The sequence below is a fragment of the Adiantum capillus-veneris genome, chromosome 6 (assembly GCF_014529385.1).
Source record: "Adiantum capillus-veneris isolate H3 chromosome 6, ASM1452938v2, whole genome shotgun sequence".
Lineage (NCBI taxonomy): Eukaryota > Viridiplantae > Streptophyta > Polypodiopsida > Polypodiales > Pteridaceae > Adiantum > Adiantum capillus-veneris.
Window position 1 is genome coordinate 98,496,764 of NC_140936.1, and position 72,089 is coordinate 98,568,852.

A 72,089-nucleotide genomic window follows, 5' to 3' on the forward strand; every position below is an offset into this window, starting at 1 on the left:
TGTGTAAAAGTTGGAGGAAGACGGGGTAGATTCAATGAGGTTTTTGCCGGGTTCGACAGCTCTGCAAATGGACCATCAGGGGCCAGTTGGCAAGCAGAACAAGTGGGGGAAGACAAAGGTTTTTTTAAATGGTGGTTTTGTTTCTTTTCAAGGCCTTGAGGCATGAGTTGTGTGGAGCTGCCGCGTGGCGGCCGGGTAAAACCCATAGGCGTAGTCACGAGCTAGGGGGTCGTGGTATAAGACTAAGGCCATGAGGCCTCTAAGGTACACAAGAGGGGAGATCTCCCTCCCAAGGGCTATGGCGTGCATGTTGCGGCCCTGCCAGGCGTTGAACGCGGCGCTGCGTGGCGGTTTGGTGGCGATTTTGGCGGTGCAGAAGTGGTGGCACGCCCGTGGGCGCCCCGCGTGGGGTGAAATTTCATAGTGATGATGTGGCAGTTAAGGGCCGGTTCCCAAGGCCGCTAAGGGTCCAAATTTTGGAGGATAGGGGTGTACCCCCCCCCCCCCCCCTCCCATAGCGACATCGCTATTGCTTGAGGAAGGGAGGGGTCTCGCTGCAGAGAGGTGATGACGGGGCAGTTAAAGGGAGAGCCAAGGACACTCAAAGGCCCAAGGGGAACTCCAGGCGGCCAAATGGAAGGGACAAAGTGCCAAGGTGTACACCATGCAAATGTTTCCAAAAAATCAAATGTGCCAAGTGTTGGCAATGCAAACAAATTCTAAAAGAGGCTCTAAGTGGAAGCCACGGGAGGAGAAACTCATCTTTTTTTCTTTTTTAGACCTCCTAGGGACACCCCTATAAAAGGTTGTAAATGCGAAAATTTGGGGTATTTTTTGACTGAGTGTGTGGGTGGAAGCTTGAAGCTTGTGTGTTGCTAAGCTTGCCATTGAAGCTGCATACTTGATTGTACTACTCCCTATGCAATAATACCACTTATTTGCACCAATCTCTTGTGTTGCTTCTCCCCATTCCCCTACTTTTCTCTCGCTCTTCGTGTATTGGCCATTGCTTGCAACTCGAAAGGTGCTACCAAGAGGGTAGATTAGGAGTGTTCTGTGAGTCGGAAAGGGTGAGTTGAGCAGTGTGGGTGCATTTGTGCTGTGGGGTGTTTTTTGCAAGGTGTGAGATAGTTATTTTGTATGCTAAAGTGGAGTTGTTAGTGCAAATTAGCCAATTTGAAGGTGTTATTTGAGAGGTTAGGGGTGTCGTGGAATCCTTGGGCTATAGAGAGGCAAATATTTTGTGTGCTGGGTGTGTTCCCTATTCTCCCTCTCCATCTTTTGGTGCCCCTATTGAGGAGCTACTTGATGCTCCAATTTGCGTTTGAAAGTGGTGCTTTTTAGCCGAAAAAGCGGTTGGCTGATGGCCGAGATGTTTGATGGTCGATTTCGAAGCTGACAGAGATGGTGGAGCCAGGTTTTGGCCCCATATTTACGGGCATTGAAGATCCCGAGGATTGGTGAGCAGATTTTGAATTATGGTTGCTGTCGATGCGTATGTCGATGGATTCAAAAAGGTTACAGACGGTGCCATTGTTGATGCGAGGACGAGCCAAGGTGTGGTTCGATGGCGTAAAGAGCAGTGATCGAGAATCATGGCAAAAGCTGCAGAGTCAGTTTCTGGAGCGATTTCGAGAGGTGATTACAGCGAAAAATGCCGGTGCAAGGCTGAAGGCGGTACACCAGGATGTAAGTAAAGATTTCTATATTTTCATTGAGCAGTTTGAAGCTTGTTGGAAGTAGTTGGAGATTGCTACTGGGGTCAAAAGAAATCAATCTTTGAAGCTGTCAAAGATGTTAGAGTGCTTGCATCCAAGGATTAGAGAAAAATCAAAGATGGTGCAGATACCTATGAAGACATGGTCTATCTGGCAAAGATAAAGAGCAGAAAGGTGAAGTGAAAGTTGGGGCTAGGCGTGTTAAAGCCAATAGATTATAAGCCTGTTGCGGCGGCAGCAAAGTGTTCTTTGGTCTGACCAAAGGTGATTCCAATTGCTCGGAATGACCAGCCTGTTGAGGTAAGACCTACTATTGGTTATGTTCCTTGGAGGTTTCCAGTTTGTGATGTGCATGTGCCGAGGGTGGAAGAGCTTGTCAACGAGGGTAAGCTCCATGTCGAGGTGAACCAAGATGCAAAAGCGGTAGTGGATGTGGAGGTTCTAGTACGGATTGAAGAGGTAAATCATGTTCTTGTTGAAAGTTTGCATGAAAAGGTAGCAGAATGCAATCGAGATGCAGATACCGAGGGTTCAGAAGCTGATGAAGAAAGTTTGCAAAGTGGTGAAGATGGTCAAGATTTTGTGGAGAAGCAAGTGGATGCAGATGCTGATATGGAGTCGATATATGATGCCGATGTCAATGAAGATACAAGCTCAATTAGCTGGGAGACAAGTGAGGAGGATAGAGCGGATGAGTCCACATCCTATGACGAAGAGACGGAATCTGATGAACCTGAACTGGTAAAGGTAAAGCTGCCCTCTTATATTTTTGATGATATGGTAGTAGCCCATGTGCAAGAAGAGCAGGGAACAGAGCAAGCCGAGATGCTTGATGAAATCCAAGTGGAGCGGTCTAGACCTACCGATGATGATATGCAGGTAAAGGTAGTGTGTGGTGCCATGCTAATGGCTGTGCTAATGAAAGTAGCGGTGGAATGTGCCATGGTGGTGCAACATGTGCAGAAGCTTTCCAAGAGAGATAAAGCGGCCGTGTCTATGGAGGAAATTGAGCTGGATGTGATAGAGAACGAGTTTCTCTCTTCCATAGAGGAGCATGATGCAGCGGTAGAAGAGGTGATTGAAGCTAAAAAGCAAGAGGTGTTGATCGACCTTGAAGGGCCGGTTGACAAGGAAGGGCTTGATGATGCTGGAATTGAGTGTGTGGCCAAAGACGAGGTTGTGATGCCAAAGACGGAGGAGATTTCGATGCAGCAGACATGTCCAATGGTGGAGGAAGGAGAATCTCAAGCAGTGGCTTTGCTTCCAGTGAAGGTATGTGAATTATGGTTGATGAAAAAGATGGTAGATACAGCTCTATGGAGGCTAGTTCAGCAGGTACAGAGGTATACGCTCAAAGCCTCCACTTTAATTGGTTGGGAGGGAGGGTCAAACATGTGTTGTAGCTTGGTCTCATGTACAATTTTTTTTTATGATAATATGATTGGTGCTGCTTGGTATGGAGTAGACAGGTTGCAAAGGAATACATGGAGTGCAGAAGGTAGGCTATGGGTAGTCTACACACATGGTGGTCTAGGTGCTGGGGTACGACACTCTGGTGAGCAGTTACAGATTGGTGAAGGATATCAAAGGCAGGTGTTTGATCCAGGTGGAAGCTATGTGATGAAGGGGGTGGGGCAACCCACTTGAAGGTTTGGCAATAGGGTGCAATAAAATAGTGTGCATATGGTTTTAGTTCTCTCATAGTGTGTGCCCGGTTTTGCAGTTAGAAAGAGAATAAAGCTTTTATGTGGTTGAGCATAAATGCCAACAGGGGGTGGGCAATGATGGTGCAGCCAAAGTGTGTCGACTCTAGAAGGTGGCATGGACAGACGTGTGTAGGCAAGCAGAGGCATGGCAAAGGACTGGAGCAGCTAGGAAAATCAGGGGATGGCAGGTAGCAACGGAATTGTATGCATGATGCGGCTTATAGGCCAAGAAAGGCTCCATAATGGGCTAATTTGGGTAGCAGGTGAGGGAGATGCAAAGTGCAACTTTTGGGTCCAGGAATGAAGATCTTGAAGTGCTGAAGGAGCGAGTCCAGATGGCTCATCAAACCGAGCTACAGAGCCCAATTTATTGAAGGTTGAAGCTTTAATGGTTCGCAGATTTTTGCCGGACAGGGCAGCAGGAGACAGGTAATCCAAGTGGAAATTGAGGTATAGATGTGTAGAGCTCAAGTCATGGGGTTTACTCATATTTTGAGATTGCGGATCGAAGCCATGGTTTGCAAGATATAATCAGTTGAATTTTTACCGGGGCCGGGTTTGAGTCCGTTTGGCTGTATTGGAGGATGTGCCATCTGGCATCTTTGGGCCTCGCCAAAGTTTTTGATGATAGTATACACAATGTGGAGTTAGTACAAAGTCACGGCACATGATTCCGAGCCTCGAGCACAAAGTTATGGTATGGCCAAGCTTGAGCAGTTAAGAGTGAAATATTTGCAGATGGTCTTTTAGGTTTTTTACGGCCTCGGTTCGATGGCTAGGAGAGTCATGAAGTGTGGAAAAGTTGGAGGAAGAGGAGGTCGGTTCAATGAGGTTTTTGCCGGGTTCGACAGCTCTGCAGATGGACCATCAGGGGCCAGTTGGCAAGCAGGACAAGTGGGGGAAGACAAAGTTTTTTTTAAAAGGGTGGTTTTGTTTCTTTTCAAGGCCTTGAGGCATGAGTTGTGTGGAGCTCCCACGTGACGGCAGGGTAAAACCCATAGGCACAGTCACGAGCTGGGGGGTCGTGGTATAAGACTAAAGACATGAGGCCTCTAAGGTACACAAGAGGGGAGAGAGAGGGGAGCTCTCCCTCCCAAGGGCTATGGCGTACATGTTGCGGCCCTGTCGGGCGTTGTGTGCGGCGTTGCGTGGCAGTTTGGTGGCGATTTTGGCGGTGCAGAAGTGGTGGCACGCTCGTGGGCGCCCCGCGTGGGGTGGAATTTCATAGTGATGATGTGGTAGTTAAGGGCCGGTGCCCACGCCCGCCAAGGGTCCAAATTTTTGAGGACAGGGGTGTACCCCCCCCCCCCCCCCCCCCCCCCCCCCCCCCATAGCGACATCGCTATTGCTCGAGGAAGGGAGGGGTCTCGCTACAGAGAGGTGATGACGGGGCAGTTAAAGGGAGAGCCAAGGACACTCAAAGGCCCAAGGGGAACTCCAGGCAGGCAAATGAAAGGGACAAAGTGCCAAGGTGTACACCATGCAAATGTTTCCATAAAATCAAATGTGCCAAGTGTTGGCAATGCAAACAAATTCTAAAAGAGGCTCTAAGTGGAAGCCACGGGAGGAGAAACTCATCTTTTTTTCTTTTTTAGACCTCCTAGGGGCACCCCTATAAAAGGTTGTAAATGCGAAAATTTGGGGGATTTTTTGCCTGAGTGTGTGGGTGGAATCTTGAAGCTTGTGTGTTGCTAAGCTTGCCATTGAAGCTGCATACTTGATTGTACTACTCCCTATGCAATAATACCACTTTTTTTCCCCAATCTCTTGCGTTGCCTCTCCCCATTCCCCTCCTTTTCTCCCGCTCTTCGTGTATTGGCCATTGCTTGCAGAGGGTTTGCCTACAACTCGAAAGGTGCTACCAAGAGGGTAGATTAGGAGTGTTCTGTGAGTCGGAAAGGGTGAGTTGAGTAGTGTGGGTGCATTTGTGCTGTGGGGTGTTTTTTGCAAGGTGTGAGATAGTTGTTTTGTATGCTAAAGTGGACAGTGTTAGTGCAAATTAGCCAATTTGAATGTGGTATTTGAGAGGTTAGGGGTGTTGTGGAATCCCTGGGCTATAGAGAGGCAAATATTTTGTGTGTTGGGTGTGTTCCCTATTCCCCCTCTCCAATGCTTCCATAAGAACTCAAAGAGTGACAAGGTGATCAATAGTGCTATGATGCAGTGAGAGAGAAAGAGGGATAGATAAAGAGAGAGATAATTAAAGAGAGGGAGATAAATGCAGAGAGAGATAGATAAAGAGAGAAAAAGGGAGAGATAGAGAGGGATAGAAATAGAGAGAATGAGGGATAGATAGAGAGAGAAAGAAAAATAGAAATAGAGAGAGAGAGAGAGAGAGAGAGAGAGAGAGAGAGAGAGAGAGAGAGAGAGAGAGAGAGAAAGAGAGAGAGAGGGAGAGGGTATAGAGAGATAGATAGATAGATAGATAGAGAGAGAGAGAGAGAGAGAGAGAGAGAGAGAGAGAGAGAGAGAGAGAGAGAGAGAGAGAGAGAGAAATAGAAAGAGAGATACAAATAGAATGAGGGATAGATAGAGAGATAGAGAGAGAGGGAAATAGAGGAATAGATAGAGAGAGAGAGAGAGAGAGAGAGAGAGAGAGAGAGAGAGAGAGAGAGAATGAGAGAGAAAAAGAGAGAGGGAAAGAGAGGAATAGATAGAGAGAGAGAGATAGAGGGGGAGAGAAATAGAAAGAGGGAGAGAGGGAGAGGGAAAAGAGGGAGAGAGAGAAAGAGAGATAGGGATAGAGAAGAGAGGAAAGAGGGAGAGGGAGAGAGAGAGAGAGGGAGAGGGAGAGAGAGGGAGAGGGAGAGAGAGAGAGAAAGAGAGATAGGGATAGAGAAGTGAGGAGAGAGGGAGAGAGAAAGAGGGGAAAGAGGGAGGGAGAGGAGAGAGAGGGAGATATAGAGAGATAGGAAAAGAGAGAGAGAGAGGGAAAGGGAGAGAGAGAGAAATAGAGATATCCATGGGGAGAGAGAAAAAGAGATATCCGTCGGCATAAAGAGAGATAGAGAGAGGAAGATAAAGAAATAGGGGGATAAAGAGCAATGGTTTTAGGCGGAGCAACCATTTTGTGGTGTACGTAGTGCGGGTATGCTCCTGCTTTTGTAGAGTGCTATGAAAAAAATCTTCTTTACATGACGTCAACAGACCCTTGTAAATTACTTTCTACTCTCTTCTCCTTAACTTCTCTTTCTTTCTCTCTATCTCTCTTCCTATCTCTTTGTCCCCACCAAATAGGTATTAGGTTGGGCAACTTTTAACAATATCGTACCTTAGAATGAAGGAAAAGTAATCCCTCCAACAAGGAGCTGCTGTGAAGAGATGCCGCACAAGAAGCACAATAAAGAAGCTCTTCTTCATAGCACTCTACAGAAGCAAGAGCACTCTTGCACTGCGCACAACACAAAACGATGGCTACATTTACAACCGTAACTCTTTATCTCTGCTCAAAACGATGGCTACATTATGTATATGTATATATATTTGTGTGTACATATATATTTGTTTATGCATGTATGTAGGCACTAAGTAGTACGAGAGCATAGCACCTGAAGGTTAGACGCTTCCTCTTTGGTATAGTCCTTTTTTGATCGTGGCGTTGCGGTCATTGATGCACTCATGCATGGATTACCGCAATGTACCTTTGGTTTTACCACGGTTGAGACTGTGATGATATCTAAAGAGGTGCACTTGACCTTTGGCACTATTAGCCTCTAGTTAGGTCTACTAGTATGTATATGTATCTACATGTTTGTGTGCTAATATACTTGTGTATATATTTATAGATGAGTGGGTAGGGTGGAAAGATTTATCTTATATTTCTCTTTGTAATGTAGATGTCAAACGAGAGACCAACTAGTGGGAAGCAGCCAACTGGCTCTTCTTTTGGTTGGTTCACATCCAGGTGGGCTCCCACCCGGGGTAGACATCGCCTCTATTGAACCCGAGTCTTGAGTCGGTGAGAACAAACAAAAAAATAAAGGATGTTTCTGGCTAGTTAACCTAAACCATAAGTGTCATAGGTTTTTGTTATTTGCAGGCATGGCCATCCTACACCTACCCTTCTCAAGTTCCTTCACCAGTCGTAGATCCAGACCTACAGTGGTCTCTCTCTTTACGAGGCCAGTACCTCTGAGAGACATAGAATTTGTTTGGTTGCTACACTCCGCAGCAGCTTGCGACCTACGGTACTTCTCCGCAGACTACACCATGGGGGAGTTAGGGAGGGCCTCCTTACCTACAGAGCCTCGCATCAACGACACCTCAATATACATCCCCTTCTTATCTTCCTACTCCCATTCCATTGCACGGTCCTACTCCCCTTGCATTGCAGGGTCCCAATCCCATGGCATCATAGGGTCCTACGCCTCTCCATTCCACTTCTGCTTTGCCAGAACATCGTCGACAAACTTCCTCTAGCAGCGTGCGTCGACGCTCGTCTCAAGGTAGCGAGCACCGTGAGAGATGAAGCGGCATCAGATCTTGTGGTTTTGCCTATTTTGGTAGTGGTGGGGGAACAGAGTCCTCACTTTCAGAGCATGTCTCCTCTGACGGAGAGGATGAGGATACTGACGCACCCGTGCCAGACACGCATGGGCACTACTATAGGGTTTAGAGACCAACTGCCCGATCATGCACGTTACATTGAGGATGCTCTATTAGCTAGATTTGTAAATGTCCCTGATCAACGTTTTTTCCAACAGTGGTTGGAGGGCTACATAAAGACATTTTTGAAAAACAAGCAGTCCAGTGTGCGGCGTGTAGCAGCCAACCAGGTCAGAGATCCATACAGGAGTTACTGCGGTGGCAACATGGTAGACGCGGAGTGGGAGTGGCAATTCAAGAAAAGAGCGATCAAGCTACGACGGGCTCATCATACAGACAACAACGCGAGGCTCGCACAAGACAAACTCCCATGCACTTATGGCTCAGGAGGCAAGGGAGCTTGAAAGGACAAATATGTAAGATTGATTAAATTATAACGTCGATCAATGATTATAAACATTGTAATTGATGATTTGGTATTGTTATTGCTAACTTAGGAAAATATCACTCTCTCTCGACCAACCAGAGAGATGGTCAAGTATCAGGAGCGACATACAGAACTTGATACTTGGCGATGGTTGTTCGAAAACAACCACATCTCTTGCGAGCAATTCAACGCGATGGTTGGATCACTACAAGCGGTAAGTTTAAACAAGTAATTCTGCATCAATTGTTTTGAGCTTTTGGTAATTGTTTAATTTGGTTTGGGTTTATGTAGAGTCAAAGTGATCAAACATACATGCCTCTGAACGACGACGAGATAGAGGACGAGTAGATAGAAAAATATTTTGTCCAAAATTTTGTAGATTCGCAATGTGGCACTACAACTATTTACTTTTTATTGTAATTTTTTAAAATAGTTGATCTTTTGCATATTAAATTGTTAAGGTAAAGTAAACTCAATTTCAATTCTTTGGTATTTTTTATACTTTTCCAAAAAACAATTGATGTTTCATTGTTTTGCAGGTCAAAAATAAAGGTGCTCATTTGGGCCACCCAAAATTGGGTGGCCCAAATGAGCACCTTTTGTTTTTGAATTGACGGGTGTAGCGGAAATAAGCCCAGTAATAGATGTGGCAACTGTCACGGTAATATCAGTGGGTACATTGCCGCAACTATTACCGCACTTATTACTGAGAAACCACTACCACGTTCATAGCCGCGTTTATTGCTGCCCCTGCAAATTTTTCTCTCTCCTTTTTCCTTTGTTTTTTCATGACAATGCTAGCGGTTATAGACAACTCCTCTTATAGTGTGTGTTGATATTTACTTGGTATATATTTTTACTGGGACTGTTGGCCTAGGGTACTTTTAGTGAATAACTTGCTAAAATTCACTACGTGATTTTTGTAGGGTGGTACCTAACCCTTAGGTACTAAATGGGTAATGGGCGGGCTAACCAACTCTATAAATGATGTCGTCTTCTTCTTAACAGTGAGGTGGCTCCCTCCTGACGGGTCTATGATAATGCGTTCTTAAGTGCTCTGTGTGTGTGTGTGTGTGTGTGTGTGTGTGTGTGTGTGTGTACATGGCGGTGCTGCTACACTATCCCCCTTTTGAAGCCACGCCCGCTATATGACTAAGAAGGAAGGTGGCCACTTGCTCCAAAACCTATAAAAAGGTGAGCTTTACATGGTTACTTAGCATTAGTGGTTTGTGTATTTGGGAGAAGTGTCTGTACATTAGGACTGTGAGAATTTTACCTGCAAAGTGGTAGTGTTAAATGTTGGATCTATGGCAAAGGGCAAGAAAAAGCAGGTTATTGTGGAGTTGGCTGCTCCAACCCATTCTCATGTGACTTTTGGCATTGAAATGGACTGTTGTCCGAACTATTTGATGGTTGAGAGTATTCCTCATGCATATGTCGGTAGAGGCACTTGAATAGCTACTTCTGCTAAACTTTATCTCATGAGAGCTTGTAAAGCACAAGGGGCTTCATTTGGTTTTTCCCCTTATAAATGATTTCATCTTTGAAGATATGATTAGCTTGACCTTTCTTATTATTTATCTTTGAAAGCAATCTAGCTGGGTGACATCTATAACATGTGGGATACCCATGCATCACCTGAATACGGTACCAATGCTAACTAAATGCTTTGTTGTTTCCATGGGTGCAGATGAGGGTTACCTTCTCAACTATGGTTTTCAAATTTCTTTGGCTTGAATATGCGGACTATTATCTCTCTGTCTCTCTCTCTCTCTCTCACTGTCTCTCTCTCTCTCTCTGTCTCTCTCTCTCTCTCTCTCACACACACACACACACACACACACACCCACACACCCACCCACACCCAAATCCTAAAAAATACCGAAATTGCCTCCACCAACTTTGTCTATTTTGAAGAAAAACTTAAAAGACCTCGTGGACACCACCAAGGATGAAATTGTGCATGAAGCCATTATGACAAACCATAAAGTCCTTGATCAAATCGATTTGCTTCAAACAGATTTGAAAAAATTGAAAGAGGGATCCATTGAAGAAAGCAAGTAATTAAGCTCACAATACAGTCTTGCAAATTCATAGATTCACGTAGAAAGAGGGTGAATCAGTGCACAAGAAAGAGGGTGAATCAGTGCACAAGGTGGAATTAATGTAAGGACCCCAGTAGCTAGAGACCCGAATCCTCCACCCAACCGCCCGTACTTATAGGCTCTTCGCCCTAGAATCCCCTTTCCACACTGCTAGCTGGCCCGTGGTCGGGGTCCGTGACCCCCCTTTAGGGTAGGGCCCTGCCCGTAGGACCTGTGTCCTGACATTACTCCCCCCTTTGGAAGAGTTTTCGTCCTTGAAAACACAAGTGGTGGTATCTTCATAAGAACACTAATGTTTTCCACCCTGGCTCCCTCATGGATCCAACGGTTTGTTGAATCGGAACCCGATTCATTGGGAGGTTCAATGAAATCAAGAATAACATCTTGATTTTTCACATTGTTGTCCCTGTACAACCGTCTTGGTTAACCGACCCATAACCAACATAATGTGAAGACTCCATTTAAAAATCACTTGAGTATGTTAAACGAGTTATCATAACTAAGAGGTGTCTAAATGCATACCAAGGTTTCAGACTTTCTAGAGGTACTTGAATGTGCAATATAACCTCGGCTCATCTTTCCATGAAAGTACTATGTTGACCAAGTCCTTGACTTGCTATGGTTTCTTGCCAGTAGCCAACCGCATCAAAATTGATGATTAAGGTTGATAACTTGAGAATAATAGGCAGAGACTAAAACTAGCCGTCCCACGGGTCCTACGGGCAGGGCCCTACCCTGAAGGGGGGTCACGGACCGTAGGACCCGTGTCCTGACAATTAAGGCTCAAGAGATTTGTCAACCAAGTTCTCTCCAAGAGTGGAACTATCTATGCAAGCACGATTTATGCTGATCTTTATCTAGAGAATGACACATGCAAGTCTTCAAAAGGATTCGCATATGATAAGGATCCTGGCACTAAATGAATTGATAAAAGAAGCTCGAGAGAAACACATGGAGTGAGGCCGGTACAACCTCCACCTTTTTTGTTTTGACTTTGAAGAAAGAAGGTATGAGATAAACAAGGAAATTGCAGTTCATTGTGAATAGCAACTTAGCTAGGTCAGAGCCTATTTACAGCCAAAAAGAAATACAAGAAGAAGCTCCTCAACTAGAGACATATCATCACAAAAGCTGTGATAACCACTTGGTCAAACAATGTCCTCAAACGGAGATCACTCAAGTAAATGCCTACTGTCATGACTATGGTGTCATTCACTAAATCCCTGAGTGTCAAAACAACCCAAACTGAGTCATGAAGATCACAACAAATGTCTCAAGAATCGTTCAGCTACCCAATAGCTTGGAAAACAAAAACGCCGTGCCAGTTCAAGTAGTTACGATAGTGCAAGTTCAAAAGGTAGCTAATGAGAAACCAAAGACAGAGAAAATGGAAACTGACGCAAGAACCAAAGACCGATGCACCTAGTCAAAAAACCAAGAGCAAATGGAATAGTTGGAAAGCTAGAAAGGCAAGGATGAAATCATGTAGGGAATGGGAGCAAAAATCCCTAGCTGAGGAGCTTACCCAAACTAAAGGGAAGATCAGACAAGATGAGGAAAGGGTTGCACCTTCTCTTACGCGGATGTCTCAACCTCCAGAAGAACCATTAATGGAAAGTGAGCCTAGAAGTTCTAGTTAGGAGTATGAGTCCTGGTAGAGAAAGTTAATGAACCCTTAGATGCCCTCTTAAAAGCCTATGATACATGGCTCAAAGAAAACCAAGCCCAAGAACAAAGGTGGATGACATATCCCTATGCAGAACTAGAAAAGCAAAGGCTTGAAATGTGCTAGAAAACGATTCAGCCAGCCCAAGCTTTAGTAGAACCACGAATGGGAATACCTAAGGATGTGTTCCTTGTCCCACCTACACCAATAATACCACCAAACTAGGAATAAATAGAGCTAGACCTTAATCACGAGCACAGAACAAAGCTCAAGGACCCAGCACTAGAACGAAGGATAGTGTTGAATACCATGGATAAATCTTCCAAGGGATTTCACCTTGCTATACCAGAGGATTGTAAAGAAATATATGGTCTTCACAAATTGTGGAAACAAGTCAGAGAGGCCAATGAAGTGAGTGAGCTAAGAAAATGAGTAAACCAAACTCGTGATGAAAGAGGAGTGTCTCTTCCACTAATAGAGGAAATTGAGACTGGATCTCAAATGAATCTAGAAGGGTGTGTGTAAGATCAGATGTATCCAGTTTTGGCAATTAGGTGGAAAGTGTGACACTCAAGGTGTTCAACACATTTGTCTACACCTCATATATTGGCATGGCCAATTAGGACTAAGATGCTATAGTATACCCTTGGAAAATGAAAAATTGCCAATTTATTAATCTTTGATAAATTTTGACCCTAAGATGTGAACTAAGAATAATCCAAAGGTTGCACATAAGTAAATGGATGAAAGATAAGTTTATGAAGCCTTACTGCACACAATATTTTTTCTATAGGCTCCTTGTACCACAAAATATACTATATATCAAATCCATGTGAAAATAATAATTATTTTATTTATTATAATTTTAGAAGAGCTGAATTTCATTTATTGTTATTCTATGTAAATTTTGCAAGAAGATCTATCAAAATTCAATAGTTAAAGTATGGTTTTTTTCATCTCACCACATTCCACATAACTATATCTATCAAATGAATGTAGGATATTGAGAAATTAGCCTTGCATCTATAAATATCTTGTGTAGAAATAATGATATTAAAATTGATGAATTTTTTCACAAAGATAATTACTAATAATTTAAAGAAATGAGAAAAAAATCCAATAAGTCCAAAAATTCTCTTTAAGCATATGCAAGATTCATGTGCAAGTTTATTTCAGAATTAAGTAAGTGATAAGAGACTTATATAAGAATCTATGCTAAGATCACAATGCTTTGACAGGGCGTGATAGGTCAAACCAAGAGATTCCTTACACACAAAAAGTACTATTTTCTTTAATTTGTTTAGAAATCGATCCTTTTTGGTACGTTAGTACTTATGCCTTTTATGTGGCCACCAATTCTTGGCTTGTAGAAATGAGTATAGCTAGGGTATCATGAAATAACATTTTCCTAAAAAGCTTACTTTTTTTGCACTCTAAATTGCATAGACTACCAAAACTGCGTACACCTGATCTTGCATACACCTAGAAATGCAATCATATTGGGGAGACAAAGGCTCTGTATAGTGTATGGGCGGTCAACCCCATTCTCGTAGAACACTACCATCCTATATGGGAGAGCACGAAGCTAAGTCAGCTGTTATTGCAATCCCATCACAGATCAGACTCTCTTCCAAGAATGTCATTGACTTTAAAGGGCTGATAGAAAATTTATCAGACACCTATGACCTATATGATAACGGTAGCATAGTTGCTCAGAATAAGACCAAACATGTGGACTACTGTGGGAAAACGCTTACAAACATTTGGTGTAAAAAACACAATGACTCAATTCAAGGAAGGGATTAAAAAGCTTGAAATGCCTTAGCTAAATACTAGGCCACTGCCATTGAACAAGGTAGGGAAGTATTGTGAAGGAGAAAATGGGAACACTACTCTTCCTGTGGAACTCCAAGGTATAAAAACCACGGCAATCCTTGAAAGTGGAGCTGGTGTTGCCATTGCAACAAAAGAGATCTGGAAACAATAGGGAAAACCAATAGTTAGGGCTACTAGGATGAAACTTCAACTTGCAGACGAACACATGGAAAATCCCATAGGATTGCTAGAAAAAGTAGTTGTTACTTTTTGTGGCATTGAATATGAGCATACCTTTGCTATTGTTGACTTTGGCAAAAAGAACAACTATAACATTATTCTAGGAAGATCATTCATGCGACCATTGAAAATGGTTTAAAATTGGGGTCATGACCATTTCTTCTTTAGACATATGGAAACAACAACAAGAATATATCTTAAGGACCAGAGTTACAAGGACGGGAATCGAACCCCTCTGAAGGAATTTGATTCTGTTACAATAGCAGGATCAAGACTTCCAGCATGGTTGGGTAAGCCTAAAGAATTGTGGATGTGTGGAGCTTCGCAATGCGGTAGCTTGAAATGAGAGAAGTGTATTTAAGAAAGTGCAATCAAAGATTATGATTATATCCCAGAACCATTTCTTGAAGAAGCATTAGAGATACTAGAATGGGAACACATCTTGGCTACTCTGAATGTGTGTGCTATTCAGGACAGTCCAACAACAAAGTTTTGTTATAAATATGTCTTTGATGTCCTTTCTTACTTTGCAGAGAGTGTGATCCAGGAAAACAAAGACGAAGAAGAAGACAAGCTCTATGACTCCATAGAACACTTGGAGCTTCAAGAAGATGCTGACAATGGAAATACAGACCACCCAGCAGGTGACATAAACAACATTTCAACTAATGCAAGATTTTATGGTTTTCCAGATCAAAGATATAGGAACCAATGTCACCGCTACAAGAATAAAGTGCATCAGATGTGGATTCCAAAATCTTCGATGGCGACACAACTACAACAAGCATCCTCATACGTGGCTCCTATATAGAAAGAAAGGAATTAACCAAGAAGAAGACGGCCATGGCAATGAGCGAACAATGCGCTAATCAATTGGCTAGAAAACTTCTCCCAGAAATTGCAATCTAAGAGCAAACAGATAATAACTTTCCGTAACCAGCAAAACCACCGAGGAAAAGTGCCAGATATCAACCTTGCTGAGGATAGTAGCGATAGTGATGATTCTTATGACATCCCCTACGAGGAACTCGGGTCATTTTTCATAACAACCATAGAAAGACAAACAAAAAGAACACGCCAGAGCCAAAACGTTTGACAAATCTAGATACCAAAGAGCCAATTTGGCCAAAAAAAAGTATGGATCAAGAAGATGAAGATCTTTGATGAAAAATCACAAGATCCACTGACACCAAAAGGAAATCACTCAAAAAATGTAAGAATGGCTAAGATAATCACAAAGTTGCAAGCTTTTGCAACACAGATTTGGGTTCCAAAAAAGTTGATTCAAGCACATAGAGGTCAGGAGTTTATTTGGATTTTAAAACGGTTCAAGTGTCAACTCCCAAAGTCTGAATCTTGTCCCCAACCAAGCATAAGGGCTGAAGCAAAGACCGCTGATGACTCATACAAAGACAAGATGGATCCCAAAGAAGTCTCTTCAGATACACACAAAGCAAGGACAAGTATGGGTTCCCAAACAAGCATCATCAACAAAACAACCAGTAATCACAAAGAAGTGGGTTCCAAAGGAAACCAATAAAACTACTATCAATGCACCACTGCTTGAATTCTTTCAATTCCTCCTACGATTAAATATAGCTAGAAGAGAGCAACCCACTCACTTCACGACTGCATGCTACACAAGGCTTATGGATCAAGAGATATAGTGAATGCATAGGAAAATATCAGAGGAAAAATAACCAAAGGCAACCAAAGAGGAAGTCCAAATCTCTTTACAACATTCAATCAAGCAAAAACACATGAGCTTCAAAGATGATCAATTTGCTTAGCATAGGAAGCCTGACCAGCAAATGCAATAAGTAAATTGCTTATACCCATATCTTACACATCATAAATTTTTTCCATGCATTGACTGTGTATGCATAATAGGGCTACATTACAAGGCCTGCATTGGCACAATTAATTTTTGATTGCCCAAGCACAACACATACCCTTGGCGGTACCTTGTCTTCCAGGAGGACTCCAAATAGGAGGGGGGGAGGCATTCTCAATGCGGATCTGATATTATGAATATTAGAGGGAAATGTTTTGTGAGATGCATTGAATTTTTGCATTTGATTGTGATAATGTTTGACAAAAATCAGAGTATATACCCTCATAATATCGTTGCAAGAGGAGTATGGGGCAAAATCCATATATGAGCCTCCAAGGACATGTGTACAATGTACATAGATTTTAGAATTCTATTTGAATGATTTTGATTTTTGTAGTTAATTTTTGGTTTTATTTAGTTATTTATTGAGATTTTCTTGAGAAAAACATGGCAAAAATCCATAATCCAAATGAAGAAAAGTCTGAAGAGATACTTGAGAAGTACAAAGAGAAGAAGGTACATGAAAACGAGGAAACTTTGCGAGGTATGTCTCAAAAGCCATATACACAATGCTATAATGTCAGAGGTAAGAAAAGAATGCTGATTAGTCTTCAACAACAATATGAGGCCAAAAATGTATGAGAATGATCATAAAACTCCGAGATGGCCTATAAGGACAAAGAAAGTTTGAAAAGAGACTAAACAAAAGCACCCATCAAGTGTAAAGTTGCCTATCAGACACCTTATGCGACTACACGGCCGTATATAGGAAGTATATCTTTATACTGTAAATCTTCTATCTTGTATGTGACTTTTAAGTTTTGTATGATTCTGGTATGGTTTGGTGAGTTTCCTTTGGTTTGTGTGTATGTGGGTTGGGTGGTGTAGTTGAGAGTAGTGAGATTCTTGATTTTGGTCTAGTTGCCCTTCCAAAGTGTTGTATGCGTGTAATGGTCTGAGCCCGACAAGCTATGGAGATTGCCTCCGTCCGCCTATCATGTCATCTGTGTCCTTGATTGACATTATGTTGATCTAGGTAGCATTACATGCACTTTATAGGTGGTGTGATTCCCTCCCACAACATTGATGATTACACTATGGTTGGCACATGCCAAAGGATGTGTAGGTTTAGAGGGGGTTGATGTTGTGATGCTTCCTGTCCACCATGTGGAAAGAGAATTAAATAAGGTTTGTATCAATGTTCAAGGAAAGTGTATTGTGGCTTAGTTATGAGCAAGTTTTTTTTTTTTTTTGGTGAAACAAAATATTTGTGGAATCCGGTGATTGAATGATATGGTAGACATGATAGTGGCTATTGGGAAAAATGTCTTGCGTCACAATGCCCTGGTAGAAAAGTATGCCTAATGTGGTGCTTGGTCAATAAATATGTGAAATGGGGTGCACTTAAATTGCTCGAGTGGCTTAAAGTTATCTCTTGGAGTACATTGATGCAAGATATGCTTAATAGGAGTGCTTGCAAAGCTTTGCTATTGAAGCCTAGTCAATGTGAGAACAACGGCTTAATGGGATTTTTGAAAAAGTGACATATTCAATTAATAAGGAGTTTTGTGTGAGGCTAAAGAAATCTCACAAGATAGAGACAAAGATGCAAGCAAGCAAAATAGAGCTATGTCGTTACAAGGCCAATCACATATTCCAATGTTGAAGCCTGATTAAAAGTCAACTCCACTCTTGGAAACTCAAACTTTCTTATCACATTGGAGCCAAAATGTGTCTCAAGCACCTCAAGCACCAGAAGCTCTACAATCAAATTGGTAGTTATGGATCCCCACCTTTTGACATTGTTCTAACATTGTTCTAACATACTTGAATTGTTAAGGATGGAGCCTGATTTACCCTTGTAATTTTCTGTGGTAAAAGCGCACATTTGTAAGGCCCCCATTATGAGGAGAAGCCATCGTGCGTGAAAGAAAATCACTCACCGGAAACCAAAATTTTCACGGACAAGAATCAGGGGCAACTTTAAAGGCCTCGGGGGCGGAGGCCCCCGAGACTTTTTTTTTCGTCGGAATATTCTTATTCGCCGGAATACTCCGCCCTCGAGACTTTTTTTTCACCGGAATATTCTTTTTCGCCGGAATATTATGGCCGGACGGTGGCCGAAAAGTGGTCGGAAAACAACCGCTCGGTTGGCCGGTGGCCGGTAGTCAATGGCCGGTGGCCGGTGGTCGGAAGTCAATGGCCGGTGGGCGGTGGCCGGAAGTCAATGGCCGGTGGCCGAATTCAAAAGCGGACTTGTCTTCTCAAGGGCGGCCACATATGGGCGGATTGGAGGGTCCGATTTGGACTTATTCGCACAAGGGCGGCTACACATGGCTGTCTCTCATAAGAGAGGACAGCCCTTTTGACCTATAAAAAGAGGCCATTTCTACACACATTTCATAGTGTGAAGTTGATGCAACAAGGTGAGTGTGAGGTGGTGAGAGTGAAGCAAGGCGGGAGCTCCATTAAGGGTATAATCCCTTTGTAAACTACTTCTTGTTTTGAAGTACTAAAGCCATTGAGTGGCTGCTTTCCCGTGGACGTAGCCCACATTGGGTGAACCACGTATATTGTGTGTACTCTCTCTCTCTCTCTACTCTATAATCTCGTGTATATAAATCTATCTCTCTTCATTAAGTAATCTACTCAATTATCTATTTAGCTACGTCTTATTTCCTAACAACTGGTATTAGAGCAAGGTTTGCTCGTAGCTAAATTATCTCAAGGAAAGGATTCCTTGAATTGAGTGGGAGTTATGGCGGAGGAAGGGAAGCTCAAGATTGAGAAGTTCAACGGCAAAAACTACCAACATTGGAAGATGCAGATTGAAGACTATCTCTACCAGAAGGACCTCTATTTGGCACTAGGCGGTCTTGCGAAGAAGCCCGCAACAATGGCAGATGAAGCATGGATTGTCCTTGATCGAAAGGCACTGGGAACAATCCGGTTAAGCTTGGTGTCAACGGTGGCCTTCAATGTTTCGGAGATGAAGACCACGGAGGACTTGATGAAGTCACTTGACGACTTCTACGAGAAACCATCGGCATCCAATAAGGTATTTCTTATGAAGCGCTTGTTCAATCTAAAGATGGCAGAGAATGGTTCAGTTGCAGAACACCTAAATGAATTTAACACAAACATAAGTCAACTTAGATCAGTGAAAATCAATTTCGATGAAGAAGTGCGAGCTCTCCTTATACTATCATCTCTACCGGATAGTTGGGACAACCTTGTGATGGCTGTAAGTAATTCTATCTCTGGCACAAATACTCTTAAGTTTGATGATGTTGTGGGTGTTCTCCTAAGCGAGGAAATGCGAAGGAGAAGCACAGGAGAATCATCAAGTGCTGCACTATCAGTGGAAACAAGAGGAAGGCTTAAGGAGAGGTTCAAAAACCAAAAGGGTCGTGATCGCTCAAGGCGGAGCAAGTCACGCACAAAGTCAGTTCTTGAATGTTGGAACTGCGGCAAGAAGGGCCACGTCAAGAAGGATTGCTTGTCCAAGAAGAAGAAGGAGACAGAGTCTCAAGACAACAAGCCAACATCGGAGGCCAATGTGGTAGGTAAAGTAGAGCAAGATGCTCTAATTCTCTCATTAGACAATGTGTCTAATTCCTAGATAGTAGATTCCGGGGCTTCATTCCATGCGACACCACACAAGCAACATTTCCAAGACTACACCAAAGGTAATTTTGGGTATATATACTTGGGAGATGATGAAGCTTGTGAGATTGTCGGCAAAGGTACAATTTCTGTCAAAACTGCTAACGGAAATGAATGGAAGCTTAAAGATGTTAGGCATGTTCCTTCTCTTCGCAAAAATTTGATCTCTACAGGACAATTGGACGATGAAGGTCACAACATTGCATTCGGAAACAAACGGTGGAAGATCTCAAAGGATCTTTGGTGGTTGCCAAGGGTGAAAAAGTCGGTACACTTTACTTGTGTATTGTTAGCACGCAACCTTCAGCTTGTGCAACAACTACAGAAGTTGACAGTGCGGTGTGGCACTACTGACTTGGGCATATGAGTGCCAAAGGAATGCAAATCCTTCAAACAAAGAAGCTTCTACCAGGTTTGAAAGAAGTGGACTTAGAGTTCTATGAAGATTGTGTTTATGGTAAAAAAAAGAGGGTAAAATTTCAAAAATCAGGAAATGAAAGAAAAAATAAAAAACTTGAGTTGGTTCATTCTGATGTTTGGGGTCCTGCAAGTACACCATCACTTGGTGGCTCATTGTACTATGTAACATTCATAGACGATGCGACTAGAAAAACATGGGTTTATGTCATGAAGAATAAATCCGATGTATTTTCCATATTTCAAAGGTGGAAAGCCTTTGTGGAGAATGAAACAGGTACCGAGGTTAAATTCCTCAGATCCGACAATGGAGGCGAATATTGCAGCCAAGCTTTTGAAAGCTTTTGTGCTAGCAATGGCATTCGGAGGCAAAGGACAACCCCAAGGACACCTCAACAAAATGGGATTTCGGAAAGGATGAACAGTACAATCATGGAACGAGCACGAAGCATGCGGCTACATGCAGGCCTATCGCTTGAGCTTTGGGCAGAAGCTGTAAGTACGTCTGTGTACTTAATCAATCGGTCACCCTCAACGGCATTGGATGGGGGAGTTCCAGAAGAGGCATGGACAGGTAAACCGGTGAATTATGCATTTCTCAAAGTGTTTGGGTGTGAGGCTTTCATGCACATAGATAGAAGCCTAAGATCAAAGTTAGATGCAAAGTCCAAAAAGTGTTTCTTCATTGGCTATGGAGAAGGAGACTTTGGGTATCGCCTATGGAATCCTGAAGATGGTAAAATCTTAAGGAGTAGGGATGTAATTTTTAACGAACAAAATATGTACAAAGATTACTTGGAAAGAAAACAAACAAAAGAAACAGGTGATGAGTACATGGAGCTTGAGGACGGTGAAGACTCAAGGATTGCAAACGGTGACAATGTGCAACAACGTCAACCAAATGAGGAGCCTCAACCTAGCTATTCCCCGATGATCTACAAGAGCAAGTAGACCTCCAGAAAGGTTTGTTCCTTCCTTCAACCATCTCTTGATCTCAGATTCTGGAGAGCCGGAATCATATGAAGAAGCTATGCAACATGAATCCAAAGAAGAATGGACGAAGAGCATGCAAGTGGAGATGGACTCACTACATCGCAACCAAACATGGGAGTTGGTTGAGTTGCCTAAAGGTAAGCGGGCACTTCAAAACAAATGGGTGTACAAGCTAAAGGAAGAAGAAGGTGGGAAGAAAAGGTACAAGTCTAAGCTTGTGGTAAAGGGTTTTTCTCAAAAGAAAGGTATTGACTTCAATGAAATATTTTCTCCTGTTGTAAAAATGAACTCAATTAGGCTTGTCTTAAGCCTTGTGGCTGCTCATGATCTAAATCTCGAGCAAATGGATGTAAATACGGCATTCCCTTACGGTCACTTAGAGGAGGAAATCTACATGCTTCAACCAAAGGGGTATGAAGTAAAAGGTAAGGAGGAAATGGTTTGCAGATTAAAGAAGAGCTTGTATGGTTTAAAGCAAGCATCAAGACAATGGTACTTGAAGTTTGATCGATGGATGTTGGATCATGGATTCACAAGATGCAACTCAGATCACTGCGTCTACACGAAGAATTTGGGAGATGGGAAATTCATCATCCTAATGTTGTATGTTGATGACATGTTGATTGCAAGTGCTAACATGTAGGACATCAAAGACCTAAAAGAGGAGCTGTCCAAATCTTTTTCAATGAAAGATTTAGGTGCTGCAAAGAGGATACTTGGTATGAAAATATCAAGGGACAGGACGAAGAAGACAATAAAGCTATCTCAAGAAGATTACATCAAGAAGGTACTAGAAAGGTTTGCAATGCAAAATGCAAAACCAGTTTCTACACCTTTGGCTGTTCATTTTAAACTAACGAAGGATATGTGTCCAAAGACACAAGAGGAGATAGACTATATGTCTAAAGTTCCATATGCTGCAGCGGTAGGTTCTCTAATGTATGCTATGGTCTGGACAAGGCCAGACATTGCACATGCAGTGGGAGTTGTGAGTAGGTTCATGGACAACCCAGGTAAAGAGCATTGGCAAGCTGTGAAGTGGATACTTAGGTATCTAAAAGCGACAACAACAAATGCTTTGTATTTTGGAGGAACTGATATTTTTCTAGAAGGGTATGCTGATGCAGATATGGCAGGTGACAAAGATACTCGAAGGAGCACTACTGGCTATGTGTTCACGGTTGGAGGCACAGCAGTAAGCTGGGCTTCAAAGCTGCAGAAAGTGGTTTCACTTTCTACCACGGAAGCAGAGTATGTAGCAATGACGGAGGCAAGCAAAGAAATTCTGTGGCTTCACAGATTCTTAGAAGAGCTTGGATTCAAACAAGACAATTGTGTCTTGTACAGTGATAGCCAAAGCGCTATCCATCTTGCGAAGAACTCAGCCTTTCATTCAAGGACAAAGCACATTGAGGTGAGATATCACTTCATACGCACTCTTTTGGAAGAGGGACAACTAAAGCTAGGAAAGGTGCATACAAGTGAAAATCCGGCAGACATGTTTACAAAGGTGGTCAACAAGGAGAAGTTGAGCTTTTGCTCATCTTCAATCGGCATTCAAGGATAAGAAGCCAGAATGGAAAGCAGTCAAAGGTTTGGTTTGGAGATCAGTTTCCAAGTGGGAGATTGTTAAGTATGGAGCCTGATTTACCCTTGTAATTTTCTGTGGTAAAAGCGCACATTTGTAAGGCCCCCATTATGAGGAGAAGCCATCGTGCGTGAAGGAAAATCACTCACCGGAAACCAAAATTTTCACGGACAAGAATCAGGGGCAACTTTAAAGGCCTCGGGGGCGGAGGCCCCCGAGACTTTTTTATTCGCCGGAATATTCTTTTTCGCCGGAATATTATGGCCGGAAGGCGGCCGGAAAGTGGTCGGAAAACAATCGGTCGGTTGGCCGGTAGTCAATGGCCGATGGCCGGTGGTCGGAAGTCAATGGCCGGTGGCCGGTGGTTGGAAGTCAATGGCCGGTGGTCGAATTCAAAAGCGGACTTGTCTTCTCAAGGGCGGCCACACATGGGCGGATTGGAGGGTCCGATTTGGACTTATTCGCACAAGGGCGGCTACACATGGCTGTCTCTCATAAGAGAGGACAGCCCTTTTGGCCTATAAAAGGAGGCCATTTCTACACACATTTCATAGTGTGAAGTTGATGTAACAAGGTGAGTGTGAGGTGGTGAGGGTGAAGCAAGGCGGGAGCTCCATTAAGGGTATAATCCCTTTGTAAACTACTTTTTGTTTTTAAGTACTAAAGCCATTGAGTGGCTGCTTTCCCGTGGACGTAGCCCACATTGGGTGAACCACGTATATCGTGTGTACTCTCTCTCTCTCTCTCTCTACTCTATAATCTCGTGTATATAAATCTATCTCTCTCCATTAAGTAATCTACTTAATTATCTATTTAGCTACGTCTTATTTCCTAACAATTTGCACCACTGATCTTAGTAGTACTGCTAGCCAAAGGTAGACCAAGGCCTTTCTGCTTTAAGTTAGATGATGATGTGCAACACTATTGTCACCTTGCTCACCATGAAAAGATATAGATGTAAACAAATCAAAGAGAGTGGCAGAGAAATTATAGCAAATGTTCAAGCAGATGTCATAGCAACTCCTCTTTTGAGAAAATCTATGTTGGTTGCTCTGTTATTCTATCTTGCTCACAACACAGAGGTAGAGATGCAAGCAAGCAAGAAAGAACAAAAAAGATGTCAAGGCCGGTTGCATTCCCAATATTTAAGCCAATGTCAAATTAAAATATGAAATTTTGGATAGATGGTGGCGATGGAGAGAGAGAGGGAGAGACATAGAAAGAGGGAGGGAGCTATACAATATTTTAAATGGTGCCACTATGGTGCACATAAGTTATACATGTCGTTGTGACCCTATGAGCATATCCACAATGATCCTTCTTCCTCACCAATTTGCTACTATGCAATGTTCCTCCTTCCTTACCATGGTGGTGACCCTATGACATGAGTTATACATGTCATGGTGACCGTATGATTGTTTCTCTATATAACTACTATTATTAGTTATATAGAGATACAATCAAATTTGATGCATATATCAAATATTGTCTACTGTAATGATTTGTGTTATAAAGTTGGAATATTTGAGAGGGAAGGATTGTGTTAAAAAATGGACCCAATATTTTTTTTCCCTTGCCGCAGCAATGCACGGGTCACATACTAGTTTTATTCATTTGTTCATGAGATTCCTCCGAATCTCCTACATCCAACCTTTGAACTCAACCTTGAAACGTCACCCTCTAAAAGGTAATGGAAGATTCGAACTCACATAGATTCAACAACCTGTACTCGACAATTCGCATAACGAACCCACCATCTACGGGGTGTTGCTTATGGGGCAACCCATACAATACAAAAAGAACTCCTACAAAATGCATCTCCTGCGTGCTCAACTCTCCCTCTTACACTCGCTCGACATGACAACGACAACCCTTGTAGCGCCTACTTGCCCTGTGCGCATTTTTCATCGTCTTGCTGTTCCTTCCTTGTTAGCCTCGCGTGACGCTGATTGCCTGACTGCACCTTACGACCCACAAGGACAATCTTGCTTGATTCTCGTACTTCTTTTTTTAAAAACAATCGTAGCACCTACTGGTATATTCTTATTTATGTGAAATTTCACCCAGATTTCCCTACAGCCTAAGGTCGATGCACCAGGGAGTAAAACCATATGTGCTCATCCACAAGAGTTAAGCTCAACACGCAACGGAATCGAAAGCGGTTTCATGGTTGACCACTCCACCTTAACAACTTCGTCGTCTCCGTCGCCATGCTAATGAATTGTAGATTTTCCTTCTACTCTTTGCTGGCACGTGCTGACACCCACCTCACCTCAGCTTGCTTGGCATGTAGCTGATCCTTGTCGGGCACCTACTATCTCTCCAACGACAATCAAACGTCATCGTCCTCTGTGCGCTGTCAACGCCATGCATGCCCAGGGGATCTTCCCCGATTCTCACTAATAAAACATTAAACATGATTGGGTCCCCCACTAGCAAACGCTTAAATTAATCTAACGGACTGATCTTCGCCTAGAGACTCAAGGAATTTTGGGTGGTGGCATGTTAAACTACTTGCGTTGTTGCTTAAGAAAAATCAAGTAGAACCTGGAACAATATCCTCTTTGGTAAAGCTTTGTTGGAGTGTTGTACAATTTGACCCAAGGAGGAAAGAGTGCAAGATAAAGCTCGATCCCTAATTGGAGATAAAACACTACTTGGTGTCCAATTGAGCGCTAGCTGCGGGGCAAAATGACCTTAGGCTATGAGTAATATAATGGCATTGGTGCGTGAGACCAGCAGGGCAGTACACAAGAATACATAGGCGCCTAGGCTAAGGATTGAGCAATGTGCAAGACTCTAGCCTATATTCAACAAAACCTTGTGATTGCCATGATTTGTGCTTGCCATGCTTTATGCAATCTATAATGAGACGAAGCGGTGGTGGTGGTGGAAAATCATGAAGGCGTGCTAAATAGACGTCCTGAGTTCGAAACTCGTCGGATAAATCTATGAGGTACTCTCTCTCTCTCTCTCTCTCTCTCTCTCTCTCTCACACACACACACACACACACACACACACACACCCCTCTCTCTCTCTTTCTCACACACACCGCGCGCACACAGGCACGTTACTGATCGAACGAAATAGGGGCATTTCCACTTTGCTTGTGAGATTGGTAAAGCGACAAATATCCCATCGCCCTTTTCTTAAGGCGGACAATGAAGTGTAGTCTTTGCTTGAAACAGGGACAAACCTTCCTCTCTCTATATATACACACACACTCTCTCTCATAGCTCTTGCTTTTCTCAAGCGAGCACAGAATGGCAAGCCTCACGAGCCTGCATGTCTTCCTTCCTCTTTCAATTGTCTTCTTCTTTTTCTGCTCGCATGAAGTGGCAGCGCATAGGAAACTCAACCTCAACAAGCAGCTACCCACTACTAACAACCGTGTGCTGATGAGCTCCTCTACCTTCTATAATGCTTTTGATACCAATAATCCTAATGCTTTTGATGCCACCCACACTAACTTCAATCATTATGCTAGTAGTAAAGAGGGTGCCAGTGTTAATTATGACAATAGTGCCAGTAAGTTTAATGACATTGTTGATAGCGAGTTCAATGCAAACAGCTACACTAACACTCATGGTAATAATGATATCAACACAAATGGCTACACTAACAGCTATAGAAATAATGCTAATCAACCACTTAGTACCTCTAATACCCAACAAGCAAATGGTGCACAACATGGCTTCCCCACCGCATTTGAATTCTCTTCGCCGTCATCGTCGACGTCGACGAGCACTCCATCTCTTTATGGAGATAAGTTTCCTAGTTCTTTCGAGGCTTCCTTACCGGATGCGCAGAATGGATATAGCAAACAAAGCTTCCCTTCAAATGACCAACAAGGCTTCTATGGCTCCCACGATGCAAAAAGCTTCTTTTACACCTCTCCCTCTATGGGGGTAGATGCGCCCTCTCTATCTAAAGAGCAAAGCTTGTCTCAATCATCTGCAAACAGCTATGAGGCAAGCTACAACCCTTTTCATGAGGTTGATGAGCTCAAGAGCAATAACCATGCCTCTGAATTCAGGTTTAAAAATGAGAAACCTGTGACTAATTATGATAGCTTCTTCAATAGCCCGACAATACACAAGAGTGAGGTGGGGGACCCAACCACGAGTTCTCCATTTGGGGCCCAAAAATTCCCATTAAGTGACCACGACCTCACTTATGGACATGTCCAAGTGCCATGAAGAACCAAGTAGTTCTCTCTCTCTCTCTCTCTCTCTCTCTCTCTCTTTGAATATAAACTTAAAGTACGCGTTGAGTTCAAGCCCTCAGCTCTCAACAAGTTGATCAAATAAATTTCTCTTTTTGTTTTAACCCTGGGTCCACTATATACCAAAGAAGATCACCTTCTGTAAACATATAAGTGAATGTGGAATTTTTACAATTACTGCTAAAGGTCACCCAAAAGTCTTCCAAATTCTAGCTCGGCCCCCGTCTTACTACTTTACTATGGAAGTTTTGTCAAACTCCAATCTTCTGATGCCATGTGGCATAAACGAGTTTAATTCATGCATATGCGCAGACAACCTGTTTAATTTTGGGTTTAAAAAAACCTTCAAATTTGAACATCCCCAAAAACATTGCAACATAGATGTCTATGTCCTTTATGGTAGACACATACCAACTCAGACTACTCTCTCTCTCACTCTCTCTCTCTCTCTCTCTCTCTCTCAAAGCACCTGTATTTCAATCACCTTATGCTTGCATCTTGAAGGCTTGAAGCATAACACAATGCATAAACACTCATAGAAAAAGAACAAGTAGACTGCTATTTGACTTCTGGCATAATTTGAGGCTTGTTTGAAAAGGACGTTATGCTTGGCAATGAGTTTGTAATGTCACATACCAATGTCTATGGCTTATGTGCCCCCCACACAACATTGGTATGGCTTGGGTGCCCCCCATATAGAGGGGGTAATCTGTAATTCCAAGGATTTTTGGGGTAAAGGACCCAATCAAATTTTCTTTTGAGCAAACCCTAAGCTTTTTGCTCACTTGTATGGCGATAAACTATAAAATTTGAGCAAAGTTGTCAACAAACATGCTACGAGACTCAAAAAGCACAGGATGATGGGACCCTTTGTGATAACAAATTTGTCACCAAGTGGGGCCGTCAATTTATTTTGTCAAGTTTATAATAATATTAGAAACAAAATTAACTTTTCAAATACTATCTAAGTCAAAATGATTAATAAGTTATAGTATGATTTTCATTTAGAAGAGGTAATTTTTTACATTTTAACATAGTTTTTCTAATTTACAATATATTTTCTAGATAAAAAATTACAAATTTGGCTATAAAAGTTTATACATCTTACCTAATGTGCATATTTTTGACGATAATATGTAAAATATTACTCCTAATTATAGCCAAAACCCTAGGGTTCAAATTGTGTTTTTAACCAAATTAGTTATATAAAGCCAAAAATATTTATGTTAGATCCAATAATAGTACGGGGTCCTATATATTAAAAGGATGAGTCTATCCCAATAGATTTAACTTCTAAGGACCAGTGAAGCAACACACAAGGGCGAGTTCTTTTGTGATCGACGTGTGCTGTAGCAAATTTGAACCGTGTGATCTCTAGTTTAAGCTTTGCTGGCTACAACGACACATTCCCCCCCCCCCCCCCCCCCCCCCCCTTGACAATACCACTATTCATACCCTGTTTTGGTACTCACGAAATGAAGTGTGCTGTCAATCTTTGTCACTCGACTATTGTGTGGGCCAAAACTTTTGCTGCGGATGTGCTTCCTAATGGGGTATCAATTCTACCTCTTCGTGCTTGAAATGGAGGAGGCAAACATTAAATGCATCATGTTTTCTTATGTGTTCCCTTATTGGCCCCTTACCCTACCTCCACCCTTTACACTCACACGTGAGGTTTGGGGTGATTTGTTACTTGGGTGGTGGAGTAAGTCTAGAGAAATTGCAAAGAGGTGTAGTTACAGGGAGCCTCCATGGGAGGGGTAACTTTTTGAGTTACCCACTCTCTTCAAATAACTTTATCTCAAAGAGGCGAAGTTGGCATTACTCCATTTCTCTTTGTGTGTGTCCATGATAAAATTTATATTAAATCAATCCTATCATGTCTTGTCTTACAATTACCCCTCATGTGGAGGCCCCTTTTGTTACGTATGGAACCTGATTTACCCCTTGTAATTTTTTATATTAAAAATGCACATTTGTAAGGCCCCTGTTATGAGGAGAAGCCATATTGCGTGAAGAAAAATCACTTGTCGGAAACCAAAATCACTTGCTGGAAACCAAAATTATGGCCAGTTGACGGTCAGAAAGTGGTCGAAAAACGATCGATCAGTCGGTCAGTGGCCAGTAGTCAATGATCGGTGGCCGGTTGTCGGAAGTCAATGGCCGGTGGGCCGGTGGCCAAATTCAATAGCCAGTGGCCGATTTCAAAGGAGGACTTGTCTTCTCAAGGGCAACCACACATGGGCGGATTAGAGGGTCCGATTTGGACTTGTCTACACAAGGGCGGCTACACATGGCTGCCTCTCATGAGAGAGGACGACCCTTTTGGCTTATAAAAGGAAGCCTCTTCTACACACAAAAATGGATTGTGAAGCATTGTGGTGCATTGTGAAGTTGATGTGAGGTGATGAGAGTGCAGCAAGGCGGGAGTTCCAAAAGGGTATAATCCCTTTGTGATCTACTTCTTATTTTGAAGTACTAAAGCCATTGAATGGTTGCTTTCTTGTGGACGTAACCCACATTGGGTGAACCACATATATCGTGTGTACTCTCTCTCTCTCTCTCTCTCTCTCTCTCTCTCTCTACTCTATAATCTCTTGTGTGTGAAAATTATCTCTCTCCATTAAATAATCTACTCAATTATCTACTTAGCTACGCCATATTTCCTAACATCCTCTTAAACTCAAGATCTTTAGTATCAAGTATTTATATGCTTTGGGATCTTCAAATATATTTCTTCCCATCTTCAAAGAATAAACAAAAGATTTTTTAAACTTATTATGGAGATCATGCTAGGCTTCTCTTGTGTGAAAAAGCATTTTCTATTAGTGAAATTCTATTGTGCATATCTTTTGAGCACCATTTCTCTTTCACACTCTCTCACCTTAAAATGCTTAACAATTCTTCCTTTCAACGTGTGTTTTTGAGAGAAAAATCTCTTTGAGAGGGGTTAAAAATAAATAAATAACCCCCTCTCATCTGGAGGTACCCTTAGCTAGGCTTATAGCTTAGGATCCCCAAGTGTAAGATCTTTCATGGCCTCATGCGGTGTTGACCGTTAGCATGAGAAAATCCCTTAATCTTAAAACACTTAGTTGCTCTAGCGATTTCTTTGAATAAGAGAGGGTTCCCATGTCAATAGGCCATAAGCTCCTAGTCATGACCCCTAGCTTCTCTAGGATATATCACATTCTTTTCTCCTTAAAATGAATTATCTTCCTCAAAAATTTCATCGGGAGGAGAAATAATCTTAAAGTTGAGAAATCTTTCTTGAAGAGTGCTTACCTGCTACTATGCAGAGATCTTGTTAGAAGAAGAACCATTCCACTTGACGAGACAATATGAGGAAGAGACTATCAACGAGCTCTATAATTCGATCAAATTATTGGAAGTCTTTTCTTAAGCCTACTAGCACCAAAAAAATTGAGTGGGTTCTACTTGTCTATGGTAATTGGAGTTTGCAAGATCTCTCCTCTATCTTCTTTAAGTATTGTGTAAGGACCACAAGATACCTAGACATAATTCACTAACCTTTCCACTTGGTAGACAACCTTTCCACTTGGTTTTTTATTCATTGCATGTCTTGTTCTCTTTTCTTGGGTGCCTAGTCCTTTCTAAGGTTCATGAGGAAGAGAGTATCGATGAGCTCTATAATTTGATCAAATTATTGGAAGTCTTTTCTTAATCCTACTAACATAAAAACGGAGTGGATTCTACTCGTCTATGGTAATTGGAGTTTCTAAGTTGTCTCCTCTATCTTCTAGTGTAAGGACCACAATACCTAAGAGATACCTATACATAATTCACTAACCTTTCCACTTGACATACCAATTTCTATACATTGCATGTTTGGTTCTATTTTCTTGGGTGCCTTGGGAAGAAGGCTTCTACATTGATGGAGAAAGTTCTAATAGGAGGAAAACAAGAGATGGAAAAAATCACACTGAGTTTTAGTGGACAAAGAACATCTAACAATATCTTCTACTAGTCCATAGGCAAGTAATATGCCTTTAAAGATATTTAAAGGGGTTTCTTAACAAACGAGGAATGATATTTCTATTAGAGGCAACAAAAATCCCATTTAAGATGTCAATGATACAATAAGTATTGGACACTTTCAATGTTGACACTTCTATAGTCACCATTAATAAGAGGAAAATTTAATTAACTGCTACACATATATCACATATTTTTGGATTACTATGATGAACAAGACAAACCTTGTACTATTAATGAGATTATAGAATTTTGAAAGGAGACACTTGAAGCCATGAAAAGTAGGAAATCAAGAACCTACTTATCTGAAAAGTTATTTAGTATGTTGCTAGCTAGAGCCCATAACAACAAGTGTCATGTCAATCTGTTGTTCACACTACACAATAGTGCTGTGGCTCAAATAGGCAAGTTAAACACATATCAATTATTTAAGGGCCTTGTATATATGGCAGTACTTCCATTGGAAAGCCTGTGAGCCAAATCACCCTAACCTTTTGGCATTGAAACCTAGTGAGCCAACATAATAGACACTGGCATCACAAATATCAAAAAAGAAACTAGCATGAAAAAAACAAGCATGAACTAGTAATTGATCATTAGAAGGTTCATAAGAAACTAAGATTAATAAAAGTCTATAGGGACCAACAGCCAAAGCCAAAAATAAGAAACAAAGCGAATTTTTTTGTAGAAAATTAGTGTAAACTCACCACCAAACTAGCTACCAAGACATTTTAAAAAAAACAAGGACTACCAAAAAAATTTCCATTGAACTCTAAAAGAGCTCAATCTAGACAATTGAGGAGCTAGAATGATTTGGGTAGGCCACCACTTGCACAAGAAAAGAAACTACAGTCACATATGAATGGTTCAAGGGGCACTAGATTGACTACAAGCTCTTCATAAGCAACTTCTAGTGGGGAACATGACCATTGACACCAATCAAACAGGTGTATGCTATGCTCCATATAATTCCCTATTCATGAGATATAAGACCACAAGGATCGATGTAGGTCTACACTAATATTGAGAGATGCATTGCTAAAATCAAGATAGGTTGGAACACTACTATTAATAATATTAACCAAATGATGGAGGTTCAGGCTATCATTTAAGGCTCTAATATAGCTCGCCTCCACCAAAAACATTTAGAATAGAAAACACTCAATGCCAAAAAATAAAGTGTAAGTGTTCTTAGACTTTATTTTGATTGAAGAAGAATGCAAAAGGGAATAATACACCAAGACAATAAGAGTTGCAACAAAATGAAGAATTAAAAATGATCAAATTGAACCTTGGTGATAAGAATTGGAATCTTGGCAAACAGCTGGAAAACACCAATATCTATTAGACAAAAATAGATATCTACTGACCAATATCTGCTAGACAAAAATAGTTTTCAATTGAAAATTTAAAGGAAGTACATGATGTCATGAAACAACATCATGGATAAGTATATCTACTAATCGCTGGTAGATATCATAGACACTGAAGGAAACCTAACCCTTAACTTAGAAGAAATCCACAATCTAGTCATAAACATCAAATAATAGTTGGACGATAAGGCTCCTAATATACACCTGCCCTAGCCAACTAGGCACTAATATCCCACCACACATTTAGGCTAGCACAGACCAAGATGAACAAGTAGAGGATGAGATGTAAGATACCTCTACAAAGAAAGATGATGATGCCCTCGATGTTCGAAAGGAGAGCAAGGGAACATGTCAAACTGATTAGACACTTGATCAATCTTAACAGCCAAGTAGGAGCTAAAGTGGAGGAGGCCATATTTCCTTTAATCTCGATCTCAACAAAGAAGGAAAAGGAAGAGTGGTGTGCGGTGGTAAAGGAGAGAGAAGAGGCCAATCTTGAAGGCATTTTCTCTTTATATTTTTCCATCTCTCTCTTGTGTGGTAACAAAGACAGACAAGGGTGTTACATAGTGTGACATTTGTGTTTGGAAGGTATCTGCTTCCACCATGGTATTAGATCTTAGAACATTGGGTTTGCAAGTCAAGGTGCATATGGATGATGAAATATGAGATTTGATTTTGATTTGGTTATCGGAGTCTATAATTGAAAGCTTCTTCTAATTCCAAGTATAAACCTTGAATCAGCTTTGCATTTTCTACTACTTATATCAACTTGATTTTGTGTTCAAAGCTCTGTCATTTAGTGCAATTAATCTAAAAGATGTAGCATTTATATCTCCACTTGGAAAGAGTTTGGAAATGTTCAAAAGAGGTTTTTAACAAACTTTGATTGAGGGTACAAACACTTAGATGCTCCTTCTTGAGTCAAAATATCTTCCCTTGGAGTGCATGAGCATGGACAAAAATTTCAAAAATAACTCACAAGAATCAAATATTGTGCTCAAGATAGATGCAAGACATCAAGAGGTGTGTTACGAGACTGGGCACCCTCCTGTTGTTATGGGATTGATATGTTATTATTTATTGCAACTGACAGGTGGAAAAGACTTGACCGAGCTAGGCTATTGCAAAAAGGATATTACATTTTATGTATATTTATTCAAGTGCTCTTTTATGAGCTTTGGCCATTTATGACCGGCCGGCCAGTTTGTAACCAATTTGACCATTTAAGAAATCTATAAAACAATTACGTGCAAGAGGGAAATGGTCACTTTTGCACGGGGGGAGATTGCACCCAGTGCTTGTGTCTTCTCCTCTTCTCTTCTCCCTCTTCTTTCACCGTGCCGGCATAGCACTCCACTCTAGGAGGTGCGCCTGCATGTGTTCTTTCACTCTCTCTCGCTCTATATCTCTCTCTCTGTTCGCGCTTATCGTCGATTATGTGCTCGTGGATGCGTCAGGTATGCAGATCTATCGTTTTATAGTCAGTAGCATGTTATTTTTATGTATTTTGCAGGGATGCCACGTCTTTTGTTTGTAGCAGTGGTATCAGAGCACAAGGCTACGCTCTTTGGTAACAAACAATCAGAGACACCTACAACTTGACATTCGAGCAAAATTAGATCTTTTCGATCTTGCACTAGAGATAAGTACAACTACATAATTCTTTTCTATTTCATTTAATTTTATTGTTTTATCTCTCTCTTTGTTGTGGTAGAATTTGTGAAGATCTTAATCGTACTTTATATTTTTTCTATTAATTTTATACACTAAGATAAATCTTGAACATTGCTAACACAGTGTTTAACACTCTTAATAATACTACTAATAATATCGACATAGCTAGTGTGCATAGTTGATTAAGAGAAATTCTTAATTTGATCGAGGCCCGTATTTAGTAGACGACGAAGAAGAAGAAGAAGAAGCAGCAGAATAAGAAGAAGAACAATTTGATGTTTTACAATCATAGAGTAAAGGAGATTGTGTGCAAATCTAAATAGAACGACGATGTATAAACATACGTACATATCTATTTTTCATTTCTTCTTGTGATGAAGCAAAGAACCGCAAGGACAAAAACAAAAAGTGTGATAAAATTGTTGAGGGAAAAAAATTATGGCTCAGTTTCAAAGAGATCCCCTCAGTTTCAAAGAGATTCCAAGCTTGTAGTGGGAAAGATCTCTAAAAAATATATATATAAAACAGTTTTTTTTTTAATAATAATAAATTTGCTGGAGCTACGATAGAGCTCGAAACAGCGCATTAGTTTCCTCCTCTGCCAGCAGCAAGTCCCTGTGCCATGGTGCCGCTAGCACCACCCTGGAAAATGGCAGTTTCCTTTGCCACCCCATTGGAGGTGTCAGTGACGTAGATAAACTCAGCGATGGCCATGCAATCCACTGAGCGCATGCACATCTAAGAGAGTAGAATTACACAGCTAGCCGGTATCTGGTGTGGTCAACAACCCCCAACCCTCATCACCCACCAATCGGTTGTTGAAGACCTGCAACCGGCACTTCCTCATGACATTTGAACTCTCTCCTGCCTCTAATTCCCTACTTGGCGGCTCCAGTTTTCGCACCAACCACCCAATCTCTCTCTCATTTTCTATCGGCATGCACACACATCTGCAGCTTTCCATGCAATTTGAGAGCCGCCAGTCCACACCAACTTTGCTTTTTGTGAGCTACATGCAGGTCATGGTAGCGGTTATATGACACTCATGCAGGGATTCCACACACACACCCCAATGACCCATGCCCTTGCACACTACCTGATTGCCCCACATTGGCATGCTCCTACTCCAAGTTCTCTCTCTCTCCCACCTTTTCTCAGCACCCCTCGCCGCCATGCAGATTTTCATAACAAAAAAAGGGGGCAGCCCACCTGCAGTTTATCTGTGTGCCACCCACCATGACTGCAAAAATTTAGGCGTTTTTTTCTCTCTCTTTGGCCTATTGGCAGCCACACACACAGTACTTGTTAATTTCTCTCTCTGCGGCCACTGGACCAACCACCCATGCAGTGGTTTTTTGGCACTATCACTCTCAGCTATCCTCTTCGTCAAGCCTCCAACTAATTACTTACACGTATTTTTCTCTCAACCATCCAACGCTCACTGATCTCTTCCTCTCCCTGCCTCTCGGTTTGCAATTATCTCCCTACCACCAAAACGTGCCCACCCCTGCAGATGATTAACTGCAGTCGCCTAGTGCCTCTCTCTCTCTCTCTCTCTCTCTCTCTCTCTCTCTCTCTCTCTCTCTCTCTCTTACCCCGCTCTTTCCATCTCTCTCGTGTTGTGGCAAACCGACAGTTGAAGAAGGGCTTGAGGCAAAAGCCATGCAAGGCACCTTCCTCAATAATTACCCTCTGACGTTACCTGAAACTTTTCCACCCTTGCTGATATCCTTCTTGAACTCCTAGCCACCATCAAGAAGGGCCATGGACAACCTCAGTATCTCGACAAGCTCCAGATGGAACAGGAAAGAGGCATCACTGTGAAGGCTGCACAAACTGAAACAATGAGGGAAAATACTGATGAAGCAAGTTGCACTTCTCCTCTTGCAGGAAGATCCTATCTTTTGAATCTTATTGATACACCAGGCCGCTTGCTGCATCAGGGAGTTCTACTTGTAGTTGATGCAGCACAGGGTGTGCAAGCTTAGACTGTGGCTAATTTTTACTTAGCATTTGAGGCTGATCTAATTATCATTCCAGTTCTTAATAAAAAAATATCAAGCTAATGCTGAACCTGACAGAGTCAAAGAACAGCTGAAGTCTGTATTCGATCTTAATCCGAAAGTTTCACTTCTTACGTCCGCGAAGGCCTCTACAACGTTTTACCTGCTGTTGTTGATAGGGCCCCTTCTCCAAAAGGATTGATTTCTCCTCCATTACATATGTTGCTTCTTGATTCTCATTATGATCACAGAGGTGTCATTTTCCATGTTGCTGGCATGTTGCGAAAGGGGGACAAGATAGCATCAATGGCTACAAGGCAAAGTTATGAAGTCATGGATGTAGGGATTATGCATTTAGAGCTTACACCTACTGGACTGCTATTAATTGGTTAAGTAGGGGATGTTGGGGAAACCTTACATCATGTTCAAACCTTAGTAACACCTTTGCCTGGTTTTAAGCCGGCAAAACACATGGTGTTTGCTGTAGTTTATCCAGAAAATGGATCAGATTTTGCAGTTCTTAGCCATGCAATTGACCGAATTACTTGCGATGATGCCAATGTAATGAGACTAGTGGAGCACTCGGGATGGGATTCAGGTTTGAGAAATGTGAAATAGGTTTATTACTGGCTTTATTATTGGGGAGGGTACTTGGTAGCTGATAGAGGCTGTCGATTTAATCTTGGGGAGGGTACTTGGTAGCTGATAGAGGCTATCGATTTAACCTTGGAGATTTGACTAGGTATGCAGCTGGATAGTGTGGATTTTTTAGATGATAAAACAATGTGGAACGTTGTCGTGCTGTGGCACGTATATAGTGGGAACGGGCATTAAACAATTTATCTTGTGACTTTTTGACGCATAAGTATACTTCATATAATACTCATATGCATAAATAAAAGCTTTCTACCATACCTTAGTATTACCTTTGAAGTAATATAAATGTACATTACTATTAGAAAGTACTGCAAGAGAAGTATCAATGATTGTGCCTCTTTTTGTCTGGGGGAAAAGCATTTGTATATTTCTTCTAATATCTCAGCTATACCCTACCATATATAAATTATTTTCTTCTTTTCACATTTATTTAATAATATAACCCTTCAATAATGCATACCTTCTTGGATACATACAAGAGGGAAGATCCTACTAGAAGACTTTATGAAAAGGAAGATCCAAAGCTTCTTGGACCATCCCAATTTGAAAATCCCGACCTAAGGGCGTGGAGAAAAGGCCAAAACCAAGTCAAGATCTTTTAGTAGGCCAATTTTTCCTTTTGAAGCATGTCAATCCGAGTTACAGGTCAAAAGTTACAGGGAAACCAGTGAAAAACCCTCTCACAACTACACTGCAAGAAGAGATGGTAAACAGGTGAATCAAGTGAAAAGAGGTAATCTTGGTCTTTTTCCATAAAATAAGATATTTGGAGGATAAAATACATAAGCATGTGAATGTGACACGTCAAAGATTCCTTGAAGGACAAGACACACAAGTTGGGACCCCCTGCTGGAGCCACACAAAAGATGCCTAGGTGGGGCCCACATACATCATGGACCCACATGGAGCCTCAATGATTTTGAGTCCTAATATTGGCCCTTTTAAGAAATATCCAAAGAAAATTTGATTTGGGCTAACTCTTTAGCCTAATCAAGTGATTATGTAAAACATGGCTCCCTCACCTATAAAAAGGGCAACCTTCTCTTCATTGGGTTAAGTTATGAGTGAGTGAGAATAGCTCAATTCCATAGTGACACACTCATCTTAGTGCCACACTTTCTCTTGAAGAAAGGCTGAAGTCTTGCCTCATCTTCTCTCTCCATTAAGGTGGTGGCGATTGCTCTCATGTAAGATATATGTTGCTAGTTTTACTTTCATTTTCATATCTAGTCCAATACTTGTCTTGAAGTCTATCTCTATCTCTCATTATCTATCTTTAATACCACCACCACACTTAGATCTATCTCTAATTCTATCTTTACTCCTCCTTTGATCTCTCTTGTTGTGTCCTAATTGTTTCATTGGAAGGTATTCAAGCAGCAACCTTGTCAATGTAATGAGTACAACCTTCTTGCGGATAACAATTATGAGCACAAGGTTAGTAACCATATCTTCATCTTCCACAAGCATCTCTCTCTCTTAAGTTTCTCATTCTCTTCCACAAACTCTAGAATCTCCTTGCTACAGGTACTTCTCTCCACGCAGTATCCTTATTGCCTAAAGGCAACAATAGGGCTTGGGAGAGAAACTCTCTTCTTCTTCTCTTTTCACTTCTTTCACACCTTTATCTTTGAACATACTAAGTATATCATTGATGAATAACCATAATCCACATAAAGGTAATTTATTTCAATTCCATTCAGTGCAATCTATTAGGGTCAACATTTGGATTAGTCGAAAGATTCACTTTCAGCAACGCATAGTGTTTCTATTTGGTCCTGAAAGGCTCAACAAAATACTTCTCTCACCAGATCCCAGCATACTACCTATTATTGACTATGACTTCTCTTTTGATGTGAATTTGGTTATTTTATTATGAATCAAGATGATTTTTACTCACAACTAATCCCAATCGCTAGACAAAACATATACAGTATAGTAAGCACAAGGCTACAGTTCCAAAGAGCAATCCGTAGCTTATTTGGAAAACAAAGATTAAATATCATTAACTCATCCATTATCCTACCCATGATACGATATGATCGTAATCTCGATGTTTTCATTTTTGTTTTGTTTTGACTATCTTTCATGAGTTCTCTCCATCACGTGTGTGTTTGTGAGGAAAAGTGAGCGGCTTCTTTGGCTACATTTCTTCTTTAGCTCTAGAAGCTATTTTATCTACATCTTAGCTCTTTCTCATAACCCTTGAGCTTCCTCACAAACTCTCATAGCAAGAGGCCCGGTGCCTTCCTGGCAAGAGTGCCTACTTCTTGACAACGTATTACTCATCTTTGTTATAAGTTAGAGAGGTTTGCAATGAATCATTGTGTTGCTGATGCAAGCAGAATGGCGCATGTATGCTACGCAACTGGTGCTCAAAAGAGTCGCTTACTTGGAAGAAAGATGCTAATCAAGCATATGTTTTATTTTTTTGTTTTTTTATGAGGAGGTTGGCCTTTAATAGGCTACAATGAGTTGGGGACAATATGAAAAGAATTCATTAGTGCCCCGAAGGTGTGGTTTCTTAGATTTTCTCCACATGGATGTTTTTCACTAGCGACTTGAGCAGGATATACACAACAAGAGATGTGCATTTTAGCTCTTCTTTGCCTTCCAACGATGTTGGAGAAGGAGGTAGAGCCTGATTTAGTAATAATTTTATTTATTTTAAAAGCTTGTGCTCGCATGGGTGTGCTAAAGTGGGGTAGGCTTCTATATGACTATGTCATCGGGAATGGACTAGAGTCAGATTTAGGAATTGGGAACACCCTTATTGACTTGTATGCACGGTGCGGGTTGAGCACATAGCGAACTATTCTTTCGTCTTTTACTAAAGAATATTGTGCGCTCGGTCCGGTTGAAGCGCCATTCTTGGAATTTTTGGCAGGGACCCCCTCGCAAATAACTATGTTTACTCAAGGATATTTACCTCTATGCCAGAATTTGAGGCCCATTACTTTAGTAGACCTGCTTTTGACCTATTCTCACGTTTATACATTGAGTGTGGCCTCATTTTATCTGACAACTGATGTCCGTTGGTCATCCTAATCTTGCAAACCACCCTGTAAATTTAGATAACACCGCTCTTATCCGCTCATTTGTACTTCAAGTTATCTACTTTCATTCTCTTTTCTTGGCAAACAAACTTTGCAACAAATTTTCCCATCATGGCGCTTCAAATGTTAATGCATTTGATATGCAATTATTAATGTCTTCTTAAATTTAACAAGCATTTTCTTTTAATACTTTTTGCAGATAAATCTAAATACAATGATCTCATATCAAACTCCAGATATGACACTCCTTAATACATTCTGGTAATACCCCTCTTTAAACATCATTTCAATTACTCCTGATAAGTAAGATCTATCTATGTATCTTTAGACCTAAAAGTAACATTAATAAATTTTAGATAGGAGAAATATTCTTTTATTTCATGGAAAAATTATTAACAAAACATTCACACATTTTTGATTTGTTAACTATCCTTTAGTGAAAGTTTGACAGTTGTCACTCACACAGCTTTCTCTTATTTGTACCTCTCTACATGCACACACTGGTGTATACATTTTTAAATACAATCTATTATCCAGGTAAGTACCTCCACTATCTCTTTTCTCTTTTCAGGTTATCATATGAGCTATCACCCCAACCATCTCTCTTGTAATGGCTTAAATTTTCCACTGAATGGAATTTTTATTAAGTTCATTTGATATTATATAGCGCCTCACATGAGCTAAAGTGGTTTCCATCATAAACAAGAGTTTGTAAGTACTTTGCTATTCCACTATACCCCAAAATGGTGTCAAACAAACAATAAATATTTTTATATTTTATGTCTTGTCTAGTCCAATGGTCACATGCACACAGATTTGCCGATTTAGGCAGTGTGTCAATGCTTATCCGGGTGTAGACTCGCCGATTTAGGTAGCACCAGTTGTCCGTGCAGATCCGCCGATGTCGGCAGCACACTATATATGACAGATTCATAAGTTTGTAACATAATATGAGTGCAGATTCACCGATTTGGGCAGCACATTGATAACTTGCAGATTCATGATTTTTAAACTTATACAAAATGCAGATTCGTCGATTTAGGTAGCATTAGTGCAGATTTGTCGATTTAGGCAGCACGTCTTATTGGTGTAGATTCACCGATTTAGGCAACACCGATCACAAAGTCATGCTGCAGTGGCTGGCCACCACTGTAACTGGTATGATTTTGTTACCCGGGTATAGAAAATGAAAGATATTTTGGATTTGGATTTGGAAATGGGATTTGGAATTGCTATGTGATGATTTTTAGTCGTGACAGTATTATGGAATTGGACTTTAGATTGATGAGATCCATGGATTATTGAATGATGAGTGTGACCAATGATATCCTGATTCATCAGGGTATGACATATCTTATTCTAGTGGTATAGGACACTAGAATCGGTAGTATGTGGATGACGACATGCATAAGCAATGTTGTTTAGTTTCATTATTTTATGCTATTTTTCTGACACAGATTTCTAATCATTGTTTTTTTTTGTTTTGACAAGTATCATTTGCAGATTTCTTATCTTTGCAACTGCGGACAATTGCTTTCCAATGGAGAGGTATGTTATGGAATTGATATGTTATTATTTATTGCAGCTGACAGGTGGAAAAGGCTTGACCGAGCTAGGCTATTGCAAAAAGGATATTACATTTTATGTATATTTATTCAAGTGCTCTTTTATGAGCTTTGGCCATTTATGACCGGCCGGCTAGTTTGTAAACAATTTGACCATTCAAGAAATCTATAAAACAAATACACGCAAGAAGGAAATGGTCACTCTTGCACGGGGGGAGATTGCACCCAGTGCTTGTGTCTTCTCCTCTTCTCTTCTCCCTCTTCTTTCACCGTGCCGGTGTAGCACTCCGCTGTAGGAGGTGCACGTGCATGTGTTCTTTCACTCTCTCTCGCTCTCTATCTCTCTCTCTGTTCGCGCTTTTCATCGATTATGTGCTCGTGGATGCGTCAGGTACGCAGATCTATCGTTTTATAGTCAGTAGCGTGTTATTTTTGTGTATTTTGCAGGGACTCCGCGTCTTATGTTTGTAGCACCTGTTGTAGTGGTTAGATGCAATTGGGATAGCTGGCGTAATGGTTAATTATGTGCTATCTATTTATTTTCTAATTGAGTTGATGATGATGATTTTGTAGAGTGGAATGTGCAGTTGATGAAGAGGTGTCGGCAATTACTCTTGGCCATTTATTATTCGCACAGTATTTTAGAATTTCATTTCAATAAGCCACTATGGCTCTGAAAATATTTGTAGTGGGAACTCCCCTTATGGGTCATGCAAGAACTAATGAGATTCACTCATTTTCAAAAGTGAAGTGGTTGTAAAAAGAGGGTCCTCAATTTTTGGCACCTTAAACTCACAAATAATATATTAAATACCAACTCCACAAGAGAGGTGCCATGGAGTTTGGGACTAGATTTAGGCATCTCTTGCAGATTCTCGTCTCTACTCTCTTATGCTATGTTCTATTTGCACAATACTCTCTAATCAAGTCTCCATCTCTTACAGTTCTCTTACACACTCTTACAAGCTTGTCTATGTCAATTCTATGTTCTCTGTGTGTGTGTGTGTTTGTCATAGTCTAGGTGTGTGTGTGCGCTTGGAAATTGGGAAAAGAGGTGGACAGGTTGATGGTGATGTTTGCGAGCATGTGCTAAATAATCTAAGCAATTGGTCTCCGCTTCTCTTCTCCCAATAGTGGTATCAGAGCGAAGGTTCTGTTCACTTGGAGTTATTATGCAAACAAGAAGACTCAATCTCGACAACCAAGAAGCTATGGTTGCAAAAGCCGAGGTACATTTAGAATTTTTGATGCAAATTTTCATTTAAGAATTATAGAATTCAATCAAGGATCAAGGAGATCTATATCGACAACACTTCAAAAACTGACAAAGCTCTCAAAGCTTGCCACAAAGAATCGAAGGTTGAAGAAAAGAAGGAAGAGCAGAAGAAGAAACGAGCCGACAAGCATGCAAGGGAATATACCGGAAAGTTTAGCCCAAAAACTAGCTCTTAACACTACTCCAAACTCTAAAATCTGCCTTTAGCCGAGTTGCGTGGGAAGTAACACTTGCCGCCAAAAAAAATCTCTCTCGACTTGCTCGAAAATGCTCAAAATTGCCATCAACACGGACGCCCTGGCTGTGTGAGCATTATTGCCTCCTTGCACGCGGGCCGAAACGGCACCCCTCGCTCATCATCACCTCCAAACCAGTTCGACGTTGTCGTTCTCTGAGACTGCACGCTGCCATGCAATAGTTGGTGAGTACACACACCTTTTTATTAAAAAGGAGTGTCTTAAAGCCACTTGAGTTAATATGCTGGCCGCCCACTGCAATCTCCAATTACAAAGGATTTCCCTTGCTACCTTGGCTGCCCACTACAGAGTTTCAGTTCCCCTTTTTCACTTCAGCTTCCTCACAATTTCAAGTGGGCAGTCCTACCTCCCTACCAGTTGACCGCCGAAAGTACAAAGCAACCCACTAAAGACGAAGATAAACATATTCTTATTCTTCATTGGCCTTTCTCAACATTTGATATTGCCCAGTCGCCCTTAATTACAACCGATTATTTTTTATCGCTATTGTTTCACAGTCTTCCAAGAATCACATCCACAGATTGAAGCAGGCAGTGATCAAAAGCTGTGCATAGCGACTATCGGCTACGGCAGCAAGGAGAGGATATGGAGGTGACCATAACGTAAAACTGTCAAGTGTATTATCATTTTGGGACCTGGGAGATTGGACGCCAGGAAATTCGACCGACTTGCAAACGCACCATCGGACTGCTCACTTTTCTCGCAATCTCTTAATGCATCCCCATTCCGGACTGGACGCCGTTGCAATTTCTCAGCTAAGTACATTACATTTCTGTTATTTATTTTACTCTCTTATTCCGCATATTGCATCTATAAATATCACCAAGTAGTCCTTTTAAGCGTTACCATTTTTTAAAAAAAAGCACGCAATCATGACGCACGATTGTTGAACAACTTCTAAATTTGCAACAATCTCTCACATATGAACGCATACGAAGGCAAGAACTTGAAGATAAATTATGCCTTCTGCACTCATTGAATTTGCATCGAAACCCAAGAAAATGTTTTTTAGCACAAAAGCCTTCACTTTCAAGGGTTTTGATGGCACTAAAGATGCTAGCACTGTTCTAGCATGAGTTAGTCAACTAGATGACTATTCTCATGATGAAGACTTCCCTGAGCATGAAATGATAAAAAGTGCACCAAATCATCTCACTAGCAGCACTGGATTGTGGTGGAACGTCACCAAACAGCATGGGAAAAGACCATGTACCTGGCATGCATGTGAAAAAGTGTTTTTACCCCAATTTTTTCCCACACAGTACAAAGCAAAAGCACGATGTCAATGGGATTTAATTTGACAGGGTCGAAATGATATGTACAGGGTTATACTTATCGTTTTTGGAACTGTTTAATTCAATTGCAAGCTATTGAACATGTTTGTCCCAGGAAATTGAAGCATAAGTACATATCAGGCTTGACACTACAAATTGGTGCTGAGGTAGATATGTTCGAACCAGATTCTTTGTCAAAGGCTATTAATTTGCCTCTCAATGCAGAAAAGAAGAAAGGTGGACAACCCTCTCACACTGATCAACCTCCTAACACTAACCGTAACAAGAGACCTCCTTTCTCTACTAACTTTGACAAAAACAAACACCAAAGACGAACTTTTTTCAAGAGACGCAGATTTGACAATTATCCTACAACTGCTCAACCACATACAAGCAACAACAACGACAACAACAACACATAGCGAAAAAGCAACCAAAATTATTTCAACCAGTGACCTACTCCAAATGGTCACTAAGCAGATAAGTGCCCAAATGGTCCTGCTAAGGGCAATGGTCAATCCAATGGCCATTCCAATGGAGTCAACACAAATTCAAGTAAAAACCCCTTCAACAACAACCGCCCCAACGGAGCTACTCTTAACCTCATCAAAGATGCTACTCCCGAGGACAATGAAATGGAAGCTAACCACGGTGAGGGATATGATCTTGATTATGATAACAATGAAAATCCATCTTCAGGTACTCTTATATCTCCTCACACTTTGTTTAAAGTGCAAGACACTATTAAGGGTGAAAGTGTCACCATTCTATTAGATGATGGTAGTAGCCATGATTTCATTTCTACACACTTGGCACAACAACTTTCTCTCTCTGAAATTTCATCACCTCACAAGGTTAAACCTATTTTTAATAATCAAGGTTAAAACTATTTTTAATAATCAGCATTTTAATTGTAAAGCCCAAGTCACTGTTGAAGTTTGCATTGGTGAATTTACACAAGCATGAACATTTCTGGTAGCACCATTGCATGGCCTTGATATGATTTTGGGAATGCCATTTTGTCATGAGTTTGACCTGTTGATTAATTATAAAACACATACTATGTCTCTCACTCATAATAATAAAATTTTCTCCATCCAAGCAGCACTAGCACATCAAAAATTTCCACTCCTCTCTCACACTCAAGCCAAAAGAGCAATTAGAAAACAAGGGAAAACATATCTAGTGTTGGTAAATAAAATTTTATGCTGAAACTGAAAATTCACGTAGCTCCACATAGGATGAATTTATCTCACAATTTAAAGATTGTTTCATGCATGAACTGCAACCTGGAATTCCACCATCACGCCCAGAAGACCACAAAATTGACAATATACCGGGTAGTGAATCTCCTTGTAAAGCACCTTATCATGTCAATCCAACCGCACACAGGGAGATACTCACTGATTTACTTGACCGAGGCCTAATCTGACCTAGTAGTTCACCATATGGAGCTCTAGTACTTCTTGTCAAGAAGAAAAATGGAACCTTTCGTATGTGTATCGACTACAGAGCTTTAAGCAAGATCACCATTAAGAATAGGTTTTCTATTCCTAGAGTGGATGATTTGTTAGAAAAAATGAAAGGGGAAAACATTTTTAGCAAAATTGACCTTAAATCAGGGTATCATCAAGTCAAAATGTTTGAACATGATGTCTACAAAACTGTTTTCAAAACACAAACTGGACACTATGAATTTCTTGTCATGCCATTTGGTTTGACAAATGCCCCAACCACATTCACACGCATGATGAATCGAATTTTCATTGACCATCAAGATTTTGTGATTGTAATTTTTACTGACATTCTTGTATACTGTAAATCTGAAGAAGAGCATAAAGAGCACTTAACACGTGTATTAATCTTCTTGCACACAATCACTTGTATTTGAATCCTGATGTGCCTGCCGCTGATGATTTCAATGCTAACTTTCATGATATTTATGCAATGTGCATTCTGCTATTAAACAGTCACAAGAACTTTACACTAAGCATGCTAACAAGCATCGCAAGGCACACCAATTCAAAGAATGTGGTCATGTTTTACTTCTCATTGAAAAACAAAGGATCAAAAGTGTTGATACCAATGTCTTTGTTAAGCTTGCTCTTGGTTTTATGGATCTTTTAAAATTTCACCTGTCATTAATGATGATTCTTTCCGTTTAGACCTACCTGCACATTGGTACATTCACAATGCATTTTACATTAGTCTTTTACACCCATTCAGAGGACCCCTACCTACACACCACATTTATAAAGACCCACCTTCACTTGTAGACCAAGAAGAAAAACTCATCCCTGACAAAATAGTTGATCACGAGACCACCATACACGCACTGGCATGGTTTATAACCATTACCTTTTGACTTTCAAGGGCCACCCTAGAGAGGATGCCAAGTGGATGCCTGAAAATTTCTTTTGCAACTTTCTTGACCTTGTCCACAGTTTTCATCACTCACGGTGCAGTTGATCCCTCTAGTGAGCAATCGAGGACAATTGCTATTCCTGGTGGGAGGGATGTTACAAGACTGGGCATCCTCTTGTTGTAGTGATTAGCTGCAATTGGAGTAATGGTTAATTATGTGCTGTCTATTTATTTTCTAATTGAGTTGATCATGATGATTTTGTAGAGTGGAATGCGCTGTTGATGAAGAGGCGTCGGCAATTACTCTTGGCCATTTTATATTCGCATAGTATTTTAGATTTTCATTTCAATAAGCCACTATGGCTCTGTAAATAATTGTAGTGGAAAATCCCCTTATGGGCCATGCAAGAACTAATGAGCTTCACTCATTTACAAAAGTGAAGTGGTTGTAAAAAGAGGGGCCTAAACTTTTGGCACCTTAAGCTCACAAATAATATATTAAATACCAACTCCACAAGAGAGGTGCAGTGGAGTTTGGGGTTAGATTTAGGCCTTTCTCTTGTAGATTCTCTTCTCTACTCTCTTATGCTATGTTCTGTTTGTTGTGTACTCTCTAATCAAGTCTCCATATCTTACAATTCTATTACACACTCTTACAAGCTTGTCTATGTCAATTCTATGTTCTATGTGTGTGTGTGTGTGTCATAGTCTAGGTGTATGTGTGTGTGTGTGTGTGTATGCTTGGAAATTGGGAAAAGAGGTGGAGAGGTTGATGCTAATGTTTGTGAGCATGTGTTGAATAATCTAAGCAATCAGTCTCCCCTTCTCTTCTCCCAACAAGGTGGCTTGAAAGAGGGAATTAAAACACTTTCTTCAAGATGACTAGATCCTACAATAATTCAATGGCACTGTATTAGTGCACTTTATGATAATTTTTTTAAAATAATAACTCATAAGAATCAAGTATTCTTCTCAAGATAGATGGAAGACATCAAGAGATGGTATGAAAGAGGGAATGAAAACACTTGCTTCAAGATGACTAGATCCTACAATCAATCGATTGCAATGTACTAGTGCATGATAAAAATATGTAGGCTCAAAATTTATGCATTATGTTGTTAGCGTGCAAACAAGAAGGAAAACAAGAACCTCTATAGACTTGCACACACCACACCGTCGGAAGGAAACACTATTAAGCTACGGAAAACACCTATGTCAAACACTTGTAACGTTGGGCGGGAAATAGTCCTAACCCAAACCATGATTAAAATTTTTGAAAACCAAGATCATAAAGATGAAGCTTGTGTCATGTAGACCTCCATAGATTATCCATATGCTTGATTCCGACAACTGACATGAGAGTTACAAGCTTTCGAAGATGGGGTCTCTCTCAAAAGCTCCAAAAAAACTAGTCTCTGTTAGGAAAAAGGGTGTGCAGGGAATTGCAGCTATTAAAAGGGTTTTTTTTTTGGCTCTTATCCCAAGCGATTTTCTCTTTCCTCTTAGCCAACATGGTTCTCTCCTTGGGCACCTTTTAATGGTCTAATTTTGACCTTTTTTGGGTCAAAAATGATCTGTCGGTGACCATTTGACCAAGGAATGGGGTTGGGGGCAAGTTGCGGGGACCAAAAAAGTGGCCAGGCACCTATCCAAGAAGTGGGAACTGACAATGGGTGGCCCCTCTCCCCCAACACCCACGAGCCCCCACAAGTCAAGGAAGCTCCATTACCCCCTTTGTTTCAACCTTAGGGGGTACCCAATCCCCCCCTTAATATACCCTCCAATTTCCACTTGCTCCCCCCCATGTGGGATTACTCCATTGCCACTTGGCACCATCCTCCCACCTCCCCAACCTTCCCAATAATTCCCAACTTCTTCCAAAGCATGAGAGGACTTCTCGGACAATTTTTCCCGAGGCATACCTTGTTGCTCCGGCCATCGAATGACGCACCATAACACACGGCTTGAAGCCCATCACCTTGGCTATCTCCTGAAATATAAAACTTTAGCATTTATAATAGTAGACCCCCAAGTTGGCCTAGTTGTACTTCTTGCATACACCTGCAATCACCTTCTAAGTTGAGAGCGCCCGCTTCGGATGCTCATAACTCATGATATACATGTCCAATTCACAAGCTATAAATCACGGCTGAAAATAATTATTAAAAACCATACTTTGGAGTCTCAAACAACCCAAAACATTAGAATTCAAGCTTGGCAAAATCACACCTTTGTACATGAATTTTTACAAGGCCACTTCCAAAACTTGCAGGGCTATGTACACATATAGACATGAGGCTAGTGGGCAAGCTTTTTGGCATGATTTAGTGATTTTAGGCTCATTAAAAAAATGTTTGACATAGCTTGCCAACCCGTCCTTGCTTGCTTAGTCATTCATGACAAGTAGAGGTCCCTAGGGTGAATAATTGCTGCATTTCATCCCTAGAAACCTCATGCACATTTTCAGATGTCTCCACATTGTCTCCTTCTTTTGATAAAATTTCATCAGTCACAATTGTCATCAAACGTGCATATACTTCTTCAATCTACAACCATTAACATGATATTTATGCTGTGCACCATTTAAGTCAGCCAATAGATATGTGACATTTTCAAATTTGCTTACAACAGTAAATAGGCCTTCCCATTTGATTTGAAATTTCTTCTGAAAGGTATTGTCCAATTTACTATCGTATCACAACACCAAATCACCCTTTTCAATTTTCTTATCTTCTACGCATTCATTGGCTTTTAGCTGAGCCTTTCTTGACACTTCCTCATAGTAACCCAAAGCTAAAACTCTATCCAATTGCAAGCATTGTAAATCCAATAACCTTTTCTTCCATGCATTTGTTTGCTCCTCATCTTCCAATGACAATAACTTGAGAGCAGGGATTTCCACTTCAATTGGCAACAAAGCTTCCTTGCCATAAACCAAGTGGCAAGGGGAAAATCCTGTGCTCATCTTGATAGTAGTTCTGTAGGCCCATAACGCACAAGGCAAATCTGAATCCCAAGTCTTCCCATGTGTCTAAGTCATCTTTGTCAAGATCTTTACCAACTTTCCATTGAATCTTTCATTAAGACCATTGCATTGTGGATAATAGGGAGAACTGTACCTATGATGTATATTGAGCTTTTTGCATAAGAAATAAAACAGTTCTCCTCTAAATCCTGGTCGTCTATAAAAAAGTAGCTCTAGTGGCACACCAAATTTGCAACATATGTACTCATAAACAAATTTTTCCATCTCTTTACTAGTAATCTGCTTCATCGCCTTGGCTTCTACCCATCGTGACAAATAATCCACTACGATCAAGATGTAAGCATTTCTTTTGCTAGTCATAAGTAAGGGTCCAATAGCATCGAGACCCATTTCTCAAACACATCAAAAGCTAGCATTATCTTTCACAATTCAGGCTTCAAAGTTCTCTTTCCCATCCTTTGACAAGGCAAACACGACTTGCACCAATGATTAACATCCCGTTGAATACTCGGCCATATATAACCTTCTTGCAAGACATTATGCAACATGATCTTCATAGCAAAATGGCCTCCACAAGATCCCTCATGGTTTTCTTCCAGGATTTTGTAAAATTCCTCTTTCCAAGTTACATGATGCAAAACCAAATCACCTCCTTTCATGTAAAGCACATCATCAAGCATTTTGTATTTCCTGGCTTTTCTTATGAACGCATACTTTTTTGAAGACGGTAAACCTTCAGGTAGATGTAAAGTCCACTTCCTTTGATAAGATTTCCATCCCATGATATAAAGAGGTATCCACCTTTACCACAAACACACAAGTGATCATCTCTTGGGCAGCATCACGAGCTTCTTCATTTAGAGACCTTTCAATATGTTGCAAACTCCATGCTTTGAGCTTTTTGAGCAACGCTTTCACTGTGAAGCATAAATTTTTCAATTTAGGGTTCTTATTCTTCCATACTCCCAACAATTACTTCACAACTAACAAAGCATCTCCTTTGATTTGCAAGCATCTAATTCCCAATTGTAAGTAAATATACAAACCACCTTCAAGAGCCATGTATTCTGCTTCATTGCTACTTTTGGCATCAATAACCCTTGTTTCCTCATAAGCTTTCCTTGTACATCATAAATAACAATGCCTCTTGAAGCAACATCATGACTTCTTTGATAAGAACCATCAAAGTATAACAATGAAGCATTAGGGATGGCAAGAGTCCCGTCTTCCTTCTTTTGCACCACCTCTTCTTTAACCAAAACCGGAGTATCCTTATAAGTGAGAAAATTTGCAAGGGTAGCCCGAGTACTTTCTTCTACCAAAAGGGTGAACTAAAACTCTTGAAGCTCCATAACCCATCTCATCACTGTTTTTGATATATTTGAATTATTAAACAACTACAGAAGCAATGAATAACTGGTGAGGAAAGTGAATGAGTTTTGTAGCAAGTAGTGTCTGAGTCGTTTGCAAGCATAAACCATACTGGTCATCACCAATTCAATTTTTGAAAAATCTCTTTCATGAGGAGTCTCTACTCTGCTAGCATAATGAACATGCTTCATATACTGAGATTCTTTCCCCCTTTGCAATAACATAGCCCCGATAGCATCATCTCCCACTGATGGGTTAACATAAAACTGCTTTCCCCAATTAGGAGCCTGCATAATGGGAAGCGTACTCAAAACCTCTTTAACTCTGTCAAAAGTCTTGTCATAGTCATGAGACCATTCCAAGGGATCATTCTTAACTATTTGCTACAATGGATACAATAGCTGTGATGCCAAAGGTATGAAGAGAGACATATATTTAACTTTTTGTATGAAAATAGCCAATTGTCTGGTATCTTTTGGAGATGATAGTAACAACAAAGCCTCCAATTTCTTTGGATCTACTTCAATTCCATTTTATGAAATAACATGCTCAAGAGGCTTCACCCGTGGCTGTTCCAAATGATATTTTTAGGATTGGGCTGACCCCCTCATTCATCATACCTTGCAAAAGTCATTTCAAGATTTTCAATATGCTCTTTCCTTGAACAGTATACACAAAAATCATCTATGAACCCTTTGACAAACTTTCCTAGGAACGGGGTAAGGTGGGTCCACTTTCCTTTCAAAAGCTCTAGGAAGGCCACAAAAGAAAAAACAACCCCATGGTGTGATAAAAGTAGACTTTTTCCTGTCTTCAGGAGCAAGGATAAGCTGAAAGTATCCTGAATACCCATCATAGACACTGTATCTCTCAAGACCAGCCACTGCATCTAACAATTGGTCAATAAAAGAAAAAGGGTAAGGATCTTTCTTGGTCACTGCATTTAGTGGCTTGTAATCAACACAAACTCTCCAACACCCATCTTTCTTTGGGGTGACTACTACAGGGCTCACCCATTCAGCATTATCCAATAGGACAATGAACATTGCATCCAAAATCTTATCCACTTCTTCCTTTAAAGCCTTCATTTCTTCCTTACCCAGCCTTCTTAGTTTCTGCTGCATTGGCTTTGCCCTTCAACTAGATTGATCTTCACAGGATCCCCAACAAAACCCCTTATTTCCTGATATGAGGTAATGAAAAGATTTGGAAACCTGTCTAATATTGCTAAGTACTCCCTTCTTTCTCCTTGTGTCAGATTAGTACTCAACATATTTTGGATCAACTCTTTCTTCTCTAGTAGTTCCTGTTTAGGCTGCATTAACTCTTTAAGTTGCTCTAAACGGCTTGAAGCATTTATGTTCCATGATATTTGCAACACTTCACTAATGTCTTTTTGTTCCTCATCCAACAACAAGAATGACACCTCAAAGTAGTGCTACTTTCTGAGTCTTCAGAACTATCATCACTAGTAGTTTCGAACTCCGCATTCTCACTCACATCTTCAAGTGCCATAGGTTGTTTGGTAGTCATATCAAACACTCTCTTTTCACCCTTCTTGTCATGCACCCCGATTGTGCCCTTGCGTCAATCTTGCACGGCACCAATAGCTCTCAACCAAGGTTGTCCTAAAATGAGAGGAAAGGCTCCCATACCAGATGACATATCATGAAAGTTTACCATAACTTTCACGTTAAAGACTTCGACTTCCAAATTCTTGATCATTCCCAAACATTCCACTTTCGCATGGTTTGCTAGTCTAATCTGGAACTTGGAGATTCTGCATGTAATGAGACCTAGTCTCTCGACACATGATGGTGTGATCACAAAAACTTTAGCACCTCCATCAATGTAGGCTTCTCCCATGCCCACACCTTTGTCCCAAGCGTTCATCACACGACAGATGTCGGGTAACTCTCCCACAGACAACACTCTAACTTGTCCATGCTTCGGTACTTTTTCTAGATTCACTAATGCCTTCCACTGCCTTTTAAGTTTGGGCACCATATTCATCAACTGTCCAAAAGTACAATCAACTTTCCTCCCAATCAGGTCTTCCTTTAGATTGTAAGCTATTTGGCCTTCTCCCAATGGTAAATCCACCACTTCAAATTGTCTATGAGGATTTATCTTTCTCTTGGCCTTCGCATCTTCACCCTCTTTCTCCTTCCGTTTCTTTTGGCTAGGCCCTGGTTCTGCATAAAATTCCCTCTCTCTTTTGCCTACTGGCAACACATCTGTGTCTTTCTTTTCAACCCGCACAATACCCACATGACCACCCGAGGTTGAGGCTTGATTTTCATATTGAGTACCTTTATCTCCCCGTATATCCAATGCATAATCATTAGCTCTGGTAGGAATCTGCTAAGGAAGTGGAAACATATCCCCTCCCATCCTTGTTGGCTTTGGACAATAAGTGATGATGTGACCAAGTTCACCGCAATTATAACAAGTGGGGATGAACTTTCTCTGTGGATCAAAACTGCCTTGTCCACGACCAGCATTCACATTAGGCTGAGCTTTACATGCCTGAGCCATCCCAAATCCACGTCCACGACCACAACCACCTCCACCACCAAGGACACTAAGTCGTAGTTCCTACATCATGGTCATCATGTCTTGCATATTTTGTTTTGCAACTGCTCGGTATTAACAACCCTTTGAAAAAGTTGGCCTCCAGCTTCTGCCCAATTCTCCTCCTTTTGGCTACCATTATTTTTCTCAGGGACCACTTTCTCGTATTCATTAAGCCTTTGAGCTTTCCATTCTTTCTCTCTAGCAGTTGCGACTGCCTCCTCGAAGGTGGTGGGCCTTTTCAGCTCAACTTTGAAGTTCAAACTTTCCTTTAGGCTTGCCACAAAACGGACCTTCTTTAACATGGATGGAGGGATCTTGTTTCCCAAAGCCCAGGCCCATTTATCCCATAAACGGGTGAGCTGAATGACAAAATCATCAACACTTTGATTAGCCCTCTGAGTGTACCCCAGAATATCATGCCAAATCTCGTCAGCTACTTTGATCGATCGGTATTGTGCTAGGAAAGCTTGCTTCACACGATTGTAGTCCAAAACCACCCCTGGATTTTGTGCCTGCATCAACTCCTCAAAATTGTGTAACCAAACTTTTGCGTCATCCTGTAAGCTATATTGCAGCAATCGCAACAATATAGCTTGGTCTACTATATTTCATAGTAAGCAAATGACTTCCAACTTTTCAATAAACATCTGTGCATTTTCATTGGGCAATCCATGAAACTGTGGGAACTCATCTGCCATGTTTGATTTCCACAAAAACACTTAATGTGACGTCCAAAACTCAAGGGATGTCGATGGATTGCTCTAGTACCTAATCCACCTCACATCGAGTAACCCGACCCCCAGTGCTTGGCTTCACAAAACGTCACGACCCTCCAAAGGCTAAAATCCAATCATACGGCTGCCTCAAGTGTTGTCCACAATTTGCACATACATAGGCGGTTGTCCATAAGGACCCACATCCCTTTTACATTCACTATCTGTAGAATAGACATATTTAACAGGAATTGGAGCATAGGAGCACTTGCTCCTCCATGGGTGCACCAAAACGATGTTAGCATGCAAACAAGAAGGAAAACAAGAACCTCTATACCCTTGCACACACCACACCGTCGGAAGGAAACTCTATTAAGCTGAGGAAAGCACCTATGTTAAACACTTGTAACGTTGGGCGGAAAACAATACTAACCCAAACCATGTAGACCTTCATAGATTATCCATATGCTTGATTCCGACAACTGACGAGAGAGTTACAAGCTTTCGAAGATGGGGTCTCTCTCAAAAGCTCCAAAAAAGCTAGTCTTTGTTAGGAAAAAGGGTGTGCAGGGAATTGCAGCTATTAAAAGGGGATTCTTTTTGGCTCTTATGCCAAGGGATTTTCTCTTTTCTCTTAGCCGACATGGTTCTCTCCTTGGGCACCTTTTAATTGGGTCCAATTTTGCCCTTTTTTGGGTCAAAAATGAGTTGGTGGTGACCATTTGACCAAGGAATGGGGTGGGGGCAAGTGTCCGAGGACCAAAAAGGTGGCCAGGTTCCTGTCCAAGTAGTGGGAACTCGCAATGGGCACCCCCTCTCTCCCCCAACACCCACGAGCCCCCACAAGCAAGGCAAGGAAGCTCCATTACCCCCTTTGATACAACCTTAGGGGGTACCCACTCCCCCCCTTATACCCTCCAATTTCCACTTGCTCCCCCCCATGTGGGATTACTCCATTGCCACTTGGAACCATCCTCCCACCTCCCCAACTTCCCCAAAAATTTGCAGCTTCTCCCAAAGCACGAGAGGACTTCTCGGACAATTTTCCCTGAGGTATACCTTGCTTCTCCGGTCACCGAACGACGCACCGTAACACACAGCTCAAAGCCCATCACCTCGGCTATCTCCAGAGATATAAAACTTCAGAATTTCTAATCTTAGACCCCCAAGTTGGCCTAGTTTCCCTTCTTGCATGCACCTGCAATCACCTTCTAAGTTGAGACCGCCCGCTTCGGATGCTCATAACTCATGATATACAAGTCCAATTTACAAGCTATAAAGCATGGCTAAAAATAATTATTAAAAACCATACTTTGGACTCTCAAACAACCCAAAACATCAGCATTCAAGCGTGGAAAAATCACACCTTTGTACATGAATTTTTACAAGGCCACTTCCAAAACTTGGAGGGCTATGTACACATATATACATTAGGCTAGTGGGCAAGATTTTTGGCATGATTTAGTAACTTCATGCTTATCTAGAAAATTCATGACAGTGTCATCTAAATTTCCCCCAATTTCCTTGGTCCCCTACTTCATTTTCTCAACTCCACTTGAAGGGAATTTCCTTCCTATTGGAATCGCCTATAAAAGTGCTAGTTCCCTCTAGAGATTTGGTGGACACAAGACCTCAAACGTTGCTATAAAAAAGTTCTAGTGGATACAAACACTCTTTACTCAATGGAAATGAAGTGTTTCTAGTATCTTTGCCATAGAATCAATGCTCACACATAGAAAAATAAAAAAAACTTAGCACAAGTAAGTAAGAAAAAAGTGCCAATATTTCATTTCCTTTTGGCTCATATGGCCTAGCCGTCTATGCCACGTCTCGGTAGATGAAAACTCAATTGTAGATATACAATCCTCTTTTACACACGATACAATCATAGAATAGAGTGATCCATGATTCCGACTAGTGAGAATAACAAGGTTTCCCTTCCTAATCATCCATGAATCACTCTCTAAAGTTGTCACCTAACCCAAGTCATCAAGCTGACAAACAAATATCAAACTTTCTAATAACTTTGGGACATGTTTGAAATTCTTGAGTATGAACTCAATGCTATTAAGTAGAACCAACTTAATGTCTCCAACATCATGTATATCAAGCTCATAAGCATCATGGAGCTTCATTATACCATGTGTATATGCGTAAGTAGAGAACCACTCTCTACAATGTGTCACATGGCCGGAAACTGACGTCACAACCTATGATCAATATCTCATCAAAGATGGAATTTTATACAACAAGAGAATCTGGCTAAGGTCTAATGTAAAGACTGCAACATCTAAGGGAGGTAGGATCACACGTATACTTGTATTCTTAGGAGAATCTATCATATTGAGCTCATCAATCTTAGCTTTTTCCTTTCCATAATTGTCATCCTTTTGCACATCCCTTTAATTTTTCTTATCCCTTTTCCATACACGTCTAAATTTCTTTAGATTTCCTTTCTTATAGTAATAGTAGCACTTAGTATCATGCAGATAACCTTTAGATTTACTACAAGAGTTTTTGTAGTATCATGCAGATAACCTTTACTACAAGAGTTTTTGTAATCCTTGATTTTAACACAATTCTGAGTGTGACCACTCTATCCTTTGCCACAACCAACATATCACATGCACCACCTTGTTTGCTAGGCTCCATATACTCCCTATGAATCTATTGACTAAGTAGAATAGCAATCACATCATTGTAGAATAATTTACCCTCATCCAAAAAGATACTAGGTAACGGATGTGAAAAAAATGTCCCATAAAGAAGGTAGAGGTAATTACAGGAAGATAAACCACTACTCTTTATTAAAATCAGTTCCATATGATGTCAATTGACTAAAAAGTACATTGAATGCATTTAAGTGTTCAAAGATTGTATCACCTTATTTCATGTGAAGCTCAAATAGCTTCTTTGTTAGTTAAACCTTGTTACTTACACTATTGCTCTTGTAAAATTGCACAGTTTTTTCCATAAGGCTTTAGATATAGATGCATTGATCATATATTGAAGTACATAGACTGTATGAGGCATCAAACATTTCATTGTAAAACCATGTGGTCATCACCCTTTGGGGCTCAAAGAGTGCATCCAGTTCACCTTTGTATATTAAGACATTTTGACTTTTCTCTTTCCAATTTACCTTGCATGTTTCAATTTTCTAGTAGTCTCACTATAGGATGATTCAATTATGCATCATTCACTAATATTCAAATTCAAAATGTCTTAATATAAAAATATATGTACTCTCTAATATAGAGGTCGATACTTCTACTACAATGAAAAATGTATAAGGGTAATGCTCTGGTAAAGGCCAAGTGGTGTGGGACTGCCCTCTTATAGATAGGCTCGTATGGAGCGGGACTACCCTCTAAATAGAGGTCTATACTTCTACTACAATGGAAAATATCTTAGAATAATGCCCTGGTAAATGCCAAGTGGCCAGACTAACAACCATCTATGAACACTAAATCTATTTTTCCTTTCCTGTAGAATAAAGAGTCAGTGAGACATAGTGCACTATTGAAATCCACCAAGAAAGCATCTCCCTCTTCTTATCTTGTTCCTTACCACACATGCATATGCATGCTTTTGCACCATTGTTAGCGGGTACGCTGCGACGAACGATGGAGCACAGCGAGAACACAGACCAACAAACTGTCAATCCGAGGACGTAGCTGACCCGACTAGGGCATGGAGGCAATCTTTGGGTTGTCAACCTTGTGCTAGACACGAACAACACTCTACAGTCACTAATCCTACCACAACACTACCATAAAGCAAAGAAACAGATAACACATCCTACGAAACACTACAAGCTCGAAACAGTCTCAAATCATATCAGAATGACTCAAAATCGGAGGGCAAGACTCACAAGGATATATCCTATATGGCCAAACACCTAAACCCTGAAAACCATAACTATAAGATCTCTAATCGCTGTCGCGATAGACTCAAAACAAAAATTCCCAAAGTGTCTGAAACTGATCTACAAAGACATCAACACGAAGAGCTTCTCGCCCTGATTCTAACGACTACTCGATCATTCAGAACGGATGTCGTTTGAGGTACTTACGACAAAATATAGCTCGTAGTAGGCGGGCTCGCGCTGTGGTCCTCGGCTTGCATTGCTTGCGTCGATGCGGAGAGCTCCTCGATGCCAACACGCTCCTACTCTCATATCTGCAATGTGATTAGTGTGCGCGACGGTGTGTGTGCGTTAAGCTCACTACTGTGTGCTGCAGAACCCACGACTGTATATTAATTGAGATAACGTAATGTGTTTTTTACAAAGCCTTAGGTTTTAGCTTATATACCAAGACTTCAAACCTAATGTCCGGCCAAATGACTTGAATTGTCCCTAGGGTTCTACAGAGCTTAATTGCAAGAAACTGAGTTGGCTTTACTCATGATACAAGCATCTGCGGCCAAAACACAAGTGCCGATTTAAAATATGAGGTTCCGGTAAACATTACAAAAGTGGCTGTAATGGCTCAAAATAATAATAACGGGATATTCGATGACGTCCATGAACTCGTATCTTCATGTTGCAGCATCCATCTTCATCTTCATTACTTCATCACCATCTTCATGTGGAATCTTTACAAAATCTTTGAGGAATATTTATGGAAACGTTGTTGAAAGGGCGTCCTTTCAACACTCTCCCCCTCTGAATTCTTGTCGTCCCCGACAAGATCCTATGTATTTGCTGGCCTTGACGAGTTCTTGATGTCTTGGTGTTGGTTGAAGTTGTTGTGGCAGCCTCTTCTATAGTTGGTTGCTTTGCGTGATATTAAAGCTGCCTTGAAGTTGTACCTGTAGTGTTTCTGAAGCCTGGAACTCTCCTCCTCCGATTGGTTGTTGTATCTTGAATTGCATGAGGTTGTATCGATTTGTTGGTGCAGCAGGTCGTTGTCATTGTAGCTCTAGTATGCTTTTGCTGTGGTTGTTATTTGGAAGTCGTACCTGTAAGTTGACTTGAAGCTTTGTCAAGCTATTTTTTGGCCTCTCCCTTTTGACTTGTCAGTAGATTTGCAATTAGTAGTGTGGTGATAGCGTGGTTCTGCTTGTTTTTGTTGTTATAAAAAATAAAAGAGTAAAAGTAAAATGTAGCATATATACAAAATGAAGGTCTTGGATACCTGGATAAGACTAAAGGGAAAAACCCAGTGGGAAAAAAATGTCTTTAGTCATAATTAAATGCGAGGCTATATGTACTTAGGTTCTGATGTTATAGAGTTATGATGAGTTAAAGTACATATGGTCGTATGGCTACTAGTATGGGCTTGATATACATGGATAAGTATTAGTAGCTTGAAGTCAAAGTCATTGTTATTGAGCAAAGGCTTATAAAACCTGTTTCCGCTTGGTCATCGTCATTTGTTTGTGTAAGTGCATGGGTGGAATAAAAAAGAGTGCCTAATGCATATGTCCATTGATGGGACATCTATATGCTTGCACAGAGTTATGCATGTTGAACAAGATGCGGTGCGAGAGAAGAGTATTGATGGGTTCTTCATGGAGTTAGTGTAGCGAGCAAAACATATATCATGAGTGCTTCAAAAGCTTTCACTACTCATGTTAAGGCGGTTACGCCGCTAGCGGAAGCTAAATAGCGAGAACTCAACCAACAACAGAATTTGTCAGACGAGGACGGAGCTTGACCCGCAGGCGCATGGAAACAACTAGGTGGGTGTCAAATCACCTACTCAACCTTCTAATGACAATCACTACTAAGGAAATCAAATCTAAGTTCTAAAATACGCAAGTGACTGAAATCCGTACTACGAATGAATGCTATACGAAACAGGATCAAGAATCATTGAATCGATCTCAAACTCAAGGGGAAGTCTATACACTAGGTAAGAACAACACCCTAAAGACTTGAACTGCAAAATCAACCTATAACCACTCCGTGCGATAAACGCGTATGAAGACAGGACGAAAATAACAGGTTATCAAAACTTGACCCCGATGGTACTAATGTGTAGCTCTACTCGTTGTGGTTCTATAGATATGCTGCACGCTCCATTCCGACACACGAGTTGGAAGAAAACTCACACCGAAACTCATAGGAACTTACCACACATAGAAGCCGATAGCGCGCACTCTTGGTATCTGTGTGTAGCTCTCGCCGTTGCTAACAAAATGGCGGTGTCGCTTCTCCAATGGCGGCTCCGTAGCTCGCGTAGCAAGTAGATAAGACTCTCACTCTCTCTCTCTCTCTCTCTCTCTCAGACACAGTCACGGCGCTCCAAAACACTCACTTTGATTAATAATCTGCCTCCTTTAGGTTACAAAAACTTTGGCTTATATACCTCAGCCTTAGAGGTGAGAACATCTCTAACTAATTACATCAGCAAGTGAAATTAATTCGGGATTACAAGCTGGAAACTCAATTGAGTCCCGTTACTTAATGAATGGCTCAAATCAAAATTAATGTCGGAAAGACATTTATTACAATCAATGGTTGCTAAATGATGAGTGTGAGCAAAAATGTGGGTGTGATCCTCTGCTGGCTCAACACTCCCCCCCTCCGCGTTCATGTCGTCCCTGACATGACTTTTATGCTTGGTCAATAAAGTCCTGTCGTCTTGAGCATCTGCAAATGTGATTCGTATCGTAGGTTGCCGATGGTCAAGGTTGGGCCGAATATTTTGCTTTCGTGGGTGAAAAAGCCGGTGTAGAAAGCTTCTTCGAATGTTTGCATGTGGAAGCTAGGCAAAAAAATAATCCTTTGGTATAGGAGGTGTAACACTTTTGGAGAAGGCTGCAATGAAAGATCGTACATCATATCAGTCACTGTGTCGGCCGTCGATAGTAGACTCGAGGTCGTGGCTTTATCTGGCGCGAACACTTCAATGCAAGCTAAGAGAGTCCTGCAGATTTTCTTGAGCATCTGACATGAAAGGTCAGGAGAGCCAGTAAAGATCTTGATGGTGCCCGTTAGGGTTTTCACCATGTAGGCTTTACCTATTCTCTCTCCTGCCTTTGGTCCTGGCATCTTGGGATAATTAAGCCAATTTGGCTTCTTTTCTGCAATCCTGCCATGCTCTTTCTAGTTTCTGACTCTTGGCACTGGGCAGAAGGTTCCATCCTCCCGAATCTCCTTTGGTGCCTCCACCAAGTAGATGAGGTAGACTGGGTATTTGTTCAGCCAACCTTTCCTCCATCTAGGTTGTGAATCTACTATCTTCTTTGATTGTTTCTCCTTTGTGATGTCGCCTTCGTAAAGAGCGACATACTGCTCCTCCTCTATTCTCTTTTTCGTCTTTAGCACTTCAAATTTCATCAAAGGGAAAGGCAGGCTGGGTTGCATCCACTGGTCATGGAGCACTTTTGTGTCTAGTCCCTGAAGTCTAATGGAGATTAGGAGTCTCCTCTCCCATTCCATTTCCGCTTTGGCACTCTCCTTTGCTGACTTTTCTATTTGGTCATGGAGCCTTTGTTCTTCTTCTTCAGAGATTCTTGAAGTCGGGGCTGGATCTTCAATTGTGGTTGGCTCTCCAGTTTCTGGTAGCTCTATGGCTGCTCCACCTGATTCTTCTTGTGGTGTCTCTGTCTCTCTTCTTTGTTGCTCTTGTAGATCTTGGAGCTGTTTGTGGAGGGCCTGATTCTCTGTCCATAGTGTTTGATTTTCTAATGTGAGCCTCTCCTCTGCGGCCAATGATCCCTCCGCAATGTGCAACCTTTGCACTTGCTCTAATCTCAGCTCTCTTTGTAAGCTTCGGACCTGGTCTTCCAAAGCTAGTATGATAGCTCCCTCTTGTTCGGTTCCTGCTCTGCTAGCTCTAGGGGTAGTCCTAAGTCTAGTGATTGTTCTTTCTTGGAGCTTGACTCTCTCCCTTAGCTCAATGAGCTCATCCTTAGCCGCCTCCAACTCATCCTCTATCCGCTCCCTTGCTTCCTGTGCACTTGTTACTTCTCTTGAAGCCTCGGCTAGCTGGAGTATCAAGCCGTCTCTCTCGTTTTCCGTGTCATAGAGTGATGCTTTATGACTTTCAGATTCAGTCATAGCATTCTCTAATTTTCTCTGCAACTCCGCTTCCCTTTGTTTGGCTGTCTCAATCTCTACTTCCTTTGCCTTGGACCTTTCTTTTATCTTGCTGAGCAGTTCATGCACCATGTGCATGTCTTTTTCATCATCATCTGTCAACTCTAAAGCTCTTTCCGCCACCACCTCCACTGGCTTTGGATCTTCTAGTACTTTCGGTTCGTCCAGTTTCTCTTCACTTTCTTTTTTACTCTTTGTTTTTTCCTCCGTTCCTTTCCGTTCATCTTGTTTTTGTAGGGTGATCCCATAAACTGCCTCAAGGGCCTCTTCTTCGGTGTATCCTATCTCTACCAGATCCTCATATTCATTTCTCTTTTGCTGAACTGGATCTATCTTCTTTTCTTTGGTCTCGGCCTCTGGCTTTTCCAAATCATCCGTGTCCACCTCTACTGTGGTCTCCTCCACAATTTTTTCCGTCTTCTTAGGGCTTGGTACATCAGTCATAGAGGGATATCTGTCCTCAGCTTCCTTGGCTTTCCCTTTGTCGGCTTGCCCATCTTTCTCTTGAGGCTTAGTAGACTCATCTACTTTCCTTTTCCCCTTGTTGTCTTTTTTCAGCTCAGCTTTTAATTGCTGTACCTCCTCTTCAGTGTATGGCTCGACAGGTTGCTACTCCAGAATAGCCTCTGACTCCTCATAAGCTTTAATATATTGATCGTATTGATCAGTATGTGGCATGGCTGAGCTAGTTCCGACTTTAGTGGGGTCTGGCACCCACTTTTCTTCAAAGTCACCCTTTAGAGCTCTTTCCGCTCTAAACTGCTCCACTAGTCTTTCCATTCTTGCCGCTTTCTGACTTTTGGTTTGCTTGGGAGCAACCTTCTTCTTTACTTTCTTCTTAAGCGGCTCGTCCACATCCTCTTCAGGTTCTGAAACTACTTCTAGTTTCCGGCGTGCTCTTGTGGATGCCCTCTTGGATACTTCGGGCTGTTCTTCCTCCTCGTCGGCTTCTCTAAGCCACTCATTCTGGGAGGGAACCTTTGGCCACTGATCTCTAGCTCCAATAGCTTCATAAGCTATTCTTGTCAGAATTTCCGCTCCTCCTATGTACTTTGGCTTCTCGTTGTGCATGGCAATTACTTGCTCGTGGATGTGTTGAGCGTAATTCACCTCTTTTGGCATATTGCTCTTTAATGCCCATGTGATGGTGGTCGCAATGGCATGGGGTGGTGTCGTATACTTTTGCGGTCTTTTACTGCAAACATGAAGAAATTGGTTGTACAGTCGGCAAAGGGTTGCTGCTCTTGGGTCCGCCATACCTCCATAGGTTGCATTCTGCTTCTTGGGCCCATAGACCTCTATGGCCTCCCTTCTTTCCCTAACCGAGCTCCCTTTGTTGTGCAGCTTCAATGCGTCTGCAATGAGCTGTGGAGTGATCTGTACTTCTACTTTCTCTCCATCCATGGCTGTCAATGTGGCTTTTCCATCCTTCTGAATGGATGTTGCCAACTCGTACACTCTTCTTGTATCCACACCTAATGGTCTCGAGGTGAAGAAACTGTGCAAGTCTGCCCTTTCCAGGTACATGCTGATGTCTTCTGACCTGCTATAATCTACCAATTCCTGTGGGATCATCGGTACATCCACCGCTTGCCCTTAAGGATCTCTGAAAGTCCCCTGGTAGATCTTTATTCCTTCTTTCTCCAATACTGCTTCCTCCACCCAAGTTTTGGTTGGCTTGAGGGTTTCTGCTGGAATGTCAAAGGGTTCCGCTTCTGCAAGAGCATCTTTGATTGTCGGTCCTTTTCTCTTCGTTGCCGATGACTTGGCGGAATCCATGGATCCTGTAACTCCAATTTCAGAAGTTAGCGTCTTTTTAGTACTGAAAGCCGAAATGAAGCTTTTAACTATTCAAATGACTTGAAAATTGAAACATGAGCTATTCAGGGCCTAAGGATGCAAGGTAGGTGAAAAAATATGCAAAATGGGCTCAAAATCATGCTGGAGACATCATACGCGTATGATGTCTTTTGTGTCAAAATGACTTCATGTTGGTTGTGCTTGTAGCTGATAGTGTATACATGAGTATCATATGCTTGGACTTGAGTTTGGATCCCATTTGGTCAAGTTTTGGACAGTTTAGTCCAGTCCGGCTCTTGGCAAAATTTTGAAAGGGATTTGGATTTTATGATCCAAATTGGATAAAACTTGGTGGTTCACTTTCAAATGGCATGTAGATCACTTCTGTTAAGCCCTGAGGTGCCAAAATCACATAGTGAGACATCATACGCGTATGATGTCTTTTAGTGTATTTTTGGATCAAATTTCTCTATAAGCTTGGATTTGGCTTTAGATAGGCTTATTCAGTGGATTTATGAAGTTTGGATAGATTTTGGGCTAAAAATGGCTCTGGAGACATCATACGCGTATGATGTCTTTTTCATCAATTTTGCATGGGATTGGTTCTGTGGACTCCCCATGTACTAGTGAAGGACTGTTTCTACTCAAATCTTGGTTTGGAATTGAGTATGTTGGATTTGGGCCAAAAATAGGCTTTAGGTGAAGGATTTTCCCTCAATTGGACTAATGGGGTGATCCTCTTGACCAAATGGTTCCAAATTTCATATGTAGCATGTATTAGATATATATAATGGATGTATGATGACAAATGAGCAGTTTTGGCTCTGTAAGTGCAAATAGACATCATACGCGTATGATGTCTTTTGTGTCAAAATGGTGCTTTTTGGTTCCAGATAGCTTGTAGATGTGTTAATCAACAATCCTACAAAGTTTCAATGAGTTTGGAGTTATTTTGACAAAATTAGGACCAAAAATCAATTTTATGGTCTACTTTGCGTCTTTTTGGTTTTCCTTGGGTTTTCTAACTCCAATTCTCATGATACTTGGTTCATAGGATGTGATTAACATGTGGAATGAGGCTATGCACTCAAATGTTGAAATGGATGTGAAATTCATGCTGTGAGACATCATACGTGTATGATGTCTTTTCTTGAAATGTTGGTCCTTTGTGCAAAGAATGCTTTGTGCTAGTGCCCTAAGCCCTGCTAACTAGTCTTCAACTTAAAAAGTCATCAGTTTAGCTAAAAAGCCCCCTTATAGGCATTTCAGTCTCCGAAGTCGTCTTTTTGCCTTGGAGTTGAATTTCTTCAACTTTTCTTCTTGAGAGTTGCATTTCCAGCTCATTGGATATGTTGTGAAGCCATCTATTTGGTTGAACTTGACTTTGGCTCCCCGTTCTCCATCTTTCTCCTTTTGGTTGCCCGAAAGCGTCTTTTTCACCATCGGTAAGTGAATCAGCTTTCTTTTGGGTTTTGCTTGCAAACATAAGTCATCAATAGTTACTTGAAGCTGCTTGTGAAGTTTCATTTCATTCAGTCGTCAATTTCAGCCGTTATGCCAAAATGACGCTTTGTGTGTCTGTCGTCGAATCGGTTGTTTTGACCCACTTTTGGTGGTCCAAACCTAGAGATACTCCATGGTTGCATTGCCCTCGATGTTGTTAAGCTTCCTGAGAAGTTTTGTGTCGTTTCGACAACTTTTTCCTGTTTGCCTCTTGCAGGTTCTGTTGACCTAGGGTTTTTCCAGTCGTTCTTTCTCGAGATTTGAGTGTTAGAAACCCATCTTCCATACTAGGGTAACCCACCTCTAAGTTCTTGCGAGGTTTGGTTAGGCGGTTGTGCCACTACCTAGCATTCTACCGCATTCCCCGTCTGCTCTTGTTTCTTGGTTTTGGTCAGTTTTCGCGACAAAAGTTAATGATAAGCATCAAAAGCTTATGGCAACGAGTCTACCTCTCATGTCTGGTGTCCTCTGAGCTCTCGTAGCAGTCGTAGAAGGCTGTAGAAGGTTGGATGCTCGTGTGTGCTCTTTGCTCTCTCCAAGAAGGTAATAGTGGAAATGAGCTTGAAAGTGATGTGAAAAATACTTAACTTCGGACTTCCCGGATCACTTGTTACCAAATTTGACATGTGCTCCTATCTCGTCGTGAAATGCACTTTAGGATTTGAAATTTCTCAATTTGGATTCCGTTTGACCTGTTTCTGAGAAATCTGTCCACTTTGCCAAAATTCTGTCATTTCGGGCTTTCCACAACTTTTCCCGAATTGTACTCAATTTTTACCATGGGTTGCCCTTGTCATTAGGATCATCACTATCTATTCTTTTCTTTTTTCTAATCTCGTTTCACCTGCTTTTTTACTTTTCTTTTACTTTTATCAAGAAAATCATAAAAAATAAAGGAAAATAGCAAATTGAAGCCAAAAAATTTCAAACATACACAATAAATAGCTGGTAACCCTGTGTATATGAATATACACTTATTTGTGATTTCTGGACTTGGATTACCACTTTTTTCCACTTTTTAGCTCCAAAAACACTCTTATTTAGTGATATTTACACGTCTAGAGACCCAAAGTCATCATTTGATCTCTTCTTGTTGCAAAACAAGGTATATAAGGGCATAAATATTATCAATATCCGCAATCAAACATAAAAATTGTGAAATCATGTAAGACACTGCCCTTGTAATATAATTTTTATTTTTCTTTGTTTTTGTCGCTTGTAGCTGCTTTGTAGCTCCTGTATACCTGTATACCTCCCCCCCTCCTAGTCTGAGTCCTCCTGGACGACTATGAAGTATCTGTGGGCGAAGCATTGTAGTTGTTTTGGTCATAAGTTCCCAATGCAATTGTAGAGCGATGATACAACAATCTTTCCAATAAAGCTGCTCTTTGTTTGATTGAAGGATTGGTGGTCGGGTTTTGGGTTGGTTTTGGCACTACGGTAGTAGAATCAGTAGATGGATTCTTCTTTAACTTGTTGTTATTTTTCACAAGCCAAATCTGCTTCCGCTTTGCTTGTGCTTGCCACAAACTCTTTGCGACCCAAACCTGCTTTGTTCTTTGTGTTGATTTCCTCGCCTTGAAATACCTAGGAGTTTCCGTGGATTGTACTGAAGGGAGTTCCTGTTTACAAATCCTTGGGATCCAAATTTGCTTGCTATAGCTTTGTGCCGTCATGAACTTCTTTGGAATCCAGATCTGTTTCACTGTCCTTGATTGTCTGGAATCACTCTTTTGTCTGGTATTGAAGACTCTGTTTTCCACCTTTGTGTTCTCTGGCACAACCTTTTTTGGTCTCGATACCAACTTTGACTCCGTTTTTTCCCAAGGTTGAGCTGTTATATTATTGCTTGTCTTCCTTATCCAATGTTGAGAGTTCCTCATCGAAGAGCAATCCAGTTGTATAGAAATTTTTGGTTGCCATTGCTTCTTCTTTTTCTCTGGTTGTTGTTTACCTTTGTTCTTGGATTCTTCCTTTGGAGTTGTCTCTGATCCTTTGGTGAACTTAACTGATTGACTTTCACCTTCGTATTTGATAAGCACTGATTTAGAACTCCAGTCAATCATTGCATTGTATTGCTTCTGCCATGGTTGTCCTAGCAATAATGGATGTTGTGTAGCTTGGTCTTCAACCACGTAAAACATATGAGGATACACATACTGGTTAATCTGTATATGTAAAACTGTGCATCCGACAGTTTTGATTGAATTCTCAGAGTAACTCTTTAACTCTTGCTTGGAAGTTTGTAATTTAGTGTCATTTGTCAATTGTATGTACAAACTGAGTGAAAGTAGGTTAGTTTGAGCTCCTGAATCCAATAGTGCTCTGGATTTGATTTGGTTGGTTCCTACTTTGCATTCAATGATGGGTTCTTCTTTGTCATTATCCATTTCTGTTATACTGACTGCGTTTATTTGTATTGCTCCTTCATTGCGCTGTTTCTGACGTAGTAGTCTTCTTTTCTCCATTCTTTCCTTCGCCTCTGCTTGCGCTTCCTCCACAATCTTTTTCTTTTTCTGGACACGCAGCTTTTCTTGATGTATTTTGAGAAGCATGTCTTGGGTTAGCGGCAAAAGATACTTTTTACTCTGCATCCACTAATCCAATTGGGCATTTCTTCTCCATCTAATGTAGCAAGCTTGACGGCTCCACTTGGTGATAGATCTTTAATCACCAGAGGTCCCATCCCTCGCTTTTTAAGCTTCTTAGCATGCTGTTTCAGAGTGTAAACTAGGACATAGTTCCCAACCTTAAACTCTTTAGTCCGCACATGCTTATCAAAAAATTCCTTTTGTCGCCTTTTTTGAGCGTAGATAGAAGCTACTGCTTTTAGGCGAAGCTCGTCTAGCTTTTCCAGGTCATCTATTCTATCAAAAAGCTCGTGCCCTGTCCACTCTAGATCCTTAGCCACCCTTAAGGTTGAAATCAAGAATTCTATTGGTAAGATAGCATTTAGCCCAAAAACCATGTTATATGGGGTCGTTCCTATTGATGTTTTATATGCTACCCTATATGCCCATAATGTTGAATGCAACTTCTGGTCCCAGTCAGTTCTCGACTCAGATACAATCTTCGTAAGGACCGTGCATATGGTTTTGTTTGTTGCTTCAGCTTGTCCGTTTGCTTGTGGATGATACGGGGCTGATTTCCTATGGATTACCATGAATTCATCTAGAAGGATCTCTATCACTTCATTTATAAAATGTGTCATTTCTATTGGCAATCCATATCGTACAAAGACATATTCATATAGAAATTGTGCCGTGGTCCTGGCATCTGCTTTTTGAGTTGCCTTTGCTTCGACCCACTTTGTTAGATAGTCTGTAGCCACAACGATGTATTGTGCATGAGTCTTATATGCAGGAGGTGAAATGGGTCCGACATAATCAATCCCCCATTTTGCAAAAGCTCTTGCCCCCATCATTGGTCTAAGCGGCATATCATCTCTTTTAAGTGGTACTTTGGTCCGCTGACAGTCATCACACCGTTTAACGTATTCCTCAGCGTCCATATGTAATGTTGGCCACCATATTCCTGCGGCTAAGACAAGTTTTGCTGTCTTATCACCTGAGAAATGGCCTCCACCTACTCCTCCATGAGCTTGCTCCAGGATTATCATATACTCAGACTCTGATGCGCAAATCCTAAGCTGGTTGTCTTTACCTCTCTTATAGAGTTGATCTCCTATTAAAGCGTAATCTCTAGCTTCTGTCTTTATAGATTTCTGACGAGCTTTTGACGTTCCTTCTGGGAAAGTTCTATTTGTGAGATATTCAACAATATACTGACTCCATTCCGGAGCTATCATTATCTGATATAATGTCGAATACTCTGCTGGCGGTTTTGATGAACATACAATACATATAGTGACATATTCATGTACGCTTTCTTTCATTCCTGGCCAATAGACTCCCAATTGTAACAAATTCCTATATGTGTTCCTTCTTGAACAATGAAATGCACATTCCTGAACATGTGCTTCGCGCAGATATATATTATATTCCTCAGGATTGATGCATAGTCGTAAAACATGATCATTTCCCAATTGATACAACCTTCCTGCAACCAATTGAAGATTCTTGGATTGCTGAATAGCAATATGTTTCTGGTTGTATTCTCTTCTATCAAACTCTCCTCCATAGGTTAATAAGCTAACGAAATTTTGAGACCACTTCGGTATCATTTCTATGTTGAACAAGTACGCGTCTGGCATGTCGTCATCTACTCCTATAGGGTCTTCCCCATTCGTCAATCGCGAAAGATGATCAACTCTAAGATGTGTTTTTCCTTTCTTTACTACTACCGTGAAGTCGAATTCCAGTAAGATAATGAACCACCTCACTATTCTCCCGGTATTGCATGGTTTATTCACTAGGTAGAGCAAGGCTTGGTGATCCGTAAAAAACACAAACTTGGTTGCTAGAAGATAATGCCGAAAGTTCTTCACAGCATATATCATTCCTAATCCCTCTCGCTCTGTTGTGGTGTAATTCTTCTCTGCATTGTTGAGCTGTCGACTGGCGTAACAGATAGGAAAATCCATGTTTCCTTCTTTTGGCTGAGCCAGAATGCATCCTATTGCATATGCCGAAGCATCTATATGCACATGGAATATCTTCTCCCAATCAGGTGATTTCAAGACTGGAGCAGTAATGAGTGCCTCTTTCAATTTCTTGAATGATTCCTCACACTCCTCTGTCCATTCAAAGTTCACTATTAGCCTGTAAAGTGGTTGGCCTATTATAGCGTACATGTAAATGAATCGTCTATAATATCCGCAATGTCCCATAAAGCTCTATACTTGTTTCGCATTGGTTGGTCTAGGCATATCCACTATAACTTTTATCTTCTCTAAATCCGTGGATATTCCGTTTTGTGAGACAATATGTCCCAGAATTTTGCCCTGTCGGACCATAAACACACATTTCTCAGGATTGAGACAAATGCGATATGTCCTACATTTCTCAAATACTTTTCTTAGGTGTTCTAGATGCTCATCTCTTAGAAGAGAATGTACACATAAGTCATCCATGTATATTTCTAGAAACAACCTTAAGTATTCTTTGAAAGCATGCGTCATCAGCCTCTGGAAGGTTGTGGGAGCATTGGTTAGACCAAAAGGCATAACCCGATAAGCATAAATTCCCCACTCCGTTGCAAAAGCTATTTTATGTTGATCTGCCGGTGCTATGGCTAGCTGGTTATATCCTGAAAAACCATCAAGAAAGGAGTATGCTGTTTTCCCTGATACACGCTCTAGAACATGATCAGTTATCGGCAGGGGATAATTGTCCCTGATTGTTGCAGCATTCACTTTCTTTAAGTTGACACACACTCGGAGTTTTCCGTTCTTCTTGGGTACCACCACAATCGGAGATACCCAATCGGTGTGTTCAATCTCGTATATGAATTCAGCTTCCATTAGCTTATCTATCTCTTCTTTGATTCGCTTAGCAAACGTATCATTATATGTGTATGGTCTCTGTCTGCTAGGCTTTGCATCTTGTTTTAGTGGGATTGTGTGTTGGCATGTCGATGGTCAACTCCCCTTAAGTCCTTATAAGACCATGCAAACACATCCCTGTACTCTTGGAGAAGACTCAAAAGTCTCTCTTCCTCGCCTGGAGACAAATCTGTGGCTATGTACACCGGTCTAGGTGTCTCACCTGGAGCTGCTAAATCAACTTTTTTTGCATCCTCCGGTCCGTCATAAGATTCGTTCGCCTTTCTCTCTCGAATAGGTTGGGTTAATACCACCTTCCTATCCTCTATTGTGAATTTCCTGTAGTGAGAGGGAACATCCATGTTTTCCTTGATTTTGGCGTCTTCGTCCTCTCCACTCTCAATTTCTGTCGTCCAAACTTCTTTCAGAGTTTTCTTGAGCTCTCTGTACTTGTTTCTACGTTCCAACTTGGACTCCGTGTGTTCTCTGTTGTGCTTGTTCTTTTCTGATTTTTCTGTTTCAGTTTTCGTTTCATTCCTTTGAACTTGATTTCTTGAGCTTCTTTTGTCTTTTCGTAAGCTCTTTTGATCATTGCCTCTCATTCTTCCAGAAATCTTGTCCTTAACACAATCTTCCGCCTTTACTAGCATTAGGAATTGATTTTTTCCTCTTATTCTAGGCATCGGATTGGTTCTAACCCCCTTTGTTTTTCTCTTTGCTCTATAGCGTTTCTAGTGTTGTTTAGTTTGGTTCGGAAAATCATAAAATCTGACATCCGTTATAGTTTCTTTGTTTCCGCTTGAATTGTCCGTTGACTCGTTGTCTGCTTCATTTCCCCACTCTGGATGATCGGGAATGTCGTGAAACACCTCTTCTTCATCGTCCTTTTCCAGTGTATCGTTCTTTTCAGTTTCTTTTTCGAGTACAGTTCTCAACATGAAGTACGGAACCACGTCGTACCCGTCCTTGTTGCAAAATTTTGTTGTGGGACCATCCGGAATTGCACAAACATCTAGGGTTGCTAGAATGTGTGTCCATTCTAATGGTTCAAGCGTGTCCTCTGGAAAGGGTTCTCCTATATAAGTTTCGTATTCGATAGCCCTTTCTAAAACATATTCTTCTCGCCTCAGACTTCCAAATTTTGAGGCCCCGCACATCCATAACTCCTTGGGCTTACCTAACCAAGCTGGAAATTCAGA

At 41.1% G+C, this 72,089-nt stretch overlaps 1 protein-coding gene and 1 pseudogene across 1 annotated transcript; both read left to right on the forward strand.

The window, feature by feature from the left end:
• Nucleotides 1–25,959: 25,959 nt before the first annotated feature.
• LOC147455956 (uncharacterized) lies at nucleotides 25,960–27,254 on the forward strand. Its single transcript, XM_086514575.1, has one exon. It carries the CDS (start codon nucleotides 25,985–25,987, stop codon nucleotides 26,918–26,920), a length of 936 nt encoding a protein of 311 aa, XP_086370701.1. The 5' UTR covers nucleotides 25,960–25,984; the 3' UTR covers nucleotides 26,921–27,254.
• Nucleotides 27,255–39,438: 12,184 nt separating this feature from the next.
• On the forward strand, nucleotides 39,439–39,550 carry LOC147455957 (U5 spliceosomal RNA; annotated as a pseudogene).
• Nucleotides 39,551–72,089: the final 32,539 nt, after the last annotated feature.

Bases quoted from the DNA above. Each gene is read 5' to 3' on its own strand.
- LOC147455956 (XM_086514575.1), top strand. From the start codon at position 25,985: ATGGCAAGCCTCACGAGCCTGCATGTCTTCCTTCCTCTTTCAATTGTC.